Genomic DNA, 72,089 nt, shown 5'->3' on the forward strand with positions numbered 1-72,089 from the left:
ACAGTTATTCCAGTGCTGTGGCCCATCTAGTCTTTGGGCTTCTCCTCTCCTCCTGTCATACTTTGCTTTGCTTGTTTTTAGAGGACAGGACAGAAGCAAGATAACTGAAATCAAGCTCTAATGCTGCTGCTTATTTGAAGTGTGGGTAATGTTGATGCCTACAGAGGTTTACATTACTAAAATGAAATCTAGGGATCACTTAATACTCACTGCTCTGGGTCACTGAGTGGTCTAAATAATACAGGAGGCACATTCAAATTCAGGAAAGAAGTCAGCCCTTCTTTCTAGGTTCCGAGCCTGGAGAGTGCTAAGGCATCGGGACTGCCATGATTCTGGCCATCAGGTGCAATGGAGTCATCCTTCACGTCCCATTCTGAAAAATAGGGAGGTCAGTGGTGAGGTGGAGAAGGCAGGCTAACTGCTAGCTCAGCTCCATTTCATTCTGGGTTTCAAAACATCTATTAAATATTTCGTCAGTTTATTCCACTGATTGTCAAAAACCCATCGAACAGACAGGCCATGACAGGTTGGACCTGATATGCAGTTGGCCACTAGTAGCTTCCTGAACTTGCTTTCCATCCCTAGGTCATCAGTTAGACGGCGATAACCAGCACTGCTAGTGCTAGGATTGGCACTCAGAGCCCAGGATCTCTGGTTGACCCTCGTACTAGATACACAGCTACCCTGAGAGTCAATGTCTAGTGAGCCTCCCTCTGTAGCCGATAGAATGAAGTGCTTACTCTTTGTGCACAGTCTGTTTTAACCATTAAAAATCCTGAAATGCATGTATGATTCTACCATTTTCCAGAGGTGGAACTAAGCCATGAAAACATAAAGTAGCTGCTTCAGACACACACCTGATAAGTGCAAAATCCAGGATTTGCATTCCTTTCTTTCCAACTTCAAAGCCTGTGACCTTGACCATGTGCTCTTAGCCACGACTCTGTAATGCTTCCCAGAAACTGTGGAAATTAGAGGTGGATTTCTGAGTTTTTAACCTAGGGAGGCTGTCAAGAATGTGGGTCTGGGCTTCCCTGGTGCAGTGGTTGAGAGTCCGCCTGCCGATGCAGGGGACACGGGTTCGTGCCCCGGTCCGGGAGGATCCCACATGCCGAGGGGCGGCTGGGCCCGTGAGCCATGGCCGCTGAGCCTGCGCGTCCGGAGCCTGTGCTCCGCAACGGGAGAGGCCACAACAGTGAGAGGCCCGCTTACCGCAAAAAAAAAAAAAAAAGAAACAGGCTAACTGATACAGAGAACAACTAGTGGTTACCAGTGGGGAAGGGGAAGAACAAAGGGGCAAGATAGGGGTTGGGGATTAAAAGATACAAGCTACTAGTGTAAAATAAATAAGCTACAAGGATATATTTTACAGCACAAGGAATATAGCCATATTTTATAATAACCATAAATGGAGTATAACCTTTTAAATTGTGAATCACTATGTTGTACCTCTGAAGTGCATGTGATATTATAAATCAACGATACCTCGATTTTTTGAAAAGAATGTGGGTCTAGACCTGGAAAATCGATCTCAACTATATTTAGACACTCTGAGTCTGGCCCTGACCACTGAACCAGGAGAAACCACTAAGTGTCTTCCTTCATCTGCTCCTTACGTCCTATCCCCCTACTTACCAGGAGCAGCGGCACGTGATCAATCACCCAACTAACCGAAACCTGGTGAAAGTTGAACTCAACCTGGTAAGATGGCGGTTCTCCACCTTGCTGCACACTCTACTGGCCTGGAGCAGGACCTGGGTGTTCAAAACATCCAAGGTGATTGGATTGTGCATCTGAGAATGAGAATTATTGTGTTAAAAGAAAAAAGTCAAGGGTTTGAGGCCCCTTCTTTCCAGTCAACAGAACAGCTGGTTTCATCTCAGGATTTTGTGGAAGCACATGGAGATGTACATATATTTTGATGACACTACAAGGATCAGAGAACCTCTGAAAAATTATAAAGAGCTTCATGAGAGCATGGCTGTGCAGCATTATTACTACAAACAGAGCTGGGGTCCTTTCCTGGGTGCTCTGACTGAGCCTCCAGTGGCCGTGAGCACTGGATGCACGCCCTCAGGATCCTCTCCTGGAGGCCTCTCTCTACCCACGCCACAATTATTTTCTAATTGCTCAATTAAGAAAGCCAATGGCTAATAGATTAACTAAAAGGGTATGTACTGTATATTCCAATTGGATAAGGAAAAAATTACTTACAGAATATCTGAGGCTCCACTTTAAAATGGTAACTGATTATATCAGGGTCAGGTGGCTACGGGCATGATTATAATTTTCTTCTTTATATTCATGTACGTTCTCTAAATCTTCAACAAATAATTAAATTACTTTTGAATGAAGAGAAAGAAAATAACCACACGGGGTGAAGGCTATGGACTCCTCTAAGGAAAAGACTGACCTCCTTCCCAGCAACCTCACCACTGCCCCTCCCTCTGCAGGGAAGAGAGGAGCCATGGAGCTGGTAGAAGACCTCACACCTCCTCCAGGGCCTCACCCTCCTCTCTGCTCTCCATTGTCATCCTCTCCCTGGAGATAAGAGAGGTCCTGGGAGAGCACCCACCACAGTTGCCAAATTGCTCTTCTCCATCGGCTCGGGTCACTGAGAGCTGATTTTATTCAGAAGTGTTCAGGATGTCCAACCCCACTACCCTGCCCTTCTTAAAACACCCTCGCTTTCAGAGTTCAGTAGGAAATGCCAGCTTGTGCCCAGAGCATGCATATAGCCCACTGCCAGGCACAAGGAAGGCTCTTGATAAATGTCAGTTCCCTTCCTTGCTACTGGGCTCCACACCAAAACCCCCCTTTCAGATAAAAGTGACATTTCAGGTGCACAGAAATGTGCTATACACAGTACAGTCTAAAAGTTTTTGTACATAGTCACAGAGCTATGAAGGGGCATAAACTGGATCTGCTTAATAAACACAGCAGCATCTCCATTCTGTGGTTTAAAATGACACATGCTAATTTTCTGGAAGACAGAAGGCGAGTGTCACACAAATTAAGTTTCCTCACAGACAAAAGCAGCTGTCTTACCTCACTTCCCATCCCCATGGTCATGTTCAACAGCTCCAGCTTTGAAACTCTGGCTGGAAGTATGTTTAAATTTGAGGGGAAATACAGTTATGGACATCTGGATTCATTACAAAATAACCTAGCCCCTTCTCTCCCTAAGGAGAATAATGATAAACTCACACTTAATGTAGTCACAAACTTATGCACTTAGCATATTTTTAAAAAAATATTCTTCTGTTTATCATTAATCTGAGAATATGTTTAACCAACAGGCTGTGCCTTGATTTTACAGGTCATTGATATCCACTAATTAATACACTTGTTTGGGTTTCACATCCATGGTTAAATTTTGCCTTGTGATAGATAAGAGGGATTAAAAGATTGACCAAGCTGTCAGATGTTAGCATCTGCATATGCAAATCAGTATCTTTTTCAGAGAATAAACTGCGAACATGAAAGCAATCATGATGCTGCTAACTGTCCTTCATTTGTATTAAAAACAATAATTGCAAATCTTCAGTTGTGTTCTCCATGCCATGCTAAGTCCTAAAGTATTTGCCAGAGAGACAGGGAGAGAACATTTCACAGGAGAGGGGACAGAGCAAGCCAAGGGCCAGGGTGAGGAGAGAAGGGTGTGTGGGAGCACTTGCGTATTCTTCCAGAAGGATGGAGCACACAAAATAAGGGAGTACTGCAGGATCTTTAAAATCCATTCCAGCTCTGAAATCCTCCTATTTGGGTGATCAGAGTAGATAGGGCTTTTTCTGTGGCTCAGACCTAGGAAAGCAGAAATAACTTTTGGCCCCCCAGAGCAAGACATCACATTTAGACCAAACTGCTTTGTCGAGAGAGAGGTAGGAGGCAGGCACTAAATCTATGTCCAGCAAAGTTAGAGACTAGGCTTCTCTTCCCAACTGAGTTTCTGACAAACTAGCACTCCTCCCTCCGCAGCCTGAAGCACAGAGCTGGGTCCCAAAGCTGAGGGTACGGGCTGGATAGCAGCCCAGCCCTTGAGCAAGGGATCCACACCGTTCTCACTCTGCCGTCTCTCTCCTCTCCCACTGGACCTGATTTCATGACTGGGTGTCAGCCTCCCACCAAGGGCTGAAGCACCTGCCTGGTGAGAAAGGAAGGACCCACCCAGTGAACCTCTGAGGAGTCAGTCCTTCCAACAGAGCAGAGGAGTTAAGACATCTCCTGACTTGGCCACTTCCTCACCTTTGAACTTGACAAGTTACTTAAGCCCTTTAAACCTTAGGGTCCTCATTTGCAAAATGAAAAAAATGCCCACCTACCTCACAGAATGTGTGTGTGTGTGTGTGTGTGTGTGTGTGAGTGATAACAAAAAGCATTTAGCAGAGTGTAACCCAGAGTAAAGGCTCAACAAGTATTAGTTATTTTTGTTATGGTTGGTCTCTTTAAAGCACACTTGGGGAGGCATCTGGATTCTCATATATCTTAGCAAGTCCAAGCCTTTCAAGTTAGTATGTATAATATCACCATTATAATTATGCAAAAATTCCCTGATTAGTTAGACAAGTCACAATGGTGTTCTAAGGGGGCCGGTGTGCAGCTGAAGAAAGCATTATATAAATTAAACCCATTGCTTCTGCTGGTGAGCTTGGAATATCTCTTATTAAATGTTAACACCACAGAAAACAGAACCTTTGAGCCATGAAAAGGCAGATTTTGCTGGAAAGCATTCATTTATTCAAGGCACTGATGGCTTATTATGAATCAGGCCCCATTAAGGAGCTAGTGATACAGGCGCAGACAAAAACCAGATGATATAATCTTTGCCCCAGAGAGGTTTACATTCTGGCAGAGGGAGAAGGAAAAGAAATGAAGAGAATAACTAAAACATATGATGATAGGGACTGTGGAGAGAAAGACGGCAGGAAAAGGAGATAGGCAGCGCTGCAGGCAGGTAACAGTTTTCAATAGGGCATTCAGGGAAGGTGTCACCAAGAAAGTGAGGCTTGAATGAGGGGAGGAGGTAAGGGAGTGAGCTATGTAGGTGTGTAGGGGAGAGGATGCCAGGCTGAAGATACAGTACAGGTAAAGGCCCTCAGGTGGGAAGAGGCCTGCTCTGCTGGAGGAACAGGAATGAGAGCACTGTGGCAAGAGTCAATGAGGTGGAGAATGGGAAAGATAAAGCCGGAGACAAACAGGGTCCAAATTCCATAAGTCTTTGCTAAGTTGACTCGGAGTCAGATAGGAAGCCAACAGTGTCGTGAGCAGGGGAGTGAGATAATCTGATGAAGGTTTAGCAGTATTACTGAGCTGAGGTGTTGAAAAAAATCACAGCACAGAGGAGTAGAAGTAAGGAGACCAGCTAAGAGGCTATTACAATAATCCAAAAGAGAGATAATGGTGACTTGAACTGAGGTGGGAGCAGTGAAAAGTGGTCAGATTCTGGAACTATTTAATTTTTATAGTATATAATAAATATATTTAATATAGAAATACATGATTCATAAATACAATTTAGAAGTTTATGTTATAGTTTATTATTAATTTTACATATATATATATACGGGAGACACCAAGCTGGAAGGATGATGGAGCTGCCATTATTAAGGAAGATGGCAGAAGAAGCAAGTATATGGGGTAAAGACTTACAGATCCATATTGGCCATGTGAAGTTTCACATGCCCTCTGAAGGTCCCATTTGGGTGTTGAATGAAACACTGAATATACGAGTCTGGAGTATGAGGGGCTGTCAGGGTAGAGCTCTACATTTAGGATGTACAGATGGCATTAAAAGCCACGAGACTGGAGATCATTAAAGAATGAATCTTGTTTCAGAAGAGAAGGGAACTGATCCCAGGGCACCCCAATATTTTGCGACAAGGGAGACCAGGAGACATCAGCAAGGGAGACTGAGAAGAAATGGTCAGAATAGTAGGAGGAAAGCCGGTGTTTCCTTCCATGAAGAATGAGTCTCAAGGAAGAGGGAAGAAATGATGGATTGTATCCAATGCTGCTGATGGGTCAATTAAGAAGAGGGCTGAGTACTGACCACTGGATATAGTGACCACCGGGCCACGGATGACACTGACAAGAATTGTTTCAGTGGAGTGATGAGGAGGAAATGGAAAGGAAGTGAAAGAAACAAGAATAAGCAACTCTTTAAGGAGTTTTACTGAAAGGGGAGCAGAAAATGGGGCAGTGTCTGGAGGGAGATGTGAAATCAAATGAAGGATTTTTTTTTTAAGATGAAGGGAATCCCAACATATATGCACGCCATTAGAAAGTAACAGAACGCAGAGGATGACACAGGAGAAAGAGACAGCGCGGTAGGAATTTCCATTTAGAATCAAGGGACCCAGAAATGGGTCCCGAAATCTGAGCCTGGAACTAAAACACAGATAAGAAGCAAGGAAAACTGTCCCCACCTCGACAGGCACTGGAGTCGGACCTGGGGAATTAACCCTTCCAACACTGGAAGTTTCCAAACTGCCAGCCAACGTGTGTGACTAAAACCATCAAAGAGGTCACTTAGAGAACACCTGCTCTTAGATGGGCCCCAGAAGGGTTACCTATGATTGTTTTTACAGCCCTGCATCTCTCTGCCTCAATGCCTGACCTAGAGCCCTGACTCCTGAGCCCTGCAAGGAGGGCCTGGAGCTCACAACAGATCATTTTCAGGCTCCAGCAGTTCTGAGGTGGAGTTGTCAGCACATTCACAAGGAAGAGAAAGGGAAGCAGTGACATGGGAAACCTTGCTTTTCCTAGATCAGGTTTAACAACTACTCTTCACCAAAGAGCTAACCAAGTGTGGTCCCAGCAAACCAGGAAGATTTTAAAAATTGCAAATATTTGATTCATGAGGCTCATTCCCTAGCAACATGTTTTGAATACCCATAGGAACATGATGGAATTTTAGATGCTATAGGTTTGTTTTTGTTTCAACAAGGTCCTTACCTTCCTGCGACTCCAATTTGAGGGGTGGAAGAGGGGAGGCAAGCAAGATAGACAATCACTTGCAGATTTACAATATGGATAAACAGACAGATGATAAGAATGAACATGTTAAAACACACAAGGCATAACTTCATTGTTATTGATGTGCTGCCCTGTTCCAGGAAAGATTTGATATAAGGAAATGCGTAAATAGCCATCTTACAGAGCTAAAGGACAGGAGAGGCAAGAAGCAGACTCAGGTAGTATTTGGCTCTAAGGCTCCAAAGTTGTCCTTTCACAGCTCTGAGCCACAGTTTTCTCATCTCTAAAGCAGGGGATAGAACCAGAAGATGGCAGGGCCTCCTCTACCTCAATGCTTTTCAGACCTCACGATTTCCCAAAAGGTATTTCTCAGCCCGGCAGTGACTTCCCTTTGACAAATGCACACCTCCATACACACACCTAGATCAGAGACAACTCATTTGCTCAGCAACTTTTCTGCGCCTGCCAAATGGCTTCAAACTCAGGTCACTTTAACAAATGCCCTCGGTTCTGTGGCCATTCCAACGTGTTCAGTTCACAGCAGACCCATTCTGGAAGAGCTGCCCCCTGGCACAAGGGGGCATCCTGGAGCAGACTGGCTCTTTCCAAGCCAGCACCACAATGTTGAAGAGGCTGGGAGGGCTCGGGGCAGTGATCACAAAAATCGGCAGCTTAGAAATCCAACTCCACAAAGCAACTCATAGAGAGCACAGCTGGCTTCTTCAAGAAATATTATGGCTGCTACTTGAAGACAAAAGGGGAAAAAAGAAGGGGATCACTTAGAGGGGAGCACAGGTATTTGGAATGGTGAGGGGAGATCTTAACCAAGGAGGAAAAATGTGAAATTTGGAAGATTTGGGATTTGCTTATTATTTCTGCACAAAATTCTACTTCTTGACAGTGGCATTTCCGATTCAAATGGCAAGATGGGAAACCTAGGTCCAAAATCAGAGCTAAATATGGCTACAGTACAAAATATTATACTGTACACCAGGTAGAAGAAGAACATTTGTAAAGGACTCACGGTGTTTCTGAATAAGTTTCTCAACCACCCTGCCCATTTACTACCTTAGATATCACAGCAAGTTCTCACTTCAAACCACCTAAGTATGTAGATTTTTAAACACCACTTAAACGATCTTCTCCCAAAGAATTCAATTACCATGTATAGCCTATTCCTCTATTAAAAATTAATAAATTTACTAACTCCTAGGCTGGAGGCCTTCATTTGTTTCATAATGAAAAAAAGCTTTGGTCTGCAATTCTCCAAGCCTGGATTGTTTTTATTCTTCAGCTCTTCTCATTAAAAATAAATACCTCCACTCTCTAAGATACACCTGCAAAGCACTTAAAACACCCATTTGAACAACAGGAAACCTATTTTCGTTTCCCTGCAAAAGACTCTACTGTTTTAAGTGCTTCTGCAGTGAGAAAAGCGCTTTTCTTCAGTACCCAGGCACCAATCTGGGTGGTGAAGGACCAAAATTGAAGGTTTGGCACTAATCAGTATTTACAGAGCAAGCTCAAAGGGCACCTTCTTAAAGCTGAAGATCTGAGCTATAATCAGAATTCTTCACATATTGTCTTTTGCTCAAGAGGGAGTAATAAACCAACGTGAAGTCACAGATTGAGTCATTGAATCCTTCAGGCTACACCCCTAATGCAGTCCAAACCGCCAGGAGCAGCTTTTTTTTTTTTTTTTTTGCGGTACGCGGGCCTCTCACTGCTGTGGCCTCTCCCGTTGCGAAGCACAGGCTCCGGACGCGCAGGCTCAGTGGCCATGGCTCACGTGCCCAGCCAAGGAGCTGCTTTTCTTAAACCGATGCCACAAGCCTTAACAGGAAAAGGCAAATGAGCTCTTAGTGTATAACCTAAAAAATGGCTGGCACCAGCTAGTTTTTTCTCCCATGCTATCACTACAGTAAAATGCTCATAACCAGGCTCTTAAGTGTTTAATGTATTATTAAGATGAGGGAATTGTGAGGCTTTTCTAAACAAACTAGTTATAAGAGAGTATTGCCACTTCACATATGGTCATTCAGGAAAACTGCTACACCAAAACCATGTTCTATATCTAAATGACAGGAGCCATTCCACTCCAGTAACTATTTGTTGATTACATAAAGAACAAACAGAGTAAGTTCCCTCCCATGTATATAAGGGAAGGTTTCTCAAAGCTATTTCCAGAATCTGGGCATTCGCCTCCTTTACTCACCGCTAGATTATCCAGGCTTCTGGGACATGAAATTTAGAATAATCAAAAACCCTGGACTGATCCTGTCACTGGCAGTGAATGCCTGCCTAGAAGTCGATAAAATAGACTTGACCCCTGAGTTCTTCCAATCCACAGACACCGCATACTGAACGCCTGCAACGAATCAGCTGCTGGAATGACAAAGCATCACCAGCAATGTGTATCCCCGTTGCCAAAACTGGGGAGAGTTTCCCGTTAGGAGGCATCTCTGATCTAAAGCCTCGAGCCAACAGTGAAGGGAGGCAGTCGGTCTCCAGGGAGAGGAGGGGAGTCACGCTGCCGGCTAGGAGCAGGTTTTGCCAACACTCTTATCTTGGGGAAGAGCATTAGCAGTGGTACCCAAGAGTGCACCCACTGCCTGCCATCCTGCCCACAGACCCACCATCATTCACCGCGGAGGGGCAGGGGAGCAAAGTGGAACATTCTAGAAAACAAAACACAGAATCCCCCAATACGCTGCCATTTCCGCCCTCTGCTGCCTCAATTCAACACACAAACACATAAGTGACTAAAGAGAATTTTGCTTAATTTTGGCATTGAATTAAAAATATACGAATGCCTCCTCTTAGGAGACAAAACACTGACCTGCACAACAGAACCAGGCAGAAGATTCTTCTGCCAAGATACTGGTTTTCCCTAAGTATAGAGGAAATAATTCCAAATTTGGCTAAGATACATGCTTTCATGAAAACAGAGGCGACCTAACTGCCTGTCCCCAGATATCACACGGATGATCAGATAGCCACTTGAGTAGACTCCTCAAATGAGCTGCAAGAAAGGGATGACGCTCTGAGTAAAACACGCTCAGCACTTCACAAGCTGTACTATTATTTCTGCCCAGTATCCTAACTCTTTCCCATTCCTGCACATAGTCAACTTACTCCCATTCTAGAAAGCCTAACCATTTGGCAAAACAATGGTAATAATAAAAATACCATGTTAATAGATAACAGCTTGTTCCTAGTAAAAACTGGATGTGCATACCATGTGTATCTAATTGGAAAAACAAACAGACTGGGTAGGTTTTCAGAAAACCCAGTTGCATGTGTAGCTGCGCACATGCGACTCATAAGCAGAGCCTGCAGAGCTATGTTAAATACCCTGCTCTCTATCACTCCTCCCCTATGAAAAAGGGGAGATGTCAATCTCTGACGTCACCATGCAGCCTCAACTTTCCTGAATCACCTCCTCGCTCGTGTCCTAGAGAGAACCACTGATTTGATGACAGCTCGCTGCCTTCCTCTTTTTGCTCCCTTCCAATCCCCATGGCATAAGGAAACCAGGAAGATAATACCTGTAGTGTCATTTTCCTAGGGGTAAATTCTATCACCAATAAGCTGAGAGCACCTAACTCCGACCTAGATGGAAACTTCTGCTTCTGATGTCCCCGAGGTGAATAATACTATCTTTGGCTATACTTCAGCAATTCGATTCCACTCAGATGGTATTTACAGAGGATCTTCCATGTGCCAGCACTGCACTCAGTCTGGGGAAACAAAGCAGCCTCAGCCAGTTGCAGCCACCTGTGGAGACGACTGACCTGCAAGCATCCCTAGGACAATTCATTAAGTCCACTACATATGAACGAGTTCTGTTCCGAGAGTGCAGTTTGTTTGTAAACCCAACAAAGTTACCCCAGGTGCCCAACTAACACAATCGGCATAAGTTTATAACACGTTTCACACAAATAATACATAAAAAACAAACACACACAAAAAATAAAGAAAACATTTTTAATCTCACAGTACAGTACCTTGAAAAGTACAGTGGTGCAGTACAACAGCTGGCACACAGGGGCTGGCATCCAGTGAACAGGCAAGAAGAGTTACTGACTGGAGGAGGGAGAGGAGGTGGGAGATGGTAGAGCTGAAGGATCGTCAGCAACAGGAGACGGAGGGCAAGCTGCAATTTCACTCACGCCTGACGTTGATGGCACAGGTTCTGGTTCTTTGCTGGATTCAACTCTATCTACCCTCTTGAAAAAACGATCCAGTGATGTCTGGGTAGGAGCTCTTTTTTTCTCCTCATAGGTGACCCAGTAGCACTGGATTGCATCCTGAACGGCTGCTGCAAACTTCGTGTACCGTTCTACATTCGGGCCCTGTGCCTCAAAAACAAACAGTGCCTCCTCAAATAAAAAAAATCCCCTTGCCATTTCCTGCGTCGTGAATCTCTTCGGTTCTTCAGTTACTTCTGCTTCCTCTTGTCTCTCTTCGTCTTTTGCCTGGGCCTCCAGTTCCGTCAGGTCTTCATCATTAAGTTCCTCGTGTTGCACAGCAAGGAGTTCAGTGAAGTTGTCCTCTTGCAGATCTAGCTCCAGCTTCTCGCTGAGGGTCACTACGTTTCTGGAGACCTCGTTGGACTCCTCATCCACCTTCTCAAATCCATGAAAATCGTGAACAAACTGCGGGCAGATTCTTCCAAACCCTTTTCATGGTGTCGGCCGTAACCTCACTCCAAGCAAAGTCAATGTTTTTTATGGCCTTGTAGATGTTATAGTCCTTCCAAAATTGTCACAAGGTTGTTCCTGATTCATCACTCACCTTTACTGCCTGACAAAAAGTGTGACATAAATAATATTTCTCTAAAGTTGCTATAACTCCCTGGTTCATAGGTTGGATGAGAGACGTAGTATTTGGTGGCAGATGCGCTACTTTGAGGTTACGATGGAAGTCATCCATGAATGGGGGGTGGTCCGGAGCATTGCCAAGCAGTAAAAAAATGTTGAATGGGACGTCTTTCTCCCAGCAATATTTCTCTACTTCTGGGATAAAGTGGTGGAAAAACTAGTCCTAGAAAATGGTCTGTGTAACGCAGGCTTTGGCATTACTCTTCCACACAACAGGAAGAGAGCACTAGGCTATGTTTTTAAGGGCTCTTGGGTTCTCTGAGTGACAAACTAGGAGAGGCTTCAGCTTCATATCGCTGGAAGCATTGCCACCAAACAATAGAGTTAGCCTATCCTTTGCTACTTTATAGTCTGGCATCAACGTTTCCTCCTTACTGATGCAACTTCAGTCTGGCACCCTCTTCCAGTACAGTCCTGTCTCATCCACATTAAAAACCTGCTCAGGTAAATATGCGCCTTCATCGATAATTTCTTGAAGCATTTCAGGAAATGCCTGGGCAGCTACCATATCTGCACTCTCTGCCTGGCCACTTACTTTTACGATGTTAACGTTGGCTCTAGCCTTGAACTGACGAAAGCAGCCATGGCTGGCATTACAAGACGCACCCTCTGATTCCTTGCAGTGTTCTTCTTCAAATCTTCATAAAGGCTTTTAGCTTTCTCTTGAATCAGCATTCAGCTGAGTGGGACTCAACCCTGATGCTGGTCTTGCATCCACACACTGAGAAGTTTCTCCATCTCCTCCATCACTTTTCCACACTCCTTCAATATTATTGTCGACATCATGGCACAGCAGACTTCACGTTCCATGATCTTGTTCTTGTTCTTTAGAATCTTGCCGATAGTTGAACGATTCATGTTATATGAATGAGCAACGTCTACCATCTTTTCTCCTCGCTCCACTCTGAACTATTTTCGTTTTTGTTTCCATCGTTATCGCTTGACGCTTCTTAGCAGTACCAGCTACATCACTGCTGCTTTTACGCTTGCTTCCGGACATCCTGGCCTTGAAATAAAGATAGTGTACGACTGTACTCTATACAGTACTGTAAAGTACACAAAAGCACAGCCACCTGTAGAGGATGCACGCATGTGACAATGTACGCCAGACACGTGAACTAACTTACATGATTGGACATGCGAACACATGTTCGTATCTTTGAAAGTTCACAACTTGAAGGTTCGTATGTAGGGGACTTACCGTATTTGAGGTACTATGTTGCCAGCACTTGCAAAGAGCTAAGGTGCAGAGCAACAAAGTCCTCTGAGCACTCAGCCTCTGCAAAGTTCATCTAAAAAAATCCAGCACAGGTGTTTTGAAACAGCGTGGCCCAAGACTGACAAATGAAAACAACACTCAAGTACCCTAGGGTGGGATGGGCCCATTCCAAGGGCCCTGGCTTCTTTCCCATCTTAGTCCTACTCAGTCCTGAGCTCCTTGAAGGTCTGCCCAGGCTTTGATTCTCATAACATGATATTCCCATTCTGACCCCTCAGCTTTCTTTACCTTAAAACCTAAGAGGTGGAGTCTTTAGGACTGGTGCAAAGGCCAGTGAGCTGCAACATTATTGGCTATTTGTTGCCTCCTCTGCAAAACCCCATATCAGACCCAAAGGGACCAAAGCTCCTTTTCCAACATGATTTCCATTTTCTTACCTTGGTGAACCCCACACTCCATCCAAAAGGAATCACTCCTGGAATCACAGAAGCTTTCATTCCTTCCCATTTCCATATCTTTAATACGCTGCTTCCACTGCTGTAATGCCTTCTCTCCTTTTCCTTCATGTCCATCCTTCAAAGCCAGCTCAGAGGCCAACGCCTCTACCGTCTTCCCGATGGAATTGTACTTCATTCTGCACCTAACTTTCTTACGTGCTTATATACTCACCACACATTTATTAAAAACCTATCCTGTGCTATGCCTGGTACTAGAGCGGTAGAAGTGAATGAACAGAATTTCTGCAAGCCCTCACAAAACTCACAGAGACCTGAACATACAGAAATGCAATACAATAAGATACAAGACTTAATAAAGTCCCAAGAAAACTTCTGTGTCCCAAGACACAAAAGGAAGAATATCATCTGTTTCAGTGGGTCAGCAAAGGCTTGAAGGGAGAGGTCTTATCACCCTTTCTAGACGTTAAGTTACTCTAGGGCAAGGTCACACCTGGTTTGTTCTCTCAAAGTGCACTAGCCCAATGAACAGTCTGTGAAAGAAAGGAGTAAATGCATGGATGAATGAATGACATAGCCAATGCACCCGGTGGCTCTCACTTTGTGCAAGGCCACTTTAACGAAACCTTCCAGAAAGCACCAGGATTCCAATTGCACTGAGAAGTACATCACTAGCTCTTCCTGACTTGAAGGTGAGACCAGAAGCTTATTCAAGTGAACAGGTCATCAGTGACTGTAAAAGTTGCAAAAGAAACTGGATTCAACTCTTTAGGGCATTCACTGAACTGCTAGCTAAAAAGTCTCCGGAACCCAAACGAGGAAAACTAATGAGTAGAGCATCTAGGAGGTGTTACGGAGCCAGTATCTTGATAGAACCAGACTTATCTGACTGTCACAGTATCTAAGATGCTTCAGAAAATGATCTAAGGTTTAATTCTTGATGTGGCCGTTTGGTGTCAAAAATTTTGTCTGATAAACATTATAATACTCCAACCTACACACCAAGTAAAAAATCCTAATGCCTCTCAACTCAGGAGCAAAGCTTGTCACAGATAAGTCTCAGATTTGATTTTGCTTTAATGGGAATAAAATGGTTAGTGGTACGATCTTTTCTGAGGAGATAACACCAAGATGAGAGAGGAAGATTTTCCAGAGAATTGGTCTGGGCTTTAGACAGAGCACTGAACTAGAATTTGCACAGGAGTAGAATTCTGAAGATTATGTTCCAGTGCCAGCCCCATAACTTAATTGTAACTATGGAGAATCATTCAAACTCTATACCCTAGTTTTCTTGTCTATAAAACAAGGATGAGCATGCTTATTTCAGAGGCTTATTTTATAAAAGTTAAATCAGATTGTAAATTTCAGGTAAAAGTAATGGATAAAAGATAGACTGGTGATTAGTAAAGTTCCATCCAGTGCTGAAATTACCTTTGTTCACAGCAAAGTTAATGTTCAATGAAAATTAATTTATACTTCCTAAACAGCCTCTTTATAGGAGGCCAAAGCGAATCACTTATTCTTGTTCTATAAATGAGGCAACAGAGTAAGAAGTTGAGTTCTACTGTTTCCATCTTCCAAATTTCACTTTACACTGTAAACTCTCAAGCTCCATGGATAGAATACCTCCTGCCACCCAAATCCAGCCTCTTATCAACTCATACTGGTGGATTTCAGTAGACTCCCAACTGATCTACCTTCTTTCTGTACCTCCCCCTGACTCCAGGTTTTCCTCACTACAAACCACCTTTCCAAACACTTCACAACACTTTACAAAGTGCCCCTTGGGAGGGGCACTTCCTAATTCAGAGCTATTGTTTCCCTTCCCTCTTCTCTTGATATTCCTGTGGTCCTCAAAATCCAGTAGTGCCCATCACAGAGGACAGGAAGCCACCCACGACGTAAACAGGCAAGAGTAAACAGGGCACACAATCAGCAAACACTGTGTTTATCATCCTCGAGATAGACTGTCTCCTGGGATGGGCTGGTCTCCAGAAAAACGTCCCTTATTCTATCACCATATCTTTTCTACTTGGCACTCATCGCAAGGGGAACTAACATGAATCATTGCATGTTGCAGATTAACTTTGTGCAAATAGGATTCAAGACTAAAGAGTTGAATCACAACTTGTTTTTGTTCATCCATTTATTTTGACAGTTGCTTATAATTTGTTTATGTAGGAGTAGTATATATACATAAAATTTTATGAAGTATGTGTGTATATGTATGTACTTCATAAAGAATACATACATAAAATATTTATATATAATTGTTCACCCACCTCAGCTTCCAGTTTCCATTAGTATATATTATCTAAAATTATTTCTAGATTTAATAACCCTGAAAATTGTGACCCTCAAAATTGTACGTGGAAAATCCAAAGAGGCCCAGCAAATTCTAAATGTGTAGAACATCCAAATATATGCCTACCTATAAGAAGAAATATTATAATAAAGAAAAAACATGAAGGAATGTTTACTCCAACTGTCCAAACTTCATAAATGTCCCAACAATTTACTACAAGGGAGCAAACCCCAATGAAATATCCCTAACAAAGCTGCTTTCCAACCCAATAGTTGGTCAGTTAATCAAAACAGGTGATTAAAGTAGGAAATCATGCCTTAAACATGTAATTTTAACATAAAATACATAGATATGAGTTCATTCACCCATCGTTTGAGATGGCCAAGTCCTCTCTCAGCTCTATCCTACGTGAACGGCACACACAGGTTTGCCTATGATTTCCAGTTAGGCATTCTTTAAAGTAAAGTAATAACTTAGGGATACTTCCATAGCAACCTTCTAGAGCTTACAATTTTTCCATTCTTATACAATTACCTCACTTCCCTTATTTGACAGAAATTTCTTGGAAACTAGCTTTTTCCCAGCATTTAATGTGGTTTCCCAGAAGCAACTATCTTTAAACAGATGCGTTTCACTAATATTTAATTGAAACATATAAGTACAACTGGTATCAGCAAGTTTGAGCACAACTAAAATTTATTCTTGTAAGCACCTAACAACTGTTGGGGGCAGAAGCATATGGGCACTTTAACGAATAAGCTACCAGCTGCCAGTGATCAGTGAGTCACGGGCATCGGTCAGACTGTTTTATCAGAGTGGGAAGGGAGTGTCTGTGAACCCAGAAAGGAACTCAGTAAACCAATTAGTTAGGAAAGTTTCTACCAGAAATGGAAATGATTTAAAAGCAAATATGGCTGTCCTATGCTACTACATCAATTAGCGATTGCCACAATAATGTTACATAACAAACTACCCCAAATTCAATGGCATAAAATCAATCGTAAGCATTTTATTCTCGTGCTTATGGGTCCCCAAGTCAGCTGGGATCTAGGCTGGTCAGCATCTCTGCTTCAAGTTTTGGGTCAGCTGAGCTTGATTCCTCACTGTGGAGGAGGCTGGGTCTGCTCGACACACATGCATTCAGGTACCCAGGCTACCTGGGGGAAGTTCTTCTCACAGCAATGGCAAAGCACAAGACACCTTTCAGACCTCTTTTTGTGTCGTGAATGCTAATATTCCACTGGTCAAAGGGAGCCACCTGGCCACACCAGTCATCAAAGGACAGGTAGCAGACTCCACCAACCTTGAGGGCAAATCAAGCCATATGGCCAAGTGCAAGATCCCAGAGTGAGAAAATATATTTCTCCCATGGAGACAGGGAAGGTAGTGAACATTTTCAACAATAATCTAATCTACCATACAGACCAAAGTAAAAGGCTTCCTTGTGGTCTTGTATAGGTCAAAATTCTGGTTAAAATTGATTGTCAAAGTCACTTTTAGCTCTATCATTTTATGATGTTACAATTTTGTGACTGCTTTGATAAAAATGTATTGCTGGACTGATTGATAATGTTAATAGAAATAAAAAGATTTAGTGTTTTAGGCATTGTTTTGTTAAGTAGTTTGAGCTAAAAAAACAGTTTTATTCAGGTCTAGTTACCCATGCAGATTCAAGCACAGAAAACTGCAATTTAGCAGAAAAAATGTTCCATCATACGACAGCAAAGCAGCCTCCTTTTCACATTCACAACTTGATGTAGTGAGTTATCAGTTTCTTTTAAAAACTATTCTTACTCTATAGGTATCACATACACATGACATCATAAGCATATGATAAACTATGTACTCTTAAATTTGAAATTTTAATGGTGAAAATATTCTAAAAATGAGACACTTAACTCCTTCATTTTATAGGTTAGGAAAGTTGCTGGAAAACTGGAATTACTGAAAATAAAAGGTTGTGATTAATACGCATAAATGTACACAAGTCTCCAATTTGGGAATTATTATCATCAAAATGAACATTTAAAAGGTATCCCTTATTTTCCACAGTGCATGTGCTCCTGAGAAGTAACCATTCAATTGGTAGTTGTGTTAAATTAGTGGCAGAAACAAGCGCTGTCTTCCAAATGAGGAAGAGCAGTGATTTGTGTACATGATGAAGGTAAGAATCAAGATGAACTTTACAGGATAGATAAGTACTGATAAGGAAATGAGGGTCTGGCCCAGGATTATAGCACCCTTCAGGGAGAGATGGAGAGATGGAGAAGGCTCCTGCTTTTAGTGTGGTGCCTGGGAAGACTGAAGAATCAAGGGCTTAGAATTCATGGTTCATCTTGCTGCAGAAGTCCCCTGTTATTGTTGCTATGTTGATTCATATTGCATTAAATATCTGACATACACAATTAAAATGTGGAAGTGACCAGTGTGTATGTGCGCAAATGGGTCCTTATACGAAAAATGTTTCCTAGTAATCCTCAGTTAAAAGTCGTCGCTCTTTCTTTCACAACTATGAGAAGCTCTTTATATTAACATTCGTAAAAGCAAACAGCACAGCAAAATAAATATACAGGAAAGGCTAGACAAATGTGGGCGCCCACAGAGTCATAGGAAAGGTCAAGAACTCAGTGTTTTATTTTCCTCTGAGTTTAAAATAATGGGTAAAATGAGACTATTAAGATGATAGTAAGGTCAATATACTATACTTCTGACCCTAAACTGATAAAGAAAGCGCAGAAATATAATGAAATAACATAAAGCTTTTCACTAAGTGTAAAATACTTTTAAAAATTTAAAAGTGCATGTACACCCTGGGCCAAAAAATCTTCTAGAAGAAGAAGTCCTATAGAGTTTAATTATTTAAAAATGCTTTATAACTGACATCACATTCACAGAAGATGAGATTTGAAAATAAACCAGAAGTGGTCAAACAAATTAATGCATCTAAAGTGCTCAGATTCTCGGACTCTAAATTTAAACCTAACATTTACAAGCTATTTAATCGCAATTAATTGCAATACTATTTAATTTTTTAGAAAACCCTCTTTTTTTCAATAATTCTAAATCAAACATTAGTGACCTTCCAAGTAATCAGAAATTTTTAATTGAAGACCAAATCAAGAAAACTTGCAGTATTATTACAGTAAAAATACCTACTTTGTGAAATAATAGAAAAAAATACCTATCTAGGTACTGGTCTCTGCCCCCAGTAGCTGGCACAGAGTTCCTAACATGCTTCTAATTTCCTAAATGATAACAGCACAAGGAGCATCATTTTGTTCTAGTATTTGGTGTTTGGTTCCTGACAAAGAGCTCCTAAATCCCTTGGAATTTCCTGAACAATGGAGGTGTCTTTTGTTCAACGAGGTGACTCTTGGTAAGCTCTTGTATAGCTTCAGGATGGGGGGGTTGCTCACCAGAAAGACCAAGCCATGATTAGAAGCTTGAAACTCTCAAGACTAAGCCATGATTAGAAGCTTGGAACTTTCCACCCCAACCTCATCCTTTGGGAAGAGGAGATGTACAGGAGACTGAGTTAACGATTCAGCATGCCCATGTGATGAAGCCTCCATACAAATCCCCAAAGTACGGGGTTCAGGCAGCTTCCAGGCTGGAACACGTGGAGGTGCTGGGAGAGTAGTGGGCCCGGAGAGGGGATGGAAGCCCCGTACATCTTCCCACATGCTTTGACATGTGTACCTATTCCATATGGCTGTTCATCGGTATACTTGATTATATAATAAACTGGTAAACGTAAGTGTCCCCCTGACTTATGTGAGCTGTTCTAGCAAATTATGGAACACTAGCAGGGGGTCATGGGAACCCTGATTTATAGCCTAGTCCGTAAGAAGTACAGGTGACAACGTGAGACGTGCTACTGGTGCCTAAGTGAAGGCAGTCTTGTGAAACTGAATCCTCAACTTGAGGGATGTGATGCTACCTCCAGGTAGATAATGTCAGAACTGAGTTGAACTACAGGACACCCAGCTGGTGTTGCAGAAATGCCTGCTGTGTGGAAAACCCACATATCCAGTGTCAGACAGGAAGTAAAGTGGTAGTAATATGAGAGTAAAGGAAAACACAGGAGCGTGATTTTCCAACTTATGCTTATGTTCCAAAAAAAAAGAAAGAGAAATCTCCCTTAATTATGCTCCATCATTCCTCTATAATCATGTTCTAGATTATGCATGTGAAGAAAACAGTGACAAAACGATACCGGCAAAAATGTGAAACTTCAAGAATTTTAGTGCCCAAGAAAGACAATGAGAGTACAAACTGATTAAAGTAATAATGAAAGTTTTAGAAATATCAAGACCTGATTTTTTTTTTTTTTTTTTTTGCCGTACGCGGGCCTCTCACTGTTGTGGTCTCTCCCGTTGCGGAGCACAGGCTCCGGACGCGCAGGCTCAGCGGCCATGGCTCACGGGCCCAGCCGCTCCGCAGCATGTGGGATCCTCCCGGACCGGGGCACGAACCCGTGTCCCCTGCATCGGCAGGCGGACTCTCAACCACTGTGCCACCAGGGAAGCCCAAGACCTGATTTTTTAATAAGGACACTGAGATATACCATCATAATTAAATTTTTGATAACAGCAGACATTTCGTTATGGGCTATAAAAATCAATGTGTTGAGCTATGCACTAAACGTGCAACCTGCTGATAGCAGGCCCCTCATAAAGTCAGTTTATTATACCAGAAATGTTCTAGTAAACTTAATCACAGTCTACAAATCAAGCAACTTTGCATGCTAACTTACATCAGCTCAGAAGAAGAATAATGGTTAAAACAAATGAGGGGATGAGAGCATCATTTTTTACTCTCTGTAGAATAACAGAGTCCAGAGACTCAGAGCCCCATGTCAACATGAACTTGACTTTGAAAAATCTATTCTGGCTACAGAGCTTTATAGTTCTCTAATTTGGTCCTGTAGGACTGAATATAGTCTGTTCTTCCTCCTTCATCAACTTCTAGACCCTCTGACTTTCGTTTCATTTTACACAGAGGCTCCATAACAACTTCATTTGCCAGCTTTTAAATTATTTTGATAAAGTGTATGATATTATACAGTTATTACAACTAGGACCGTAGGAAACATTACCAGATTTATATCACCATCTCCCATTAAATGGCGACTCAGTGTGTCGGTAATTTCCTTTCATTGAACTTCAAATCCTAAAATACCCAAGATCTCTTTTATTATGTCCTCCTTGATCCCTGCAGGCTTAGCATGTTACAGAATCTGGAAGGGCGGGGCGAGGATGACGGCAGGGGGAGGGGTAGAGATGAAGGGGAAGGGCTTAATAGGACTGCTACAAAGATGGTGAAGAAGTAATTTTATTTTTCCCCCAAAGCTGAAATGATTTTAAAGGCAGAAGACATTAAGTTCCGTACAAACAAATTCGGCATCTCAGCATCACTTATATAAAACACATGAGATAGGCTATGTAGGTGGTTTATAATTTGCGTAAACACATGGTACATCAGACTCATGATTTCCAGATACTATTTAGGATGAGATTCGATTTTCTTAAGTAAAACAGAGGACTGATTTAAAGGAAAATATGACGTAAGTAGGGGTACAGGGGGTACCCATCAGTGGCATGTCAGTAGAAGGTGATACATGAAAATCTGACATAGGGAAACCACTCACACTGCTGACCTCTGTTTTCAGAAGTGTGTTTAAATTATTTAATGTTAATAATCATGTTTTTCTGCATTAATGTTTGTTCAGAAAAGGAAAGCACATTCACAGCAGTAGAAAGTTCTCCATCATCCAGCCAAAGCAAAACACTGTTTCCCCAGCCATGGCTTGAAGGATGTGCCAGTTCCGTTGTGTTTCCAGATCCCCCTGCTGTGGTAAGACAGGTTCATGGAGAACACTTCTGATTAATTTCCTTTTTGTTTTCCTTCATAATTTACTAAAATAAAGCATCTACTAGTGTCAGATCCAAGAATGTAAACTGATTCTGTATTAATGTAAATAAGATTATCTACTGAAAAAAAAGTGGACCTCAGAGTACCTGGCTGACACTTCCCCCAGTTTCCCTGCTGACAGATACAATATTGACAAGGTGTAGGGTCAGATCTCCATCTGAAGCTAGATAGGAGGTTCGCAGATCAATACTTTATTGGGCTCAACAGATCTTACTTTTTCAAAAGGTCTAGCAGGCTTCCTTGGCAATCCTTTCTTTAACAAGGTTGTCCAAGGTCATTGACAATGACAGAAGTGAAGGATGCCTGAGGATTACCCTTCCTTAACATTGCAGTCATTTGAGGCACATTTTCCCTGGCTGCCCCACCCCCATACGACATGAGCTCCTCAAATGGCCCCTCTTCACTGCAGCCTTCCCTCTTCATTCTCCCCCATGTAACCTACATGTAACCTACATCCCAACCTACATGTAATCTCCCCGCTTTCAAACACCCACCACATTTTGCTCCTTTCTTTCCTCTGGCCTAAATCATATTATGCCCTTTATGTTGATTATTCCCATATTTATTAATGAAGAGCTCCCTGATCACATGATCCATGTCTCAGTTATCTTCCCAACCACTGTCACCACGACTACTCAGTAACTCACAAAATGTCACACATTTACGAGGAACTCAGAAAGTAGTCTAATTGTGCCATGCGAATGCAAACTTTATGCTGGAACAGAGAGTCCTTAGCCAGAAAGATGGTAAAGGCCACTCAGCCTTACATGCTAGACTTCTATCCTGCTTGGTCATCTGCAACCAGGTGGGACTCCCATGGAAGTAGGGTACAGTGAACAATGGTACCCACCCTCAATTTCCCCTCTAATACTTTTCAGTGGCTTCACTGTTCCTTCCCATAATCACCTCTACATCTGATGTGAGCAGGAATTTACAATGACATCAATAAAAGGGCTCTCTTTGATGAATAAGCCAGGGATTTCTCCTTTGGCAACCCAAGAGAAGTAAGGTGGAGGAGGATGACTGCTTGAGAGAATTGATCTAAATTCTTACACAGCTATATAATAAAAAAGATGCAATCTTAAGGCAAGCCACTCCCGATCCAGGAGAGGAGGGAGAGAGATTAGTAGAGTCTGCTTCCAAGAGTTGCCACGCACAGGTTAAAAATGGGACAACGATATTAAGACATAAAATAAATCCACTTCCAAATGGGTACAGGAAGACAGAAAAAGGCAAGTTACATAAAAAAGATTAATAGGGGAGGATTGGTTCAAGATGGCAGAGTAGAAGGACATGTGCTCACTCCCTCTTGTAAGAGCACCGTAGTCACAACTAACAACTGAACAATCACTGACAGGAAGACACTGGAACTCACCAAAAAAGATACTCCACATCCAAAGACAAAGGAGAATCCACAATGAGACAGTAGGAGGGGCGCAATCACAGTAAAATCAAATCCCATAACTGCTGGGTGGGTGACTCACAAACTGGAGAACACTTATACCACAGAAGTCTACCCCCTGGAGTGAAGGTTCTGAGCCCCATGTCAGGCTTCCCAACCTGGGGGTCCAGCAGTGGGAGAAGCAATTCCCAGAGAATCAGACTCTGAAGCCTAGGGGAATTTGATTGTAGGACTTTGACAGGACTGGAGAAACACAGACTCCATTCTTGGAGGGCACACACAAAGTAGTGCGCATATCAGGACCCAGGGGGAAGGAGCAGTGACCCCATAGGAGACTGAACCAGACCTACCTGCTAGTGTTGGAGGGTATCCTGCAGAAGCGGGGGGTGGCTGTGGCTCACCGTGAGGACAAGGACACTGGCAGCAGAAGTTCTGGGAAGCACACCTTGGCATGAGCCCTCCCAGAGTTCGCCATTAGCTCCACTAAAGAGCCCATAGCATCCACTGCTGAGGCACCTCAGGCGAAATAACCAACAGGGAGAAAACTCAGCCCCACCCATCAGTAGACAAGCTGATTAAGGTTTTACTGAGCTCTGCTCACCAGCGCAACACCCAGCTCTACCCTCCACCAGTCCCTCCATCAGGAAGCATGCACAAGCCTCTTACACAGCTTAATCAACCAGAAGGCAGACAGCAGAAGCAAGAAGAACTACAATCCTGCAACCTGTGGAACAAAAACCACATTCACAGAAGGAGAGACAAGATGAAAAGGCAGAGGGCTACGTACCAGATGAAGGAATAAGATAAAACCCTAGAAAAACAACTAAATGAAGTGGAGATAGGCAATCTTCAAGAAAAAGAGTTCAGAATAATCATAGTGAAGATGATCCAGGACCTTGGAAAAACAATGGAGGCAAAGATCAAGAAGATGCAAGAAAAGTTTAACAAAGACCTAGAAGAATTAAAGAACAAACACCTAGAAGAATTAAAGAACAAACAGAGATGAACAATACAATAACTGAAATGAAAAGGATACTAGAAGGAAACAATAGCAGAATAACTGAAGCAGAAGAACAGATAAGTGACCTGGAAGACAGAATGGTGGAATTCACTGCCACAGAACAGAAAAAAGAGAAAAGAATGAAAGGAAATTAAGACAACCTAAGAGACCTCTGGAACAACATTAAACACAACATTCACATCATAGGGGTCCCAGAAGGAGAAGAGAGAGAGAAAGTACCCAAGAAAATATTTCAAGAGATTATAGTCAAAAACTTCCCTAACATGGGAAAGGAAAGAGCCACCCAAGTCCAGGAAGCGCGGAGTCCCAGGCAGGATAAACCCAAGGAAAAACACACCAAGACACATAGTAATCAAATTGAAAAAAAGTTAAAGACAAAGAAAAATTAAAACCAACAGGCAAAAAACGACAAACAACATGCAAGGGAACTCCCATAAAGTTAACAGGTAATTTCTCAGCAGAAACTCTACAAGCCAGAAGGGAGTGGCATGATATATTTAAAGTGACAAAAGGGAAGAACCTACAACCAAGATTACTCTACCCGGCAAGGATCTCATTCAGATTCCACAGAGAAATCAAAAGCTTTACAGACAAACAAAAGCTAAGAGAATTCAGCACCACCAAACCAGCTCTAAAACAAATGTTAAAGGAACTTCTCTAAGTGGGAAACACAAGAAAAGAAAAGGACCTAAAAAACAAACCCAAAACAATTAAGAAAATGGTCATAGGAACATACAAATTGATAATTACCTTAAATGTGAATGGATTAAATGATCCAACCAAAAGACATAGGCTCGCTGAATGGATACAAAAAAAGACCCAGGTTCTTTCCTGGTGGTGCAGTGGTTAAGAATCTGCCTGCCAATGCTGGGAACATGGGTTCGATCACTGGTCCAGGAAGATCCCACATGCCACAGAGCAACTAAACCCGAGCATCACAACTATTGAGCCTGTGCTCTAGAGCCCACGAGACACAACTATTGAGCCTGTGTGCTGCAACTACTGAAGCCTGCATGCCTAGAGCCCATGCTCTGCAAGAAGAGAAGCCACCACAAATGAGAAGCCCCCACAACGCAATGAAGAGCAGCCCCTGATCACCACAACTAGAGAAAGCCTGTGTGCAGCAACAAGGACACAATGTAGCCAAAAAAATTTAAAAATTAAAAAAAAAAAATACAAGACCGTATATATGCTATCTACAAAAGACCCACTTCAGACCTAGGGCCACATACAAACTGAAAGTGAAGGGATAGAAAAAGATATTTCATGCAAAAGGAAATCAAAAGAAAGCTGGAGTAACAATACTTATATCAGATAAAATAGACTTTAAAATTAAAAATGTTATAAGACACAAGGAAGGACAATACATAATGATCAATCCAAGAAGAAGATATAACAATTATAAACTTATATGTACCCAACATAAGAGCACCTCAATATATAAGGCAATTGCTAACAGCTATAAAGGATGAAATCAACAGTAACATAATAGTGGGGGACTTTAACACCTCACTTACACCAATGGACAGATCACCCAGACAGAAAGTTAATAAGGATACACAAACTTTAAATGACACATTAGACCAGATAGATTTAAATGATATTTACAGGACATTCCATCTGAAAACAGCAGATTACATTTTCTTCTCAAGTGCACATGGCACGTTCACCAGGATAGATCATATCTTGGGTCACAAATCAAGCCTCAGTAAATTCAAGAAAATTGAAATCATATCAAGCATCTTTTCTGACCACAATGCTATGTGCTTAGAAATAAAGTACAGGGGAAAAAAATGTAAAAAACACAAACACATGGAGGCTAAACAATACGTTGCTAAATAACCAAGACATCACTGAAGAAATCAAAGAGGAAATCAAAAAATACCTAGAGACAAATGACAATGAAAACACAATGATCCAAAATCTATGGGATGCAGCAAAAGCAGTTCTAAGGGGGTTTATAGCAATAAAATCCTAACTCAAGAAACAAGAAAAATCTCAAATAAACAATCCAACCCTATACCTAAAGGCACTAGAGAAAGAAGAACAAAAAAACCACAAAGTTAGCAAAAGGAAAGAAATCATAAAGATCAGAGCAGAAATCAATGAAATAGAAACAAAGAAAACAATAGCAAAGATCAATAAAACTAAAAGCTGATTCTTTGAGAAGGTAAAATAAATTGATAAACTATTAGCCAGACTCATAATGAAGAAGAGGACTCAAATCAATAAAATTAGAAATGAAAGAGGAGAAGTTACAAAAGACACCACAGAAATACAAAGCATCATAGGAAATTACTACAAGCAACTCTATGCCAATAAAATGGACAACCTGGAAGAAATGGACAAGTTCTTAGAAAGGTATAACCTTCTGAGACTGAAGCAGGATGAAATAGAAAATATGAACAGACCAATCACAAGTAATGAGATTGAAATTGTGATTAAAAACCTTACAACAAACAAAAGCCCAGGACCAGATGGCTTCACAGGTGAATTCTAGCAAACATTTAGAGAAGAGCTAACACCTATCCTTCTCAAACTCTTCCAAAAAATTGCAGGGGGAGGAACACTCCCAATCTCATTCTATGAGGCCACCATCACCCTGATACCAAAACCAGACAAATATACAACAAAAAAAGAAAAGTACAGATCAATATCACTGATGAATATAGATGCAAAAATCCTCAACAAAATACTAGCAAAAAAGAATCCAACAACATATTAAATGGATCATAAACCATGATCAGGTGGGATTTATCCCAGGGATGCAAGGATTCTTCAATATATGCAAATCAATCGGTGTGATAAACCATATTAACAAATTGAAGAATAAAGACCATGTGATCATCTCAATAGATGCAGAAAGAGCTTCTGACAAAATTCAACACCCATTTATGATAAAAACTCTCCAGAGAGTGGGCATATAGGGAAACTACCTCAACATAATGAAGGCCATATATGAAAATCCCACAGTAAACATCATTCTCAATGGTGAAAAACTGAAAGCATTTCCTCTAAGATCAGGAACAAGACAAGGATGTCCACTCTTCCCACTATTATTCAACATAGTGTTGGAAGTCCTAGCCATGGCAATCAGAGAAGAAAAAGAAATAAAAGGAATCTAAAATAGAAAAGAAGAAAAACTGTCACTGTTTGCAGATGACATGATATTATACATAGAGAATTCCAAGGATGCCACCAGAAAACTACTAGAGCTAATCAATGAATTTGGTAAAGTTATAGGACACAAAATTAATGCACAGAAATCTCTTGCTTTCCTATACAGTAAAAATAAAAGATCAGAAAGAGAAATTAAGGAAACAATCCCATTCACCATTGCAACCAAAAGAATAAAATACCTAGGAATAAACCTACTAAAGGAGGTAAAAGACCTGTACTCAGAAAACTATGACACTGATGAAAGAAATCAAAGATGACAACAACAAATGGAGAGATATGCCATGTTCTTGGATTGGAAGAATCAATATTGTGAAAAGGACTACACTACTCAAAGCAATCTACAGATTCAATGCAATCCCTACCAAATTACCAATGGCATTTTTTACAGAACTAGATCAAAAAATCTTAAAATTTTTGTGTTCAAAAGACCCCGAATAGCCAAAGCAATCATGAGAAAGAAAAAAAGGAGCTGGAGGAATCAGACTTCTTGACTTCAGACTATACTACAAAGCTAGAGTAATCAAGACAATATGGCACCTGCACAAAAACAGAAATACAGATCAATGGAACAGAAGAGAAAGCCCAGAGATAGACCCATGCACCTATGATCAACGAATCTATGACAAAGGAAGCAAGGATAAACAATGGAGGAAAGACAATCTCTTCAATAAGTGATGCTGGGCAAACTGGACAGCTACATGTAAAAGAATGAAATTAGAACACTCCCTAACACCATACACAAAAATAAACTAAAAATGAATTAAAGACCTAAATGTAAGAATGGACACTATAAAACTCTTAGGGGAAAACATAGGAAGAACACTCTTTGACATAAATCACAGCAAGATTTTTTTTGACCCACCTCTTAGAGTAATGGAAATAAAAACAAAAATAAACAAATGAGACCTAATGAAACTTAAAAGCTTTTGCACAGCAAAGGAAACTATAAAGAAGATGAAAAGACAACCCTCAGAATGGGAGAAAATATTTGCAAACAAATCGATGGACAAAGGGTTAGTGTCCAAAATATATACACAGGTCAATTTTTAAAAAACAAACAATAAAAAAAAACCAAACAACCCAATCCAAAAATGGGCAGAAGACCTAAATAGACATTTCTCCAAAGAAGATATACAGATTGCCAACAAACACAGGAAAAGATGCTCAACATCACTAATCATTAGAGAAATGCAAATCAAAGCTACAATGAGGTGTCACCTCACACTGGTCAGAATGGCCATCATCAAAAAATTTACAAACAATAAATGCTGGAGAGGGTGTGGAGAAAAGGGAACCCTCTTGTACTGTTGGTGGGAATGTAAATTGATACAGCCACTATGGAGAACAGTATGGAGGTTTCTTAAAAAACTAAAAATATAACTACCATTCGACCCAGCAATCCCACTACTGGGCATATACCCTGAGAAAATCATAATTCAAAAAGAGTCATGTACCACAATGTTCACTGCAGCACTATTTACAATAGCCAGGACATGGAAGCAACCTAAGTGTCCATCGAGAGATGAATGGATAAAGAAGATGTGGCCCATATATACAATGGAATATTACTCAACCATAAAAAGAAATGAAATTGAGTTATTTGTAGTGAGGTGGATGGACCTAGAGACTGTATACAGAATGAAGTAAGTCAGAAAGAGAAAAAGAAATACTGTATGCTAACCCATATATATGGAATGTAAAAAAAAAAATGGTTCTGAAGAACCTAGGGGCAGGACAGGAATAAAGACGCAGATGTAGAGAATGGACTTGAGGACACGGGGAGGGGGAAGGGTAAGCTTGGATGAAGTAGAGTGGCATGGACATATATACACTACCAAATGTAAAATAGATAGCTAGTGGAAAGCAGCTGCATAGCACAGGTAGACCAGCTTGGTGCTTTGTGACCTTCTAGAGGGGTGGGATAAGGAGGGCGGGAGGGAGACACAAGAGGGAGGGAGGGGATATGGGGATATACCTATGCATACAGCTGATTCACTTTGTTATACAGCAGAAGCTAACACAACATTGTAAAGCAATTATACTCCAATAAAGATGTTTTAAAAAAATAAAAAAACAAAAAAAAAACCCAATCAAAAAATGGGCAGAAGACCTAAATAGATATCTCTCCAAAGAAGACATACAGATGGCCAAGAGGCACATGAAAAGCTGCTCAACATCACTAATCATTAGAGAAATGCAAATCAAAACTACAATGAGGTATCACTTCACACCGGTTAGAATGGGCTTCATCAGAAAATCTACAAACAACAAATGCTGGAGAAGGTATGAAGAAAAGGGAACCCTCTTGCACTGTTGGTGGGAATGTAAATTGATAGAGCCGCTATGGAAAACAGTATGGAGGTTGCTTAAAAACTAAAAATAGAACTACCATATGACCCAGCAATCCCACTGGGCATATACCCAGAGAAAACCATAATTCAAAAAGATACATGCACCCCAATGTTCATTGCAGCACTATTTACAATAGCCAGGTCACAGAAGCAACCTAAATGCCCATCAACGGACAAATGGATAAAGAAGATGTGGTACATATACACAATGGAATATTACTCAGCCATAAAATGGAATTAAATTGGGTCATTTGTAGAGACGTGGATGGACCTAGAGACTGTCATACAGAGTGAAGTAAGTCAGAAAGAGAAAAACAAATATCGTATATTAACGCATATATGTGGAATCTAGAAAAATGGTACAGATGAACCAGTTTTCAAGGCAGAAATAGAGACACAGACATAGAGAAAAAAACATATGTACAGCAAGGGGGGAAAGGAGCATGGGGAGTGGGAGGAACTGGGAGATTGGGATTGACATATATACACTAATATGTATAAAATAGATAACTAATAAGAACCTCCTGTATAAAAAAAAAAATAAAATTCAAAACCAAAAAAACGATTAATAGGCTGTGGCAGGATAATTTCTTTAGATGAATGGGGCAAATCTAATTTACTCAGTCCAGCATATCAAAGGGAATTTTTACCTCTCTTTTTAAAGGAAAAATTAAAAGAGCTACAGAAACCAAGAGGCAAATATAATCGACCAGTGTTTATTGAGCAGATACTATGTACCAAGCACTGTTGTTCTGGGCACTGAGGGGACAGCAGTGAACCCCATAGACAGGCCCGCAAGGACCAGAAATTCTTGTGGTGGAAGACAGAGAGTAGACTATATAAACACAATCATTTCAAGTACTAAAATGTGTTGTGAAGAAGATGAAACAGGATCTTTCGGAAAGAGAAGTTTGAAGAGGGATCACTTCAACTAGGACAGTCAGGCGTGGCTGCTTGGAGGGGGTGAGTCAAGACATAAATGATAAAAAGCAGAAGATGAAAGACGTGGAGGAAAAGGAAGCAGAAGGAGCAGCAGAGACAAAGGTTATGGGGCAGGACATTTTGGAGGTTTACGTTACAGAGAAAAGGCCTGTGTGCCATGATAACCAGAGAGACAGTGAAGGGAGAGGAAATCAGAGACAGACAGGAGCTAGGTCACAAGGAACCTTGAGGCTAGGGTAAGGAGTCTAAATTTTATACCTATATCAATGGGAAGCCACTGGAAGTTTATAAGCAAGACAGTGACATGGCCTGATCAACACTCTGGCTCAGCATGGAGGATGAATTTTAAGAGTGGGAGACTGGAGGCAGGGAGTCCGCTCCTGGACGGGAGCTGCTGCAGTGGTCCAGGGAAGAGATGTCGATCCCCTGAACAAGGGCTGGAACAATGGAAACGGTGAGAAGTGGTCAGGTTCAGGATATATTCTGGAAGTAAAACAGACAGGATTGGATAATGGTGTGGATGTGGGAAATGAGGGAAAGAGAGGACTTGAGGATGATTCCTAGGTTTTTAGCCTGAGAAAATGGGTGGATGATGGTGCCATTTATGGAGGTTGAAAAGACGGGGGTAAAAGCAGCTTTCAGGGTGGGGACTGGTAGAACATTAGTTCTCTTTAGCCACACATGTATACATCCCTCAGACGTCCAAGTGGGAGTTCAATCGGATATATAAATTTAAGAGTAATCTATAGATGGTATTAAAAGCAATGTTAAATGATATCACTAGAGGTAAGGAAGGGGACTGCAGATAAAGAGAGAAGAGGGTCCAAGTTCAAGCCCTGAAACACTCAATATTTAGAGGTCGGTAGGAGCGTCAATAAAGGAGACCAAGAATGAATGGCCACTTCGGTGGGAGGAAAACCAGGGCAGGGTAATATTACTGAAGACCAAAAATGAAAGTGTTTCAAGGCAAAGGAAGTGGTCACCTATACCAAAAGCTGCTGAGAAATCTCACCACCTTTGGCAGCTTAGGGTCTTAAAATACAGATCAACAAGATGTCATCAATCACCTGGAGAGAAAGAGCCTTAATGGAGAGGAGAGTGGCTACAGCCAAAGTAATAAGGGAACATCTTATTCTTCAGATGGCTTCACCATCAATTATTTCTGAAGTGTCCAAACTAGTAAATTAATGCATGTTAAAACAAGTGAGTTTCAACTGACAGCAAGAAAAGGAAATCGTGGGTAGCACCAGAAGGTGTAAGGTAGAACTCTTCCCAAAGCCCAACTCTCCAAATTCCCAAAGTTGCTAAATGGGAAGGGGAAGTGGGTCATAGTGGGCAGACTGGTGACAAGAGAACAGTGTTCTTGGTTTGATTCTGCAAATCGTCTTACCCATTTCAAAAATGGTGATACTCAACACTAAGTACCCTCTGTATACACATGAATAAGGAAGAAGACAGGTAAATATTTTGTTTCCCAAGAGCACTTGGTACTCGGTATATGCACAGGATTGCTATATTACCCTTTCTTTTGCCATCCTTCTAATGAGAAATCTGCTCAATACAGTTTCCATCTTATGACTTCAAGCCATACGCTCTTTCAACAAATAACCGAAAGACGAATTGAAGAGCGAAAGTTCTGTTTGTTCCAATTATACGACCCAGTATGAACCAGATTCATTTTTTCATGGGATGTGGATAAACCAGGAAAATGAAAATAAATCAGTAGAACAATTTCCAGTCTCATGTAAATATCTTGTGAAAAGAACCAGTGGGAGTATTACCCAGTACACACTTGCCTACAGATCTAACACAGACCTAAGTGATTTGAATTCAGGGTACTTCTGAGTGGTCGAGGGGCTAAATGGCCAGGCAAAAGAGTGTTTTTAGCTCATTAAGACCACACATCTCTCAGCTCCTGAGGCCGTTCTGGAATCTGTCAACATTGTGAATCATATCATAACTATAAGGAAGTGTTTTAAACTTAACTTTTGACCTTCGGTCTAATGAATCCTCTAATTCTACCGGTTCAAACTGTTGAATAATTCAACAGTGTTCTGACCCAAAGCAATTTAAAATATGGTGATATTTTTGCTCAGAGATGAAGAGGAAAAAGGAGCTGATTCTGCATTCCATTCCAGCTCATCATGTTAAAAACACCTGAATACATCTATTTTTTAACTTTTCCTATGCTGAGGAAAAGGCTGAAATGGAAAAAATAATGGTTTCAAACCAGTGTCTTTTCTGTAACCAAAATCTCCCTGGAAAATGTCTCTTTCTCTCCCCCCTTCCTTAAAAGGAAGAAAATTGTAAGTTGGAACACTGCTTACCAAGGGGTATATTTTGTGCGTGTTTCTAAATGCCAGAAGTTTTCCGAAGCCAAGGGTAACTTATATTTTAGTCAACTCTGTATGAATGCCTGGGGAAATATGTAAAACATTAATCAGGGTAACCACAATTGCATACTCACCATCTGAACGGAAAATAAATATATACAGAAGAACAACCAGAGATTAAAATTAAGTTAGTGAAGTGTCTGAAAGCTCAATTAGCTTCTATGCAAAAAACAAAGCTTTAAAAAAAAAAAAGGGAGGGAGGATTGTGAAATTACAGTCTCAAGGAAAATTATTTTTACTTTTGAAAAAATTAAGAAAGTGGAATTCTATATTAATCTTTTTTACAATTGGCATACATGTTCAAATTTTTCCAAGTTAAGTAGTATCATATATTAGAAAGATCACTGTTTAGGGGAGTAAGATACCTGGGTTCTAGTCCATTCTCTTTAACACTAACTAGTTGAATGGCCTTAACTTGGGGTAGTAGAAAGAGTATGGGCACTGACACTAGAGAGATCTAAATTTAAAACTCATCTCTGCCTTGTGCTATGTTTCCCTGGGCAAGCTCCTTAACCTTTCTGAGTATCAGTTTCCCAATATGTGAAATGGGGATAATGGTTATCACACAAGGTTAAGATTGAATAAGTTAGTGATCTGAAATGATTAGCCCAGAGCTGGTACTAGGGTTTGTTCTCCTTCCTTTTTTCCCTCTGAACAGATTAGTTGTTTTTGTTTTTGTTTCCTTAATGAGGAACTTAGGGCAGATAACTAAATTCCCTTTATACTCTAAAAGGCTATAATGTTAGTGAAGTACACTGAAAGAAGAAGAGCCTCAATTTTCGGTAATTTAAGCAGCTTCACGAGGAAGTGCTACCTTATTCAATCTGAAGAACCAGCTCCCCAAATCCTAACAAATCAGGGCTCATATACGTCATTACGCAAACGACATACTCTTACACAGTCCCATAAAAAGATTTTCACAGACTCGATTACTTAAGAATTTCAGGACACCTTTATTAGATTGAGGTATGTTCCCCCTATGCCCACCTTCTGGAGAGTTTTGGTGTTGAATTTTATCAAAAGCCTTTTCTGCAACTATTAAGATGATCATATGTCTTTTATTCTTCAAATTGTTAATGTGGTGTATCACATTGATTTGAGGATACTGAAAAATCCTTGCCTCCCTGGGATAAATCCCACTTGATCGTGGTGTATGATCCTTGTAATGTATTTTTGGATTTGATTCCCTTCAACAACAAGGGGGTTAGGGCACCTCTGCACAGTCCAAAACCCACGCATAACTTACAGCCGGCCCTCCTTATATGAGGTTCCACCATATTCATGGTTCTGCTCTGGTGAATTCAACCATCTATGGACCACGTAGTACTGTAGTATTTACTGTTGACCAAAAATCCGCATATAAGTGGACCCTCACGGTTCAAACCGGTGTTGCTCAAGGGACAACGATAGCTCCAAATAAATAATGGTCACCAATAGCTTCTGTTGAGAACTGTCAGAATTGAACATTCCATTTTTACTTTGCTTTAATACTTTCAGATAAAACTACGTTTTAGCCACTTAATCAGAGGATATAAAAAAAATGGACAGGATGTGGGTAGTCTAATTGGTAGCTGTATTTAGGGGGGTTCATTTCCCATCACCATCACTGCTTTTTTCCATACTTCCAAACCCTTTAGTTGTTCCTTCCTAAAAGCAATTGTTCCCAAACTGCCAATCTTGGCCCAAAGACCCTCCCCAAGTTCTATGCATCTTCAGGCTGCTAAGGGGACCTCTAGCTTCTATGCTCTCTTTCCCCTGACCCCAGCAAAACATATCCATCATATTCTTCTTATACTAAAGGTTGACTAATTAGAACGAATTAGATTTCTGGTAGGAAGTTTCAGCATTTACTTAGACATTCTTTACAAACATGAAAGAATGTACCTACAATGAACAATCTCTACACTGTTTTCACCTTTGAGGAGTGTAGGTGCATACAAAAAGAATTTGCTTTCTGTCCCACTGCTTCTGTCCTGAATAACAAGTAATATGACAAACTCATGGAGGCCAAGTACGTTTCTTTTCCAGTAAATGTTGTCGATAAATGAGTTAGTACAAAGCATCAGCATTGTGCAAATTTAGGGAGCTATGGCTGGTGACATGCAAGGCACCCACTGTCGGGCAGGCAGCCTTCCAACACCTTTCCACACCAGAATGGAGCAGCGGCTAAGTCCTAGGTTCTTCCAGAGGATTTCTATCGGCACAGGGCAGCACGCAGACACACGCTAATGGGCCCTTTGCTTATGGGATGTTACTCTGTGGGTGATATGCCAGAATTAACTGAGAACCTTGGGGCATGAATTACAGAGAATGAAAATCATCAGATGAAATCAGGAAAAGGCACCCAAAAAGCATACCCAGATTTTCAGGTGGTGTTTCCATAAAATTTCCAGCAGTCACCCTGCAAATAGAAGATACACTCTCCCTGCAAAACAGAACTGTAAATGAGGTGAATCTCTGAGAACCATTCCTGCTACACGTCAGCAGAGGACTTTCAACCAGAGGGTGGGCAAAAAGGCTTTTCAGTCACAACCCTCCAGACAGAGCAGGCTGAGGCTGTCAGAGTGGAAAGGGACATGTATTTCTCCAAGGCAAAATGTTGTACTAAAGTCCCTAATATAAAATACGCCCACTAGAGTTAACAAAGGAATGAAAGCACCCTAGATTACACTTAATTTTCTGACACAGACAGTGATAAAAGCTGAAAAATACCTATCAACGGAGGCCACACAGCTCAATATGCCTCCCTAATAACATTTTACCAAAGAGGATTTGTACGTGTCAAACACGGAATAAACAGCATTTTGGATCTGAAGACACTTTAGCTCCTGCCTATACTAAAGAGAAAATACAGTTTCAAGGATGTTTGGGCATAATTTTTCATTGTGAGGCCAGGTTCTCAAACTACAGAATGAAATGAACAGCGTGAATTGCTCAGAGAGCTACGCTGATGAATTTTGAAAAGAAATGTAGCTTATTTATTATCCTCTTTCTCTTAATGAAAAACTAGTCGGTATTTCTTTAAAAGCAGCATTTAGAACCTGAGATAAATCTCCTTCCAAGTTAAACACTTGGAGGAAAATATTACAAATCGTGCCTTATGTTTAATAATAAAAAAGTAGTTATTGAAGACAGTTTCAGTTCGGACACATATTCAAGGTAATCTGAGAAAACGGGAAGAAACGATGGAAGGAAAGGGGAAGGAAGAAGACAGGAGAAGAGAAAAGAAGCCTGGAGCCTCCTGCCTTTGCCCCACTCAGGAAGTATTACCAGCACCAGAGGCCTTGGTGTTCCCCTTGCCCTCTCAGGGAACGTTGAATACCATGCTGTAATCTCCTGTCTACCCATCTGTCTTCCCCCTGAGACTGGGGCTCTATGAAGATAGAAAAAGAGGTCTGCCCCAGGCATCATTTTACCTGCATCTCCTAACACAGTGCCTGGCACTCAGCCAATATTGAAGGGTACAGAAAGAAGGAGAAAAAAGAGAATGGAGGGGTGGATGGAGAGAATATGGGGAAGCCCAAGGCTGCAGAGTTGTACTTTTTAAAATCTCCTGGAGATGGTTTGCAAATAGCCTTGACTGTGAGGCTAAGAGCCATGAGAAATTACAGCTATTTGGTGGTATTTCTAGACGCCTTCACAGGACTCACCAAATTTTGTACTTATTGTCTGTCTCATATATCTAATAGGCCTCCCCACTCACACGATGATGGCCTAAGACTTAAGAGTTCAAGGTGGGACTTGTGAATATTCACAATTAAGTGCAAAACAACTTTGTTCCTCTTATAAAAAACCATGCTCCTAACCAGCAAGAAGCACCCTATTTCCCTCAAGATTGAGGAACGTATAAAGAAATAAGGGGAAATTGAAATAGCACATAACACATTGACCAGCAAAAACTGGCTTTGCTTCCTTAAAACAGGTTGTTGAGTATTCAAACCTGTAGTTATTTCACAGAGACAGCACTATGCATGTGCAAGATGGGAATCCATGGCTCCAGGATGACCCCGGAACCAAAAATCTTGAGTCTACAGAACTCAAAGAATAGAAACGTTGCCACTGGAGCCCTTTACAAAGTGAGAAGTCCTTCAGTAAGGAAAAATGGCTTCCAGATGGATGAGTTGAGACTAGCCAATCAGCTTTTGCCAAGTTCGCCCTTAAATTTTGCTCTGAACTCTGGATGGGAAAGACAGATTTGAGTCCTGCCTCCTGTCCTCTTGCCCGTCAGCCTCGCAATAAAGCTCTTCCTTTCCTCCAAAGCCAGCGCCATAGTACTGGCTTCTGTATACATCGGGCAGCCGGCTGGGTAACAATCCTTCCTCGCATCTCTCCAACCTCTGTTTCCGTCATGACATCGCCTTCTCTGACCCCGACTATTGTAAGGACCCTGTGATGACACTGCCCACTCAAATATTCCAGGATAAGCTCCCCATCTCAAGATCCTTAACTTAATCACATTTACAAAGTCTATTTTGCCACGTGCAATATTGTGATTTATAAGAAACATGTATATTTGGTCAGGCGGCCAAAATATTTTTGCATATATATTTAGTTTTCATCCACAGTTCCTGGCTCACAGTTCCCCAAACCCTGGGAACTTCCTGGGCAATAGGAGCATCTTTTGTCATAATATTTGGTCTCTATCCTTAGTTCCTGAAAGTGTTTCAGAGCCATAAATGCCATAAATATGTCCTGTTATTCATAACAAGCCCTTTTTCACCACAACTAAGTTTTTGTTAATGAGATGACATTTGGAAAGCACCTAAGGATGGGGTCTGGTTGTCGGGGAACCAACCTTGAAGAGAGAGTTGGAACTTTCAGTTCCACCCTTGACCTCTGGGGGAGGGAGAGAGGCTGGAGGTCCAATGGCCAATGATTTCATCAACCATTCCTATGGAATGAAGCCTCCATAAAAACAACAAAAAAAGGAGGTTCAGAGAGCTTCTGGGTTGGTGAACGCATGCAGATTTGGGGAGAGTATTGCACTCAGAGAGGGCATAGAGGCTCCGCACCCTTTCCCCATACCTTGCCCTCTGCATCTCTTCAGTCTGGCTGTTGATGAGTTATATGCTTTTATAATAAACCAGTGATCTAGTAAGCAAAAACAAAAAAACCAAAAAACTCCTGGGAATTCCCTGGCAGTCCAGTGGTTAGGACCCCACACTTTCACTTCCGAGGGCCCAGGTTCAGTCCCTGGTCAGGGAACTAGGATCCCACAAGCCTTGCGGTGCAGTCAAATAAATAAATAAGCCAAAAAACAAACAAAACAAAACAAAATAAAATCTCCTTAACAATGTTCATTGTTAACCTTGTGGAGCAGAAGCCAGTATGTCTGCTATCTTTCAAATAAATACAGGGTTTCAGCACCCAGCTGGCTCAAAAATTGCTGAACCATCTACAGCTATTTGATTCTTCAGTGATCCTCTTAACTTACACTGTGGGTCCCAAAGAAGGGACCTCAAGAGAAAAAGCCCCAGGGAGCCTGGGGTAATTTCTAGACTCTTGGCTTAGCAACTGTTTTGTTTTTTCCTCCTCTCTTCTACCTTTTTCTTCTTTCCTGAATGCCAAGAACGCCCCCCACAGAATATTCACAGAATGAAGTCCTTACCATCTGTAAAGGGGGGGGGGCGCTGTGTATCTCTGATTCTGAATCCTCTTTACCCAAGGAGATTTAGATTTCAAATCCAAGTTGAAAGAAATATGTGCTAATCTTTAAACGAGAACAGTAATGAAAGATGTCTAATCTCTCCTCATCATTGCCCTCAAGAAGAGATGTCAGCATAGTCTAGCGACAGCCAAGCTGAATTCCAGGAACTCCACTAAGAGATGGGAGTGAAAAGGAGAAACGATTGCGTAACTGAAGAAATATGGTTAGTGTCTTCCTCACTTCTTTGTCTTTGTAACCTGAAGTCAGAAAAGATAAATATGAAACGTGAACTTAAGCAATATTCCAGCTTTGTGTTTATACTCTAAAAAGGAGAAACTGAAAATATTTTCGTTGTCATAGCAACCTGGATTCACCCACAGTAAGTGTATGGTATGTGACAGTGGTCATCCTGAATTACTGGTTAAGCTCCCTCTAAATGCACAGTATGTTCTACAGGACAAGGGGCAGAGATGACTTTAATGTCCTTAAAATGACCCACGATTGGTTTCTACAATTTAACCATTTCAATACACATGTCACTTACACTACAGATAACCATTTTCATGTTCTGTTCTTCAGATGTGGAAACCAATGCAATAAGCCCCACTATCCTGAAATGGGTACAACATGAAAACAAGGCTCAAAATTCAAGTCTCAAGTCATTCCAGATTCAAATCTGAAATACATATTAGCATTACGGTAATGTCCCTCGGCTTGTCATGAGACAAGGAAAACGTCGTGTTACCCTGGTTCCTATTATTTATCATTTCTATACTTAAATTAGCTGAAGTCAACAAAATGACACCTTAGAATACACAAGGTAGGAGAGGCATAATGGTAAAATCGAAATGAGACAGTGGGCTTGACAGTGCTTGGTCAGTAGCTCAAATGAAACTATGGGCCTATAGTACTTAACTACTCTGCACTAAGTTTCTCAATAGAGGTAATAATACCTACCTCGTAGCACTTCTCTGAACACTGCCTCTCTAGCACAATGCCTAGAACACAGTGGTTGTTCAGGATATAGCAGCTTTCTTTCCTCCTAAGAACTGATACCAAATGTAGATCCCTACGCTTAGGGGCCTTAGAAAAGTAAGTCAAGATGAAAAACAAGAGAGAAGGTTAAAGGCAATACTAAGTAGGATATGATCAATGCTAACAGATGATAAATTGGGGAAATATTTCATCATTTGTTCATGGGGAAGCATTTAGAATTCAAAATTAAAATTATAACACGCATATATACTTATATTCAAATGCCACACTTACCATACCACATTTTAGAAAAAATGGAATTTTACCTAGCAGATCCAATCTTCACAACTTGTGCAGACACAAGGAAGGAAATTTTAGACAAAGGATAAACAGTGTTTTGCAAACCCTTAAAATCTTTATAAAGCAGCAATACGGTTATTACTCCCACAGTGTTGATGAAATGAAATCTTTCTCAAGGAATCAATTTTCTATTTATAACTGTCTAATGTGACATAATGGCAAATGCTATATATATATATATATATATATATATATATATAAATAGATATATACATGTATACACACACGATATTTTATATATATAATATATATATTTGCTTTTTTCTTTGCTTTTTTAAAAAATGCTTTAGTCTTTAGAAGAAGAGTAAAGATATATATATACACACACATACTATATTATATATATATAATATATATATATTTGCTTTTTTCTTTACTTTTTAAAAAAATGCTTTAATCTTTAGAAGAGTAAAGATATATGTGTGTGTGTGTATATATATATATATATGTGTATATATATATATATATATATATATATATATATATAAAATTCCAGACTGTGATATGACACAGAAAACCTGAGGAAAACCTGGTTAAAAAATTGAAAAAGAAAATTCTGGACAGAACCTTGAGAAGTGTGAAGCCCACAGAAGGTTGGCGGGGTTAACACTGAGATGCCCCACCACACACAAACCATTATCTCTTCAGCACTGCACTGTGAATTCTGGGAACAAAACCACCAAGGATTCCCAGTGGATGTGACAAATATTCCATTTATTAGAAGAAACAACGTGGGGTACAGCAACCAGCTACAAAATGAAAAGGAATAAAGAAGGAAAAGAAGATAAAAGACATCATTGTAGGGGCACCACAGGCGCAAACAGGAGTACCTGCATTTCAGTAGCTATTTTGACCAGAATAACTGTCTCTATTTCTCTATGCTTCTATTATTCTGTTCTTTATGGAAGAGAACTGACAATCATCCTTCAGAAGTATTTACAATCACTTGCTTTGGGGCCAGGTGTTATAGATTCAGAAGCATGGATACTGACACCTCACCCTTTCTTCTGGGAATGTTTCCTAACCCTGGTCTTATCTCAGTCCCACACGGAATCTTCTCATTTTCTCAAGAAGGGTATGTATAGATTCCCAAATAGTTATCAAATTAAAACTTGTTTCAATTCTTTCATTAAATTATTTGAAATATATCATGCTCTGCCCATTCACAAAGGACTGGCGAAAATTCTATTTGATGGAGAAACGGATTTGTTTACTTTCCTGAGATGGTGAAGGTGTCATTAAAGGGTCTGATGATCTTTTCTGAGTTCCAACAAGAAGGACCAGGCCAAGGATGCCTTAAAAGTGTCTCATAATGGTTAAGGGATTGGTGTCTCCAAATTCTGAGGTAAGGTTTCTTCAGCTGATAGAAAGAGCTTATAATGTTAAGTGACTCCTCTGAATTCAATAAAAGTGGAGCAAATTCAAAAATTTGCTCCTTCTATCCAGTCCTCAAAAGAGCTACCGAAACTACTTCTTGACACCTATTTACAAGAAAATATAGGAGAAGGAAAGATGAGGAATTCTGAAGGATATTAAAACTACCCATGAGCAGTTATTACCAGTTAAGGGCATCTAAAGAGGGCTCCTTCTATTTTGTGATCTGTTCAAGAGTGGAATTTCCAGAAAGAACTCTGGACGTTCTTGCCATAATTCTGCCATTTCAGATGCCTCTGGTAAGTAAAAGCTAGATCTAATATGGTAGCCTTTGGGCATGTTTCCTTAGGTCACATGGAAGCAAAATAATACCTAAGTCCATTTACTCTTCTAAAGACTAAAGCATTTTTTTAAAAAAGTAAAGAAAAGAGCAAATATATAATAAAGGAAAGCAATACAGGAGTAAGAAAATCTGGAATTCAGGAGAAAGAGGACAACATAATTTAAATGAATAATTAATTAGAAGGCATTAATTTGGGGAATCCTTAATGAAAGGAATGACTAAAATGCCTTTGCATCCAGCCAGCGTGAGTAGGTCAAAGAGCCAGGGCTTCAGAGATTAAAAGTACATTGCCCTTACCTCTTAGTTGTGGTATTATTCTGCTTTTAGAAGGAAATCTTTTGAGAAATCAAGTACTAATATATAAGGTATGTAACCACCAAGGGGTTGGAATAATACAAAGGTTTGTAAGATACAAGACCCTTAGATTGAATATTGTACTAAACTGGGTGCAGCTGGTGACTGCAATTTTGCTGTTCTATTCTGAGCTGGGCTAAAATGTCCATAAATAAGAAAATAGCCAAATTAAAAGACAAAGAGAGAGAGAGAGCAAACTAAGGTTTGTACCTCACCTTAAAGCACACTTCTCAACACCTGTGAGTACAAGGCCCTTTTAATACCACCCCCAAAACAGAAAGGAATTCAGTTTTTATTCATTAAGTTTATAGGCAATGCAGGTCTGACACACACTGCAATCACCCAGAGGTCCGAGGCCCCAGGTTGGGGAGAGTTGTGTTAAGATATCTTTAAACTCGGCATATTCCTCCTTACCTTTCCTATTTAATGATATGAACTCAGTAAATGGCTTTCTTGCTTGGATGAACTCCTCCCTGCATTCTAAAATTTCTCCCATGAAGAAACTGAAATAATTTTGCCTCTGAAAATACTATCTTTTCACAAATACCCTGAGTACAGGGATTTGGGATGATTTATGGGAGCAACACTCATCTAAAGTAGTACATTGTCACAGCATATTTTAATATGAATAATGATACATCTCCTTCTTTTTCAGTAACTCAGCCCTATAATAAACTATCACCACACCACCCATGGCTAATGATATAACAATTTTTCCCCAGCTATTCATACTGCTTAATATCCACAGACAAAAAGCGAATAGGATACCCACTACTTAAGTTATTTTGCTGTCTATCTGATGCCGTATGTTTTGGCATACTCAGCCTGCAATTCTCAAAATCTCCTCAACTCTCCTATTAAAGGATGCTCTAATGTCCACTTTAACTTAGCAAAGACAGGCTGTCCACTACACGTTCCCCCTCAGGTACAGCCCAAGATGGTAACTACACTGTCTCAACTTCAGGATGACAGGAGAACAGGTGATATATTAACTTTAGGATCTATTTATTAGAGATATGTAAAATAGGTTTCATGGTCTAGATCTTGGGTCCTGAATTAGTTTACAGCTTCCTCCCTGTAACATACCTGGATGGGAGCTTATTACACTGATGCGTTTACCCACAGGGCCTTGAAAGACCTAAAAGAACTGTTGAAAGTGGGAGTTTACAAAGATTTTAAAGAAACTGTCAGCAAAATGCAACTAAAGGAGATCAGTCTAGCTATTTCTATGCCATCTGTTCCGATTTCATGCCTTACCACTTTTATAAGCAAATAAGAAAGCTGATAAGGATTTCTGCTCTTCCTTTTCCCTGTAGGACAAAATTTTCAGAGCCCTGAGTCAAGGTTTTTGTTTTTTTTTATATGACTCCTTGAAGACAAACAGGAGTCTGAGTTCAAGCACACAAATGAAGACTCTTAAAACACACACACACATCCTGCTTATAAGCTGCTAAATCTGGATCATTCCTAACAGGAAACAAAAACAAAACTGATGAAAGAAGAGGGCTAGCAGGGAAAGAGGCTACAGCCGAAGGCTGCATCTGCCCAGGAAACCAGGCCATACTGACAGGTTTGTAAAATGGGTGCTTAGAATTCTGCAGGACAGCTGTACAAAGCTCTCCAGCCTCACTTTCCTACCTCAAAAACAGCAGCTGCCCAGGGTGTAACGGACCCTATCCCTGGTAAGTAAAACTGTCTTATCCTTGAAAGACTGGAGGGCAAACTCCAGTGTCACCTTTAAAACACCCCAACCGTGGCTTCTGTTCCCCATCCCTTACATGAAAAATACCCAGAGGAAGAGGAGATGAAAGCAGGTTGAAAACTTTCTTCTCTAAAACCTGGGGAGGTCATTTAGGTGCCTTTCAGTATTGAAGAAAGCTCAATCCATTAGCTTTCAATGACAGGTCCGGCTCCTTTCCGATTCGTTTCAACTCAACAAAATTTCAAGTAGCTTAGAAGCCATAAGGTTATTTACAAGTTGTTAGATGTAGAGAAAGATTTCAGTTCCTTCTGAAGTGCTGAGTTTTGAGCACTAAATACACCCACCTATACCACCAGTCCAAAGCGGACCTCTTCTCGTGTCATCTACCATATATAAAGGCAAGACAGGAGCTTGAAGGTTCTCTTTTTTTTTCAGCTTGTAATATTCATATTTGTGTCGGTCTCTTTGGAAATTTCAACTCATTTCTTATTTATCGCTCAATGCACAATTAGCCTTGATTATAAACGTGGCCAGGGTAAGTGCCACCCCAAATTATGGCCATCTTAAGTGTCAAAGGGGGAAACTTCCTATTCACTAACTAATTGACATACCCTCCATCATTCATTAAATTGTACTTTTCTGCTGTAAATGTCAAGATTCTAGATCTTATACAGCAGCAGAAAGTTCAAAAGATTTCCATATTGCATTTCCTGTTCCTCTCTTTTCTAACTTTCTGAGAACTGATGGAACCATTCCATTCTCTATTTTTCTTAAACAAATAATATTTGGAATAATAAGTCATGAGAATTAAAGACGTATTTTACAGATGTAGAATGCTTAGATGCTTGGGGGGGGGGGTGAAGCTGCTTGCTCAACATTACACGGCTAAGGAAGTATCAGATCAAGTTCTGAAAGAACGCCAGCCTGGCCACAACTCCCTCCTGCCCAACAACCACACACACACACACACACACACACACACACACACACACACACACACACACACACACACACACACACACACACACACACACACTTCTCCCTCCTCAACTAATTCTGTTAACGTCACCACCTGTCTCTTTGTCATCCAAACTCTAATCCTTCAGCTTCTCGCCACAGCCTTCCCACACTACTGGTTCAACTGCTGGTTCTCCTTCCCCAGCGACCTTGGTCTCTGGTCTCCATCTGCATCCCACCTGCTCTAGGTCCGTCGCCTATCATCCTCATTCTAACTCACCTGATTCTTTTGTGTCTGTCCGTGCCCCCATGTTCCTACAATCCACTGTGCACATCACACTGCTTCCAGGTAACTCTACAATAATCATGGTTCTCATAATGATGCCAAGATGCTCACATCTTTTCAGCAAAACCTGACTGCCCAATGAATAAAGCCCAAGCTCCCTCCTTGATGTCCACTACTATTCAAAATCTGGCTCCGACTTTCTCTGCCACTACCATCCTCCACACAACCAATATGCCAATCAAATGAAACCATGCACAGTCCCCTGCCAGTCACCTCTGTGCTCCCCAGTCCTGGGCCTCTGCTGGTGCTGCTGGACCCAGCCGGACCCTCCTTTCTTGGCACAGGCAAGACTGCAGCTAATTCAAATGATCTCTCCCATGATCCCTCAAGCCAAGGTGAAGTCTCCTTTGTCTGAACTTCGTAGCACTTGGATCCCTTAAAGCTCTCGCCATAGTATACTGGGTATTTTTCTTTCTTCTGTAATTGAGTTACTTCCCCAATCACGAAAGCAGCAAGTCAGTGTTTGTTCCATGTGTGGGTCCATCGCAGCTGTAACACGACATTAGGCACCCAGCAAGCACTCACATTTATCGGTCCAATGAACGTTATGTGGGATCACAGAGGCTGGCTCCCTCTATTGAAGCGTATTTATTCCCAAAGCCAAGCACAGTCTTACACATATCGGCCAATAAGAAAAGTTAGAGGGGTAGGAGAGCAACAGACACTTTATCTTCCTGGGCAATCTGAATAATAACCAAACACGTTAAAATAGAACAGTTTTGGGGACGCATCCAGTGGGGGTGGATGTGCGGGACTGAGTTTAATGTTCCTGGTTCCAGATACAATTTCCAAGCAAGATGGATGTGGGAGGTGGGCGGTGTTCTGGGTGAAAACTGACTGCATAATGGGTCCCTTTGAGCAGGAAACCCTGGTATGCAAACAGCTAAGCCACTCAACAAATACCTTTATATTCCATGGAAAAACAAAATGCTCCATAATTAGGATATACTGGTCATTAAAATATAGTCCCAGCTGCACCCAAAGCCGTCTTGAATGGAGTTGAATCTCAGCATTCAGCAGTGATTCAGAAAGGGGAAATAAGGTTATGGAATTCGTGAGTTTCAATCACACTTCAATCCGTTTCTCCTGCATGTGTCTCCTCTGGCCTGTCTCTGTCCCAGAACACACCCATTCTTCAAAGGCTAGACGGGAGGGCAGGAGTTTATAGTCCTGAAGAGAAATCAAGGAGGTTCGGGTTTCACATTTTTGTTGTTATTTTTTTTAATGCAATTTTTTCCTTCCTAAAATTTTGAGAGATGGAAAATCCATTAGGTAATTATGGCCAACCCAAGAGACCAATTCAAGCTTGTTCCCTACAGTTCACTCTCTAGCAATTTTCCAGTCCAGTTCCCTGGGGAAATGCTGAAGTTGTCTCCCCCAGAGCTCCTTTCAAATTTAGCCTGAACCTGATACCACTGTAAAGCTTTAAATGTAAACTATAACAAGACCTGAGCTGAAACTGCAAACAGCTATGAAAACCAGGACCTCTGCTCTTCACAAGGGAGCAAACCAATCCTAGGCACAAATGGAAAAGACCACGTCAGGTCTCTATGCACTTGTGAGTTAATTTCGCCACCGTAGCTGTCCTCCGTTGCAAGCCTCCACACATAGAACTTTATTTTTCGGTGTTGTCATTCTTGGAAGAAGTGAACACAATCTGAGCTAAGGCATGACGTTTTCACTTGGATTCTTGTAAGTAAACACCAGAATGGTCAATAGCAGGCTATAGACTTCTAAAACTCAAAAAAAAAAGAAAAAAACCAGTAAAAGAGAGGAGCAAGCTTTGCTCATCAAACTAAGACCTGTTGCTAGCGTTACCAAAACTCCAAGTTTCCCAAGGGCTGAGATTGTATGATTTGCAGCCTCATTATGGTCAAGAGTAAAGCACTGGTATCAGGGCAAGTAAAATGTTAAACACAAAACATCCTGTGGCCCAGAGTAAATCCACAGCAAATGCAAATGGTAATCAAACACGTAAATGACTATTAAACTCAAAAGAACCACAGCACTAAGTGTAAGCAGCCTTACACGTAGAAAAGCCTTGATCATAAAAAAGAATGAAATAGTTGCAGCAACATGGGTGGACTAGAGATTACTATACTTAGCGAAGTAAGGCAGACAAAGAAAGACAAATATCATACGACATCACTTATATGTGGAATCTAAAAAATAATACAAATGAATCTATATATAAAACAGAAACAGGCTCACAGGCAGAAAACAAACTTCCAGTTACCAAAGGGGAAATTAGGTATATGGGATTAACAGATAGATAAGCAACAAGGATTTACTGTATAGCACAGGGAACTATATTCAGTATCTTGTAATAACCTGTAATGGAAAATAATCTGAATATATATATATATAAACTGAATCACTTTGCTGTATACTTGAAACTAACACAATATTGTAAATCAAGTATACTTCAATTAAAAGAAAGAAAGAAAGAAAGAAAGAGAAAAGTCTTGATTCACACATGCCAAATGACGCCTGGATTTTCTTTTGGTTTTGTACTTTGGTTTTCTAATTCTCTACCTCCTTTTTATTTAGTTATCCCCTTGTTTGTTTATAATATTAACAATATTAAATTTGGAGGGTATCTTTTATCTTATGACCAACGGTGTTTTATAACCTTTACAAATGAGTCATGTACAACCTTGCTCACTTGGAAACGCCTTGACTATAAATTCCAAACATTTAAAGCATCCCTCTGTCACTGAGGGAAACCGTGAACGTTTTACCAGTGTGTGTGAACTAAGTGTGCACTCTTCTCAGGGGTCTCCTCTGGACCCCCATCTTCTTCCTGGAGCAACACACCCTGCTCCATGAAAGACCTATCTGCTGTGCCAACAGACGGATGCCCAATCCTTTCAAAGTGAAACAGGGAAATCACGAAACAAAGCAGCGAAAAATACTCAGCGTCATTTAGGCTCAGGATAATGGATAATGGATCCACTATCACACTTCAATATCCAGATAAGAACTATGGGTTTTTGTAGATCAGTTTTTCACAAAAGTTAAGGGTATTTGCATCAGAGCTCAACATTCTAGTTTTACAGTTGACCCTTGAACAACAAACACGGGTTTGAACTGCATAGGTCCACTTACATATTTTTTTCAACAGTAAATACTACAGTACGCCATGATCTGCAGTTGGCTGAATCCACAGATGCAGAAACTCGAATATAGAGGAACTGCTTACACAGAGGGATAAGTTATACATGGATTTCCCACTGCTCCCCTGACCCCCATGTTGTTCAATGGTCAACTGTACTTGATTTTCTCTGCTGTAATGGGGTAGCTGTCACCTCCATATTTCAATTACTTGGGCCTTCCCTGGTTTCACCCACTCCTGACATCCTTGTCCCAGTAAAGGCCCTGTTTCTAATTAGTAACAGCCTGAAATACACACGGCAGAGGGGTTTCTCCCTACTTAGTCAAGAGCCTGTTCATTCACATTTACCCCACTCCTCTTGGGCACTCACTTTGTGTCAGGTCCCCCTTCAAATATTCATAAAACTCTACAGGTTAGGTGCTATTATTATCACCTTTTACAGAGAAGAACATTAAGGCACAGAAAGGTTAAGTCAATTCTCAACATCCTAAAAGCTGGGGAGTGGCAGAGCCAGACTCAGTTCAGAGCACCACGTCTGAAACTACTCCAGTAGGCTGCCTCCTTGGTATCCAAAATGCCCACAACAGTTCCTTTTCCCTGAAAAAATGTAGAAATCTGATTGTTTCAGCGTTCATTTATTCATTCATTCACTATGCTTTTTAATGAAGTTTCTTTTATATGGCAGGGACTGTGCAAGATAGCAGGGTTCCAGTAATGAAGAAGACACGCATTGTGTCTGCCTTCAAGGCAGCTATTGAGAAATTCTTATTCAAAAAACCCTAATATTAAAACATACCCAAATAATTAAATAAAACTCACCAAAGAAAGCCCTACAATAAAAAAAATATGTAAGTAATTAATTCATTAAAGTCAGGATCATTGCTACAAGCCGGGGAGGACCCTGTGAAAGGACGGATATAGCAGAGGGCCCCATCCTGGTCTGGAGGACCAGGGAACACAGATCTCTGATGTTGATGATGGGGCCCTTAGCTAGGGCTAATTTTAGCCATAGCATCTACAAAGGCAAAGTGGCCACTGGACTTGTTTCTATAACATCTGGATTCCTGATTCCAGCCCAGTGGAATTGTTCAGCCAATTGCTATTTTTTGTTTTTTAATAATACGAGATGTCTGCCAGCAAAGCTTCAAAATGCCAACTTTCCTTCCACCTCTCCCTGGCTGTCTATGTATGCCCAGGTATTGGGTAAGTTCCTATAAAAGTGTGATAAAGTAACATGTCATAAAATGCTTTCCCCAGCCCTAAAATCTCAGGTAGCTCTCTACCATCTAGCCTGGCATCCACCACCAGTTTGAAGTTTACCTAAAGCTCCTCCCTACCTAAGGATTTGAAAGTTTTAATATATAAATGCTTTAACATATTGTAATGCCCTGTTTTTCTCCAATGCTTTGTGAACAGCGTTCATATTTCTAGCCATCAAGATCTTAACTCTTTGAAACTTCCTTTTTACACTTTGTCCTTAAAAATCTTTCTAAAATGCATTAATACGATGCTTTATCTTAGTAACAGTCTGGTGACTAAAATAAAACTCATCTCTGATTAACTCAGGATCTTGGATCCTTCTGTGAGATTTCTCAGGATATCAACATTTCTTAGATCTTGCCTCATTGCCTATATTTGGATGTGCAGATTAGGGTCCTGGGTGTGGAAAAGATGGTATAGTTTTAATAGATGACAGTGAGCAGACAGATTTGCTGGATTTCTACTTTTCCTCCACCTTCCATCTCTCAGCAAGAAGAACTAGGTAGAAAGGACCAGGGGATATGTAAGAATCCCCCCTAATTCAGAGCCCTCTTCCTCTGCTATCAGAGAACTCTGCTTTCATCTATCTCAAATCTAGAACTTCCATGGAGAATTTCAATGTCAAGAAAGGTTGCCACTGCTTTCAGAGGTTAGAAAACTACCAATACCTGACTGGAATTAGTTCAAGTATCCGAACTCAAATAAATTAAATCTTGGAGTGATCTAGGAATTTGCAATGTGATCTTTTCTGTCCAGAAGTCATCAATAGTAGACGACTAACAATCTTTCCTAAATCCCTTCCAACCTGAGATTCTATGACTCAATGAATCTGTTGTCAGCCTGGACCACTTAACTTGATGTTTCTGCAGTTAAAAAAAAAAAATCCCCACAAAGACTGACTTTCTTAAAAGTTGTCCCTTCTAAAAGTACTGGGAAGAAAAAAATATGGCTAGCTCACAGGTGCAATTTAGCGGTACTTACGGTCTAAACCCAGGATTGCTTCACATTAAAGAAACCCGAGTTACTATAAAGAGATGCTCTCTATAAATTCCAAGTACTGAATAATTATCCTCAAGCTTTCCAGTTGGTTTACTTTCCAGAGAGCCAATAAATATGTCCTAGGAGTCCTTGGCAAGCAAAAGCACCAGCTCCTATCACATGGAAGAAAAACTCAGAGCAGAAACCAAGGAAATAAGCAGGAAAAACTAGCAAGAATGAAGGGAAATGCTGTTAACTATGAAGTTGGTGATTTACATGATAGGTTTACATCTACCAACGAGAGGCCAGATCAACTGAAGAGAGCTCCCCCCCAAAAGAGGAGGAACCAAATCCGAAGTACATTAGTGGGAAATAGAGAAGCGGAAGCTGTCCAGGATGTGGCGGGGAGAGGAAGAGAGGGTACAGCCCTTTTACGGTGTGATGGGCCAATCTTCTTCCCTCTGAGTGGATGTATTACCCAGATCCACTCAGCAACACCGGACAGGGAGAATCCACTTCACCATTACAGTGAGAAGCTTGGGCAAACGTGTGAAGGTCGTGCTCAGGGTCATTCACAAGTGCCCAAAGGGAATAAAAGACACACCTCCAGGCTGCTCCCGGGACGGTGGGGGAGGGGTGACTGAGTTTATGCAACAGGCCCAGGTACCTGCAAAATACTGCTTGATTCGGGCAAAAAGGCACAAGCAGAAGGAAAAGACGCAATAATTTTAGAAAGAGCAGGAGGTACCTGGGCTTGAGTGTTGCTCTCAGAGTGACAGTCAAATCCCCTGGGAAAAACAACATAGAATATTTGTGACTCGTTCCTCCCCACAACTTACTCCACACCCAGCGTTCTATAGGGCAGGAGGGGAGGAGGGAGGTGATGAGAAGATGCCCTTCCAGCAAATTTGCAGTAGGGGTTCAGAGAGAGAGAATTACTTATTGCTGTTGGAAGATTACTTGCACTTACTTGCTTATTCTTTGCCAAGGAAATGACAGTTGGACCTGGGAATCTAAACTGTAGAGCTCCCCTGATTCTAATGCACAGCAAGGTTTGGGAACCACGGCTTAGGAAACAGCTTTGACACTGGCACGCGACTGTTAGGGACCCAAGTGGATGGGGCAAAGAAACAGTGAGAGGAAAGGAAATGATGCACCGTTCCAATGCTGTGCTTGCAGCCAAGTAAATTCTTTGCGATGTTCAGCGACATGATTTAGAGGAAGACTGTTCTCTCCTTGATGTTACCTCAAAGAAGAACCGTAGCACAGGATTCATGAGAAATGGTCATAAAGTTCTAGACTTAGCCCTGCAGCTGTGTAACTGTGTCACTTTGGGGCAATCCAGTTGACAGGGTCACAGAGGGCAGCGGAACCTAAAGGATTTCACTCCATTTGACTCCATGTCTCTCCAGCACTGACACGGATGCACAACTTAGGAGAAAGAGCTCTCAATTCCAAGGATTGCCCAAAAAGCTGGTCTTTGGCAAAGTTGCTACATTTATTTTCTGCGTTCTTCCCTCTGGTACTTCATTCCTTTCATCAGGTATGTGGTTCCTGACTCCCCAGGGCCTTCTAGAAGTGCCACCTGGCCCACTGGCTTCTAATGCCTTTACACATTTATGATCAACCCTCAAAGCCTTGATAATTCATCAAGTAATAATTGTTGAAAGGGGGGAGGAATAAATTAGGAGTTTGGGATTAACATATACACACTACTACATATAAAATAGATAACCAACAAGGGCCTACTGTAGAGCACAGGGACCTCTACTCAATATTCTGTAATAACCTATAAGGGAAAAGCATCTGAAAAAGAATATGTGTGTGTGTGTGTGTGTGTGTGTGTGTGTGTGTGTGTATCACTGAATCACTTTGCTGTACACCTGAAACTAACACAGCATTGTAAATCAACTATATTTCAATTTTTAAAAAATGGAGTACTATACAACCCCAGATTATCTAATCACATTTAAAAAAGTAACCAGTGAATTACTTATGTGGAACTTCCAAGTTTGTTAAAGCAAAATAGGAGGGAAGGTTTTCCCAAGTAAACTAATAGTACTTTTCAACACATCCGTTTGTTTGTTCCTAGGATCTTTCCAGATGATAGCTAATTCAAAATGGATAAAAGCAAATCAGATCTTAGCTATTAGCTCTCTTTCCCCTCAAAAACCTGGAAGTTTCATGAAAGCAGAACTTTGCCTGTCTTGTCCCCCATGTATCCCTGGCAAAGTAGGCACTCCAATTTCCTATTTCTTCAATGAATTACTGAAAAGGTAATTTTTAACTATGAAATATAATTTGTGGGCTTTTATCCAGCAGATTCATCTTTTTAAAATTAGATTTCTACTTTAAGTAATACTAAAAGAAATATGAATTCCTTAAGCACATTACTGGAGACGTAAGAGGTAAGGAAACCAGGGTAGAAAAAATATCTGGTTGTGGAAAATCATGAGGTCATTACACTTCAGTAACATCATCAATTCTTTTTCATTGTTTTAACAATTAAGTACCTGCTTTTTTGTCTAAATGCTAACATTCTAGAGGTTCCTAAAAAAATTAAGATGAATAATTAGATGAATTCAATTAGTATAACCTGATATATTCTACAGGTTTTAAAGAAAAACTACGATAGCCAACATACTTGGTTTCCATTATTCATCATATGTGGAACCATCAACTCGTTAGCCTCCCTCAAGCTCAGTTTTCTCATCTATAAAGATGAAGGACAGTATTTCCCTCAGAGGCCAGAGGTAAGGAGGCTCACATGAGATTGTCTATACGGTATTTAGCACAGTACTGCCTTTCAATTAATAATGATGCTTATTTGTACTAAAGTACTTGAAATGTATTTTATTTCAGTTTTTCAGATTCTGGTTTCAAGGGAATTTCTCTGGATCTGTTTATTTACTAAAACTGTCTCAAGAAAGCATCACAGGCACTGCAGACAGTGACTGATCCACAGTAAATATGGCTATCTTCTATCACCTCATTTCGTGGATATGACTCTCTGTAGCAACATGGTGAGACTTCATGTCATTTTACTAAACTAGTGCAAAAGACACACTTCTGCCTGTAAATTCTGTTTGCAAACTCTGTGAAGAAAAGACAGCTATTCCCAGAACATTTCCCGTCCTCCTTCTGCTTCCTCCTCAGAGAAAAATAGAAGCAATGGCTCTGAACCACCAAAGGGAAGACGGGTTCACAGCCTCCCTTCTCGAGCCTCAATTGTTTTGCTCTTTCAAAGCACCATCCCTTTAGAATAAGCCACTTCTCACACGTGAGGGCTTAGAAGCCTGGAGTGCTTCAGAAGTCAGCTCTATTAATTACAGACAACCTCAATGGCAGTTTTTGCTTTCTTTTTCCCTTTTGATATATTAAACTGGCTGTCAGAAATTAAATTAATGCAGAAAGGAATGGCTGAATATCTCCAAATTAAATCAACTGTTAAAGAATGCCTGGAATATGATTTTTTTTGGTGCTAATGCTGGACTACAAACCTACAAAGTAGACTCCCTTGTTATTTAAGAGGACAACAGACATTAATATTATACAACTGCATAGGCCTTTCCATAAAAGTCCCACGTGACTGGTTTATATTATAAGAAAAAATGCATAGATGCCAAAAATAGGAAACTATCCCTTCAGTGTTAACACACCAGTTTGTATCAGTAAATAAGAAAAAAAAGATGAGTATTTTAGAATTCATCTCTAAAATAAGAATCTTAAATGTCATGTAACTGCTTTATATTAAAATCAAAAACACTCAGGTACTAAAAATATGAAAAAAATTCTTACAGAGTTTAAATAACAGTTTGTATCCAGAAACAGTAAGAAGTGGATGTTTTAGGATTCATCCATAAAACAGGAATTTAAAATGACCATAGTGGAGAGAACAATGACCTTTTTTTCATGAAAAGGATAATAACAAAGTTCAATTCCTAAGATTTATAAATTTGAAAAACTTTTAGAAGCAGAAGAGATCATAGGTATCCAGTCTTTTATTATGCTACTGCAGGCACATAAAATGTAGCCCTCCAAGACAGACGAAAATCTATTCTATCCTGTACCAGGATTATGGATTTGCAATCAGGTAGGAATATCTGTTGTTATTTGCAAAGGTGGCATTTCATTACATAATTAATACTGAATTTACTTATTTATTTATTTACTGAATAATACTTTTAATATTTTAAAATAATAATTTATTCACTGAATAATACTTTTCTTGATTGTGAAGTCTCTCCAGCTCTGTCCAATCCTTCCATGTGTGTAAGGTGAGTTTCCATTAAACCCAAGAGGGCTGGCTGTTAGCGCTCCAGGTTTTTATAAGGTGTTTCCACTGCTTTTAAATCTGTTCCATCATAATGACACTGTCTTTTGATGTCACTCTTGCATATGAAACTGAAGGAGGGAAGATGAAGTTCTTCGTTACTGTGATTCGAGTATCAATCTTTTCCAGTAGTCTCAGTCTACACACACAAAAGCCAAGAAGCCTATTAAAAGAATGTGATTTATGAACTTGTAAAACCCAAGAAGTCAATCAATATGTAATGAAGTAAAGAGAAAGAGAAAGAAAAGCAGGCAGGTGTGACAGAACGCTCGGTCGATGGCAATTACTGGCATGTCTGGATTGAAAGCATTCAGTTCGCTTACAAAGACCTCCAATTCTGATAAACACTGATTGATGAGTGAGAGACACATCTCGGATTACACGTGCCTCTGCGTTTTCACTTCTCCTCCAAGTCACAGGTGGTGGCCCTGTACTTACAAACACACGCTGCCTTGTTACCGTCTCCCATTCCCCCTTCTGATCAATCATTTTCATCTCAGTTATCCCCTGCAAGTTCGTTTGAGTTTGTTTCCAGAATGACGTAGTTGTCAAAACGTTCCCATATTTTGTGAGCTAAATGCAGGTACTTTAAATTGATACAGCCACTGTAGAGAACAGTATGGAGGTTCCTCAAAAAACTACAAATAGAACTACCATATGACCCAGCAATCCCACTACTGGGCATATACCCTGAGAAAACCATAATTCAAAAAGAGTCATGTACCAAAATGTTCATTGCAGCTCTATTTACAATAGCCCGGAGATGGAAACAACCTAAGTGTCCATCATTGGATGAATGGATAAAGAAGATGTGGCACATATATACAATGGAATATTACTCAGCCATAAAAAGAAACGAAATTGAGCTATTTGTAATGAGGTGGATAGACCTAGAGTCTGTCATACAGAGTGAAGTAAGTCAGAAGGAGAAAGACAAATACCATATGCTAACACATATATATGGAATTTAAGGGGAAAAAAATGTCATGAAGAACCTAGGGGTAAGACAGGAATAAAGATACAGACCTACTAGAGAATGGACTTGAGGATATGGGGAGGGTGAAGGGTAAGCTGTGACAGGGTGCGAGAGAGTTATGGACATATATACACTATCAAACGTAAGGTAGATAGCTAGTGGGAAGCAGCCGCATAGCACAGGGAGATCAGCTCAGTGCTTTGTGATCGCCTGGAGGGGTGGGATAGGGAGAGTGGGAGGGAGGGAGACGCAAGAGGGAAAAGATATGGGAACAGATGTATATATATAACTGATTCATTTTGTTGTAAAGCAGAAACTAACACACCATTGTAAAGCAATTATACTCCAATAAAGATGTTAAAAATAAATAAATAAATGCAGGTACTTTAGCTTACTTTTAAATCACAAATAAGCCTTCTATAATGCCTATCACACCTTCAAATTCAGTCTGAAAATGCTAAAGTGCTTAAATCTAGATGACCAATTAGTGATGGAGCACAGAATTCGGATTTTAGAATATTCGAGTCTAGCCCCTCACTAGGTCCATAATTAGTTCCATGTTCCTGGGCAATTTATTAGCCCTCTCAGAACCTCGGTCCATCTGTAAAGAAAGAAGATTAAATCAGATTCACTCTAAAGTTTCTTCCAGCCCCTAAGACTCCATGGTTTTTACATCTTTTCAGGATCACTAATGGAGCTATGGTGTTACAATTTATTCTATCTCTTAGGAATTGTCTATCTAGTACAGGTTATTTATTCAAACACCAAACTCTATACCTCACTAAAATGTATGTGGAAATGTCATTGTCATGCAGTCAGTTTTGAGATTGGATGTTGGTCTGCCAAAGTACAATCACCACCAGTGGTTCTTCTTTCTCTTTTTTCCAATATATATTATTTCCCCCAATGACAACAGACATAAAGTTGGGATAGAGTTTTTGAAAGAAAATTTTATATTTATTTTTCATGTTTCAGTTCTGAAAATACTGATGGATGTCAAGTGCAGGGTAAAATTTTCTGCACAGATTTAGTCAAAGGGAAAACTTTTATACGTTCCAGCAAAACAGATAGGGTATTCATAACATCTGACAGCTATTCTAATAATCTTTCCCCAACATTCATTTACCTTTCATATTCATATCTTTCCTTTGGAAATTCCAAACTGGAGGGAAAATATGTAAAGGGTAATGCCATCTGTATGAGATATGAAATCTAGCGTGAGATGTTATGATTCAAATATTAAAAAATGATACACTCTTTCAGTTCATTTTCTCAGATTTTTCAACTGATACATGAGAGCATGAGATATAAATCAAGCCATTCCTGTTAAAAAAAAAGCATCAAAGACAAATTCAAAACATAGTCCTCTTTTCTGTAGGTGAAAGAAAATGATTGTATAGAAAAAGAAAGAGAGGAAAAAGGAAGGATTGGGGAAATGGGGAGATACTCCTTTTGAAGCGTGAATCCTCTGTGGTGACACCATCTAACCATTTCTTTTAAGCCCTTCTTAAATGTTCATTTAAAGGTTATTTTTCTTAGTTCATTAAAGTTATCATACATGAGCTTGCATTTTTTAGTAGAAGGGATCCAGTTCCTTTTTAGAAGGTAATTTGCAACCAAAAGCTGGAAAATAAAAGACATGTGAGCCCAAATATTTTACAACAGACAGACTTCCTCAAAGAAGTCAGCAACAATACAGACTCGAAGGTACCAGCAAATGTTCAATGATGCCCAACAACTAGTAAGGCTTGGTGGGGAGAAAAACTTGCTCTCTCTTTTATAGAGGGAATTGGAAAATAGCTTCCTTCTGATTTGCAAGGAACAGTCACAGAAGTTCAAGTTACCAACAGAGACGTACCCTACTTGTCTATAATCTTTCTTCATGTTTCTGTCAGGGGAGAAAAATGAGGAAAGAAAGAGGGAAAATGTGTGGTGAGTTGCTTCAATGGTCACAGAAGAGATACGTCATGCCAGGCAATGGCAGAAGCAGACCAAAAGAACAAGAACTGGGGAGCCCCACAAAAAGCAAAGCACGACAGTTTCAAGGCTCCTTCAGGTAGAAGAAGAGGCAGGTCCCCTGCTGTGCCAAGAGCTTCCTCCTCTCCTGCCATGACTTAAGTAACTTCAAGATCTACCTTGCTAACCTACCCAACCCACCCCCCTCAATTCCTGAACACACCCCCTCAACTCGACCTCAGAGCCTAATTCTGCAGCCACAGCCCAGGCCCTTGGAATTGCCACGTCTCTGAAATCACTAAGAAATCCCAACATCTCTAATAATTTCCAATCCTCCTCAACCCCCTTACATCTTCCTCTAAACCTGCTCTTCATCTTTACCAAGACTTCAACCTATGACACGGGTACCACTCTTGGTTTCCTTTGCTTCTCCACTTCGTTCTCCTTCATACTCCCATTCACAGGCATCTCCAATTCTATCGCCTCGTGTCTTTCTGACCAACGCCTCTTGACAACCTGCAATTCCGAATAACCCTCCATCTGTCACATGTTCTACATTTTCCAGGCAGCTACAGGCTACAGGGAAGTTCCATATATCAGGATGACACAGGGACGCTCATAAACGAGCTTAAACTCCAGCAGAGTCCTCAGTGCTACCTGGTATGCATAGTACTTACCTTTGGTATACTCTCTGCCTCACTGCCTACTCCAAGCCATCACCGCTTTCCTTAAAATCCCTACTTTTCCCACAGTCTCTTCACTCTAGCCTAGCTTCCAACCTTTCCAAGAAACAAAGGCTATGGGTTGGGAAGCCTCTTACCTTCCTTCCTCGAAATGGAATGATGCGCACCCGCTCTTGTCTTACAGAAGTATTATCCTTCTCCGGACCAAGGGCAATTTCTGCAGGCTCTCTTAATCCCCCTTCCCGCCCTGTTTCTTTTGAGAACTTTCCCCCATTAATGATCTCTTCTCTCTTGTATTTTCTTCTGCTCCCTATTCATGACCTGCTGCACAACCTGTGGGGAACCCTCTTCTTAGGAGACCATGTGTTTGCAGCCCAGGCTCCTGCTTCTACTGGCCCTTTCCTCTCTGCCTATAAACGTACTTGTTTTCCTCTTATCCTCATAAGAACCTTCTCGGACCCAATTTTATCCTTAAGCGTTAGCCTTGAACCCCTCCTTTCTTTCACTGTCAAATTTCCTGAAAGAGAATTCAAAATTTGCTGCCTCCACCTCTTCCTTCACTTCAGCCCACTGCCATCTGGCAGGCATCCCTCCCCACCACTGTATTCAAACGACTCAGTCAACAGTGGTCATTACATCCTAACTGCCAAATCTAATGGCCTCTTTCAGCTTTCATCCCCTCCCACATCCTTAATTGCTCTGAGACAATAGATGAGGATGATTGCTTGGCTTTGGGGATACTCCCCCGGGTCTTCTACCATGGCTCAGATCACTCTTCCTCTGTTTCCTTTTCTTCTGCCCAATTTTTAAACCTGGATGTCTTCAACAGTCACCTTTTTTTTTACCCTAGAGCAGGGCCTGCAAACTGAAGCTGACCCAGGAGCCCAATCAGGCCAGTATCCTCGTTTTGTAAATAAAGTTTGATTGAAACATAGCCACACCCCATTTATTTACATACTACCTGTGGCTGCTTTCAAGCTGCAAAGGCAGAGTTGAGTAATCATAATACAGACAGTACAGCCTACAAAGCCTAAAATATTTACTATCTGGTCTTTCACAAAAAAGGTTTGCAGATCCATCTCTAGAGAGTCTACACTGTAGCTCCCAAAGCTTGGTCCCGGAAGAGCAACACTGATATAAACTGGAAACCTGTAGGATAAGCAGTCCTTGAACCCCACCTCAAGTTTACAAAATCATAAATTATGGAGTGAGGCGCAGGAATCTATGTGTTACAAACCCTCCCAGTGATTCTGACGTTCACTGCAGTTTAAGAACCTTAGGTCAACGCAATGACCCTGGACAATCTCCAGGGCTTCAAGTACCACCCGTGCACGTGATAGAGACTCTTGAATCAAGCTCTGCTATGCTCTAAGTTAGTATTTTCAACCAATTCCTGGATATTTCCCCTTGGAGGCTCATTCAGTCATTCAACAAACGCTTTCTCAATACCCTGTATAGGATGAGCTGTGATCTGTGCAGGAGTTGGGTGGACAGACAAAAATACATCTCATGCAATATTGGAGATATGCTAAAGAACTGTTGGTTGTTCAAATTCAAATTTAACTTGAGATCTGTATTTTTATGTACTCTACCTAGCAATCCTATGCGGGAGCTATAAAGTGAACATAAAAGAGCTTTTACTCAGGAGTAGTGAGTGCGGAGTTCAATCAGGGAGCCGATGATATAAACACAGTACAAAACAATACAATTACTTCAAAATCTCACATTTCAAAAATCTCCTCCCCTCTTCCTACGTTAGTTAATAGCTGCAAGGTCTTTTGGGGCTATGCTACTTCAAAGACCTCTTCTAAATACCCCCAAAAGAGATTCTGACCCTAGAGTTGAGGGAAAAGTTGTAAGGCAGAGAGGAACATTCTAATCAAGTGTGTGTATTAGAAAAGGGTTGCCATATGAATCACAATGGAATGATAAGAAAGGCATTAAATTTATTTGGGTGCTCATTTCTTTAAACTCTGACCTTAATCCACTGTTATATATAATGCACAGTAACAGAGTTGATATTTACTATTTTAAGCCATTTTAATAAAGATTGGATCCATAGTTTAAAAAATCATGCCCAGTGAAAAGTTCATGATTTGGAATCTGGATCTAAAATTCAAGTCCTTGGCTTATGGTTCAGACCACAAACCAAAGCCTTGTGGCTCAACTGGTAGCATTTTACCCTGTTAGCAGGCCAAGGACCCAGGAAGACCTCTTTAACGTTGGGTTTGCAAACACTGATGACAACAGTGATGTAGAGCAGTCTATCAGCCAGCATCTTTTGCAATAAGAAAGTCGATTTCTAAAACAATGTATTGGGTAGGATGCAAAATGTTTGACCTACTAATTTTCTGACAGTTTTCTACTGAGAAAAAAAAGACAATTTCCTAAAACAGAGAACAAGGTAATTTTTTTAAAAAATCAGGGCTTCTAGCAAAGAACATTTCCATCTAACTCTGAGCAAACTCATTTTTAAAACTTTCCTCAAAAGCCCCAGAAGAAAACTTACCACTGTGATAATTCACCCACGCCTGAAAGCATTCCACTGAATCATCTGTGTTATTGGAAACAATGACAGCAGAGACAAACAGTATTCAGACTTTATCTCATTTTAGCTTCTACATTCTCTAACTCTGTCTCCTCTTTTCATTTTAATCAATATTGGTTGATTTCAATTCAACAGGTCACACACTCAACATCTGGTTTAGGTGGAAAACTGAAGACCATAGAGAAGGGGCAGCTGCCTGCCAGGGCCCAAGATAATCTGCAAACCAGATATAATTATTCCCGGATTTTAATATTTCTAACATCGCTTTGGTAAATTCAAATTTACAACTCATAAATTATATTTGTCTCTTTACAAAAGAATAACTTGGAGGGCTTGTTTACAGGAAAAGATTTCACAACAATTAAAAAAAAAAACCTCTGAAAATGACATATTCTGTTTCCTAGAATGCACCTACTAAATAAGATTTCCTTCTAATTGTTGATTGAATAAAGAAGAATTGCCAGGATAGATTAGGAGCATCAAGTTGAGAAATTTGACTCTTCAAGTGTTAGTTATTGGGTAACTGGCCACCCTCGGTTCCTGTATCAGGATGCTCCAGCATTGAACAGGGAGTCCTGCTTTCAGAGGTGTCCATAAGAGACAGATCAGAAATCAATTCCCAGGTGAGTTCAGGGAAAACACTTCTCTGCCCAAACTAGCAGAGCACAGCCACTGCAGCAATACCACGTCTTATTCCTTGATGGTTACTGTAGGCCTTATCTCACCCCCATACCTTAAATTCCTCGAAGTCAAGAACAGTGTCAAATTTACCCCCTGGCCCTCCCAGCACCCAGCAAGATGCAAAGTATAACAGGGTCGCCATGAATGTTTATGATCCAATAAAGACGAGGACAGGAGGTGGGAAACCACAGAGAAGGGCGATTCTAAGCTTTCACTCTAATGTTGCACTTAACTGGCCCTTGAAATATTGTTCCAATTTTAACTACCAGTAGTTTTCTACTGCCCTTGATCAAAATCATGAAGGCGTAATGCCACTCCCAGCAGAAGTCAAGATAACCTGTCATTATCAGATGTCTGAGCAGTCCTTCACACCAGTAGGCAGTCAGATATGACACTCTGAAAGGTACTGGTTTATAAGAGGCCAAAGAAGCTTTTAAAAAGTTTTTTTGGATTTGATTAAATAATCCAGAGATGCCTATTTAATCCATGAAAAGGGTCAAATCCTCATTCTGTAATTCTCCATGTGAAACACAGAGTTGTTCAAATCACCCCTCTCATCAATGTCAACATTTTAATTCTTAATGTGTAGGGGACCGTGGTGTAAGAGGAATGTTCTTCTCCAGAGTGCCTAAGCCTTCTTACACCAAGTACAAGGCATGCTGTCTTTGTGTTAGCGGCTATTTTACCCAAGTTCTCCGACTAACTCAGTGTTTACACAGCTCTGTATCTGCTTGTGTGTAAAGAAAATCTACTACACTGAAATAATCACTAAGAGAATAATTACATAATGAGTCAACCATTTAAAATATGGCCAGTTGCTCAAACTGCAAAATGCTCATTCAAAACTGGAATTATAAGACAAGTGGATCCTACTTTTACAATCATACTGTAAACGAATCATACTAGCAAATCAAAAACACCCTTTAACCAAGCAAATGGAACACCAGCAATAATCTGTACTCACTAAAGGTAGTTGGTTCTTACTGAATTAAAACCAGATTCCACCACTTACAGTAACTACTTACTATTAACACACCTGCTAAATCAGATGAAATCAAGTTTAGATTGTGGACACTTAATTTTAAAGGAAGTATTACGTGAACATTTACCAGCCCAGACACACATTTTTCTAAGGAATATTTGTAAGAACTTGTCACAGATGCAAGTGAATAAAACATCTATCTAAATGTATAGTATTTAGCAATGATAAAAATACTTGAGACAGCAAAGGAAACATCACAAATGAGCTTTCCCAATGCTGTCTTGGCATACAAACAAATGTATCTTGCCAATAGGAGTACTGGGTTTCCTGAGGTACCCACAGTCTGAGAAGCACAGAGCAGAGAAGCAAGAGGTCCCTAAAATGCAAACATCCACTAAAGAAGGAGCTGTTGAACTCAGCAGACTCAAATAGCAGGTTCAAAGCCAACAAAGAGTTAAACACCTAGGCCACCTCAGTAATGAATGCTTAGTAAGTTGGGCCAACGAATATCAAGTAGATACCGGGGCTAGAGCAACTGCTAAAGGGATGACCTCCTTGAATCTCATTTGCATAGCAATGAGATGTCACAAAGGCATTAAGTCTGCAACCGCAATGCTGTTTCTAATCCATGCTTTATTTTGTTGTGACATTTAGCAAAGTGCTTTTTAAAGTAAAACAGAAAAGATTCCAGCAATGCAAGGCTGGGTGTGGGGGGAACATGTATGGATTATAAAACAGACTGGAAAACAGCTATGCAAAGAGCAACTGAGCAAAACCAGCTGAAAGGAACACTAAAGTAAGAACTTTCAAGGATATTTCCAGAGTGAGGCCAGGTAAGTAAGTTGCTGGCTTTTGTCAACTGATATATGTTACTCGGGCCAAGAATAATGCATGTCTACTCACAACAGACAAAACAATATGTCAATAAACTGAGCCAAACTCTCTCCAAGTGTATCTGTTACAGCCTTATGAGGCTGTTGCCTGTAATGATGCAAAAACCTTCAATTACAGTTTAGGGGTTTTTTTGTTTTGTTTTGTCTTTGTTTTAAAGAATTGTGCTTGCAAGTATTATTATCATTAACTACTACTAAGGGAGATTGAGGGCTTTTTGCTCTACTCTTGAGGAACGCAACTTCTTTTTAATACACTGGATTAAATTACACATACAGCCAAGGCTGCAAAAGAACAACGGAAAAAAAAAAGCATTGAAGTCAAGCTTTTGTGTGAAAGCAGTTACAAACTGAAAAGGCATTCAACAAAATCTTGAATATTCAAGCTCTACCTATACTAAAAAAAAAAATACTTCCAAACTTCAAACGTCACAAGTTCATTTCTCTCTCAGAATCTTATGCATCAAATTCAAACCCAGTCACAGTGCAATTAAAGGAAAACAAAACAAAAAAAATCTCCTGCATGATGCCTTAAACATGCAACTTACCCAGTTACAGTTGTTTCACTGCAGTAATTACCAAAGAACATAAAGAGTTGTACTCATTTCTGTCATAAACACAGGCAAAATGAGAGTGAAGTTTTAGCTGCGTGTTACTAAAATTCCTGAACCACATTTCCAAAGGCATAAAAAATAACTCTCTCACTTTGTGATTTTGACAGAACCTCAAGTTATTCACCAGACCATATGAATCTACTCTGGGCAATGAAATTAATATTTCAGTAAGTCTTCGTCCAAGAAACAGGAAGCCTTTTAGTAATGACCTTGGACCGGATAATAAGAAAGGCAAGAAGGGGGGCGGGGCGTCCAAAGCCAGAGGGAAATTGTGATTCAAAGAGTTTTATGCAAATAAAGCCCCTAATCAAGCTAATGCATTTATCTCCATTTTTCTCTCCCATCTTTTTATTTACATTCAGCTGAGATATCAAAATCAGAAAACAGCAGATTTCCCACTTCTTGATCCAACCTGTCCTGTGCAAGCACAGTCATGGATAACTGTAGGACAGTCACTTGGAACCTAACAGCCCAACTCCCAGGAGTAAGATGAACTCAGACCAGCCCAACAATTCTGAAGTTAGTTCCAGCAAGGTTGCAACAACCCACATTTACGGGCATTGGTTAACTTTTCCACTTCCTTTTGTGTTGTTATGTTATACCGGAAGGGAAAAGTAATTTCCAAGATGGAACATCTGTACTCTTCCCATGACCCTCTGGAGGGGCTCAGTTTGCTTCCTGCTGACCTGGGTTGCATACTCAAGTTTTAGAAAATCAAACCAGATTTGCCATGCACTGACAGGTGTTTTAAGGGATACTGCAATCTGGAGAAGGATGCCTCTGCAGGATTACTAGAGGGTCGCTATAACTATGAGTGAGGCTGAGGACAGGCCAGGAACTGAGAACTTCACCATGGAGAAAAACAACTGGTAGCCCAGCAGAGGGATAAAGAGCACAGGTTGTAAAGTTAGATAAGGCGGAATTTGAATCCTGACTCTGACACCTCCGAAAGTATGTCACCTCGGGCAAGTCACTTGTCAAGTGTGCCTCAAGTTCTTCATTTGTAGAGAAAATAATAGTACCTGTCTCATAGAGCTGTTGGTGGATAAATGAGATAATATGTGTAAATCTCTCATCAATGTTAGTTGTTGTAAAAAAAAATGTAAAAGTGAATGACAAATTATAAATGGTAAAGTTCTAAACAAATGCAAGTTTTTGATATTGTCAGGAATTACTTTCTAATAGTCATCTACCAATAAGTGACTGCTGACCAGCAGAAGTTTGGGAATATTCTGTTTTTCAAGGATTCTTAATCCACATTCTTTTCTCAAGTATCTCCTTTAAGTTTTATCATCCATACAGTAAAACTAGGATAAAACGCCATTTATGACTAACCAATTAATCGTATGCACAGTAATTGTTATTGGCGTCATTATTTTTCAAATAATACAGCGAAGTATGTTTCTGTGCGTACTTCTCAAACTTGGATTAACAGCAGTTACATCAGGGTACTTAAAGCTCCTGATAAACAAGACGAAATCATGGGGAGTTTTGGCACCTTCCTCATCTCTAATAGCCCCAAGCCACTGCAAATAAGCATCCAATCTAAGTAAAAAAACTACACTTGAAATGGGAACAAAATTTCAAGACAGGTTCCCCAGTCCCTCTTCCAACCAAATTGCCACCTCTGATTCTCTCTTCATGGAATTCCCAGAAAAGTCCCAGAGGATATACTTGGAGCAACTTTACGTGGGTCCATTGTAATGAAAGACTTGGGGCAGAAAAATTAAGCACTTTGATAATCAAGTAACTTAAAATATTATTTCACATTCAACCAAACACATTATGGAACAGACTGTAAAATTCCCATAAGTGTTTGTAGAAAAATACTCAGCCTTCGAAGAAATCTGACTGATGCTATGGCCTATCTTTGGGCTTCGCCACCAAGCTCTGACAGTATGAGACCAACCTCCTCTTCTGGTATGGGGATTTGTGTGGCTACATTTGAGAAGCCCTGGTTGTCAACAAGAGCTGTAGGTTCAAATCCCTATCCTTCCAACTAAGGTCTGTGACCTTGGTTCAATTCCTAACCATTATTTGTCACCTATGAAATGATAATGCTAACAACCACCTCCCAGAACACAGTTGGTGCTGAAACAAAAGCATATATGCAAAGAGCCTGATGTAGTAAATGCTCAATAAATCTTAGCCATTTTCTTCTTCCATCCCCTATTCCCCTTTTGCTCTTTGTTATTCAGGATCTCAGATCTTAATGATGCTTGGAACTCCACCAAACATCATCCATAACTTCTCTCAAAAATACTAAATCCTTCCAGCATCCAAACCTGTACAACGTCCCAGTCATTCATCCATCCAGCAGATAATCATTGTGCATCTATTTTGTGGCAGACACTGCCTATGAATGAAAGGGCTAGGAGGCAAGAAAGGGTGTGCAAATATATTACTCAGGTCATCATTTCAGAGATGAAGTGTTTTCCGTGACATCAGATGACTACGAAGGCTTCTCAGTTGGGGGAAGGAGGGAAGCAAGGACAAAACATGCTGAAATTCCAGGTAATTCCAGTGAAGTTTAATGTTCTCTCCAGCGTTCACTAGGATACTGGGGTCCCAATCCGGTTCTCATCAGGGATATTAATAATAACCAAAATCTTATCAGTAGGGCCAAGAAAAAGAAATGAAAAACCCCCAGACCCAAACAAAGAAGAAGGCTTCCTGCAGGAAAGAGCTACCAAGAAGAAACTGCTGGAACTTGGTCACCTGTGCTTCACCTACACAGCCTGCCCATTTACTGTTGATGGCAGCAGTAACAGCCACCACGCCACTCAGACTCAGTGCTCACAGACTGCTCCAGCCTGCCCGGAAATCTGCATGGAAGCAAAGGACCAAAATGCCTTTTCATCTAAAGAACTGTGAATTAACTCTCTGCCTTTTTAATTACTCTCAATTACTTTCCCACTATTTATAAAGATTTTTTTTTTTTTTTTTTTTGCACAACAAAATCCAACTCTAATCAATATATGCAGTATATCCCAGCTGATTAGGGTAATTCCTACTCCACCATGATGCTGGAGTTGTGCCAGCCTTACCTAGCACACAATTAAATGTCTGCTGGTGCCTGCTGCTACCCAGCAGGCCTCATGAGTTAATAGGGAAAAAAACAGGATTCACATTTGCCTCTACCAGCCCCTAAGTGCCCTCGCTCCCTCTCATCTGCTTGTAGACACGTACAAAGCGTGCCTGGAGAAATAAAGGCCTTGCACAATTCACACAAACCTAAAAGGCACCGGAGCATCAGTAAAGGATCTCTGAAGTCTAACTCATCATCTTCTCATTACAGAGAATGAAATGAAATGAAATCCTTCCAGAAATAAAAGTTATCGTTCTTCCCACCCCCTAATTCCAATATGCACTTGTAAGCACATTCTAAGCACAGAAAAGACATGGCTATCTACACTCACCTAAATCCAATATTATGAATTATGTTCAGTGTACCTTCAAGCCAATTTTCAATAAACACAAATCACTTAATAAGAAATTAAGAGCATTACACATTTCTCATGCTCCCATGAATTCAGCATTAATGAGATTTTGTTTGTTAAGCTCACAGAACGACAAAGTGTCTAAAAGACAGAGACGGCCTTTTCCAATTTCCATTCATTCAAGAAATAGTTATTGAACATTTTTTGTAATATGACATTCCCAAGACACACACCTGTTCACATGCCGATTTCACTGGCCTGCCCCTCAAATAATGCTTTAGTGCAGTGTAATTGAAAAAAAATAAACAAGATACTTGGAATTTTACAAGACTTGCTTTTAATTTATTCTATTACTAACTGCCAGGTAACTCAGTGCATTCATTTATACACACAAGCTTTACTACCTGCCAGACACTGTAAATTCGGCCCTTAAAGCAAGATTCTCTTGCCCACAATGGTCAGAACTGGGTAAGCAATACCCCTGGGAACCTCTGTATCTTCGTACCCACTGGAATGGTACGTTGATTGTAATTTAGTGTAACAAGAGTTACAGCAAAGGTGTTTACAAATAATTCAATTTTTAAATATAAATTTAAAAGGCTTCAAATTTTCTTATAATAACAACATTCTTACATATGCATTCTATGCTTTCCTGAGAAGAAAAGACTCAGTACTGAGAAGTGCTCCCCACTCCCAGTAAATCTGACCTTTGACTGTGAACATCCATCCAACGTGCATGTGTTTGTACCCTTAGGTTAATAATTCCTCTATCAGAACCTCCCGGAAGACAAAGTGATGCTACTAAAAGGTAACAAATATTTGGATGTACCCAACATGCCTTCTTGGTGTCTTCACCACACTGGCTGAGAACTTATTGGAAAGATCCACAGCTTTGACAGACCAGCCAATCAAGAACCTGGGTGTACATGCCTCGAGGGTCTTTTGTTCAACTAGAAAACGAGGACCTCGAATATACTACAGTCGTCCTTCAGTATCCATGGAGGATTGGTTCCAGGGTCCCCCTTGGGAACCAAAATCCACAGATGCTCAAATCCCTTATATAAAATGACATAGTATTTGCATATCACCTACACACCATCCTCCCAAATACTTTAAATCATCTCTAGATTACTTACAATACCTAATACAATGTAAATGCTATGTAAATAATTATAAATTCAATGTAAATGCCACATAAATAGTTGCTAGCGTGGCAAAATCAAATTTTGCTTTTTGAAACCACTTGGAAATTTTTTTTTAATATTTTCGATCTGTGGTTGGTTGAATCCACAGACACAAAACCCGTGGATATAGAGGGCCAATTGTATATCCCACCAGTACCAGTATCATAAGAAGTCCTAATATCTCAGGGATATTTTTCAATGTTTGGTCTTAGATGTTCCATTGTGAAAGTCAATAATATACTATTCAATTAAACATCAACAAATATGGTCATTCAGTTTTAAATATTAAACACTGGTAAGATCCAGCAGTAATAAGAATGGGGGATCAAAGATTTATGTTATTTCACTGAGCCCAGGGAATGATGGTCTATAGGAAGGAAGAGACACCAACAAAGGTAAGTTCATTACAAGATGGAATTAGGTTCCATGATAGTAACACAAACTGTAGTTGGCAACCGCAAGTAGAAATATCAGCAAACAAAGGATGTTGCAGCTATCAGCCACTACAGCTGCCCCCAAAGGTGAGCCTTGAGGGAACTCAGGATGGAAAGAGAATGCCTGCCATCAGGCCATCAGACACTGCAGGCACGCCCCATGGTGCACCCTGAGGATACTCAGGATGAGAAGCACAGGATACTGGCCCCAGATAGCTGAGGTGCATATCAAAGAAATGATTTCAGTGAGCCCAGACTCTTGCATCTTCACCTTCGTAGAAAAGCGTTAATTTCCTTCACTTGAGGTGTCTGGTTTTCTTTTATTAAGAGTAATCTTGTGACGTTCCTACTACCTGGTCTTTGTTGCAAAAACTCCTAAATATCCTGGCACTTCCTTTGCCTCTTCAGAGCAGTCCCTCATAACTATCTAAGATGCTGTGTCCTGGGCTTAAGTCCTCACTTTTGTCCACCAAATAAAACAACTCTCAACTTTTAGGTTGTGCACTTCTTTCAGTCGACATCACAAAGGAGCGGATATCATCAGACGTGTACTTCTGGGTTGCACTGGGCTGGCCCTACTGCCCAGAAATTCTCAAGGTTTATCAGTCTCCACAAATGACAGGGACATTCCCATCCTCTCTAACTCCAGGCGTGTCTTCCCCATTTAGCTTCCCCTCTAATGCTTCTCTTGAAAGCAGTGCAGAGGGAGAAGGACAAACTAACTTTCAGTTCATCACATATTTAAAAAGAAAATATATTTTCCATAGGTATACACTCTTGCTTCTTTTTAAGAAAGCTGATATACAAACATTGAAAGTTGAAAAACAGGTAAATTAAGGAGAAACAAAATATTCTTTACTTTATAAAAGAATGTGCCACAGGATCTGCTTAAATAGTGAGTTTTCCCTAATTGGATGCAGTTAAAATGTGATTTGCTTGGAAAAACGGAACTTACACTCACATTTAAAAACATATCTATTGTATAAGAGCAATCTAGGCTTATTCACTTTGATTATTATAATAACCACTGATGAGTTGTATTGTATGAAAGTGGCAAATGGTATAAAAATACCTGTACTTCCCTCTCTCTCTTTGGAGAGGAAGTATAATATGTTATTAATCCTACCTACTTAACAGAAATAGAGAGAGTATAAATTGAACAGACTATATGTACTGCTGAATACAACTTGGGAATAAAGTCATTAACGCAAATAATTACACATACAAAATCTGCACTTCCAAACTAAAAGAAGATTATCTAATGATTGGATAATTCAAGGAGATCTAGGAAATTGATTTGGCAAGGTAGTACGTTTTTGTCTTACATTTCCCAGTCAATTGCCTAGACTGCATAATTTCCTCACTGTAGTCACTGTCTTCTGAATATAAATGGAAGGCATATTGTCCCCTTGTTAATGCAGGCACTTCCAAGTAGATGATGTCACTTCATCTCAATAAAAGGTGCTGGTGCCATCTTTCTGACTTTGGGTCCCACAGGCATTTTGTCCTTTTCTGGGCCTATCTAGGTAAACAAGAGCCAATGGACAAAGCTAACTTTTGAAGGGTCAGACACCACATTTGTTTAATATGCTGAGTGCAAAATCAGTACAAGGTAATAAGAGCGCTCAATACATTTTTGCCAACAATGACACACAGATTTGAAGAACCCAGCACAGGCCCTCAGAAAGGCTAACAATGTAATGTGTACTTAGTTCTCCCAGACTGTGAATGATCTGCTATGTCTACGGGAAAGATGAAATGCCAGATTACATTAAACTGCTGCTACTTAGAGAACATACCTATGAAGACAAGGAATTAAGAAATCGTATAAAACTAGCTGTTCACATTAATACCAGTACAGGAGGCAGCTAAAAACTGTAACCAGGTAGTGACAAATCCTCAAGGATTAGGTGAACTGTGTTTCTCCCTCTTCCTCACTTGTTGTCAACATTCCCAAGTTATTTCTTTATTAATTACAGTATTTTCAAGGCTTTACAACCATCAAACGCAGTTCAAAAAGAAATACATCCCACAACAAGGATATTTTAAAAAGAAAAGAATTTCCCAATCTCCTGTTTAACTGGGAACTTTTCCATAGCCACAATCTGGAGTAAAAAGGATTGATACCACTAACTGATCAACAATAAAACTGAAAAGGACGCAGAGAAATGTGGATTTCAATAACAGATAAATACAATATAGAGGGTGAAACATGCCATGAGAAAGAGACCTTCTGCCAATAAATGCAAGTCCTGGTTCACTAATTAAACCATGGAATACAGCATCTAAATATGCAGACACCAGACTTCAGCATTTCTTAATTATATTCAACTCCAGGCATATTTTTCCATTTAATTGACATTCTGAAATGCCTTTACAGTCCTATCAGATAGGTACCAAATTCTCAAGGGAGATTACTACATACTTTTGAATTCTGGTTCATCTGACTGAAATGGTTATTATGAAACCTTTTTGGAAATGTGGGAAAGATGCACATTTTCTCCCTAAATCCAGCAATGCTAAAGTTGCCTGCATTTGGCCTACTTTCGTGTGTGCATTTCTTTACTGTGAGGCTCTCTACAGCCAGGCCAATCTGATGAAACCGTAGCTACACACTCCAGCCTGGCACAGGTCCACGCCACATGTATCACACAGTGCATTTCTCAACCAATCGCGGCACCAACAGCCATCATTTAGCCACCACTTAGAGCCAAACAGAGACCACACCACATGTATCACACAATGCATTTCTCAACCAATCGCGGCACCAAACAGCCATCATTTAGCCACCACTTAGAGCCAAACAGAATTTCAAACCAGTCTTAAAAACAGACTTCAGATGCCCAAAATATTAATCACATACTCAGATGTTTAAAAATCAGCAAAACGTCATTCGT

Source organism: Monodon monoceros, unplaced genomic scaffold (genome assembly GCF_005190385.1).
Source record: "Monodon monoceros isolate NGI ecotype Baffin Bay Population unplaced genomic scaffold, NGI_Narwhal_1 Super_Scaffold_7, whole genome shotgun sequence".
NCBI classification, from domain to species: Eukaryota; Metazoa; Chordata; class Mammalia; order Artiodactyla; family Monodontidae; genus Monodon; species Monodon monoceros.